The sequence below is a fragment of the Acomys minous genome (assembly GCF_964271855.1).
Source record: "Acomys minous genome assembly, chromosome: 6".
NCBI classification, from domain to species: Eukaryota; Metazoa; Chordata; class Mammalia; order Rodentia; family Muridae; genus Acomys; species Acomys minous.
The window spans coordinates 104,704,105-104,765,052 of record NC_140487.1 but is presented as its reverse complement, the minus strand read 5'-3'; the positions used below and the strand labels follow the sequence as shown (position 1 = coordinate 104,765,052).

The following is a 60,948-nucleotide window of genomic DNA, read 5'->3' as shown; positions in this document are numbered from 1 at the left end:
CAGGGGGCCCTGCTGGACTTTGACCAGGCTGCTTCTCCATCAGTTGGAGGCAGAATGGATTTCCTTCTCCAGAGCAGCGTAACGATTTCCCTGTTTACCTGGTCCCATACTTCTCACAGGGGACAGGAGGAAGCTGGGCATCTCATGGGTCAAGGGAGCACAGAAGTTTAGAAAAATCTATGTCGTTTCTGGTGTGAACTGCAGGAGGCAGCTGGAGGAGAGGCAGGGCATCAGAAACTGTATATTTTTGAGCTTCCCAGGAAACCATGTGAAGTCCTCATTCTCTGAGGGGCATAACCGAGGCCCCAAGAGGGTAAGCTGTTTTTCTTAAAGCAACGCCCGATAGAGCCCAGGCCTATATAATTTAAGACTAGGCTCTTACTGCGGTCTGTAAGCTACCCTTATGTGCTTTCAAGGTCTTCCCTGCCTGGCAGGGCTGTGGCGTGGGTGCTGGCCTGGAACTCAGTTTTTATTGTCCACTGTGGGCTGTGGGCTTCCCAGCGCTCACGCCCCTTCTCTGGGCCTCACTGTGTATCTTGCCTTGGGGACTGGACTGGCCATGCTAATGAGTGTCCCCTCCCCGGGGTGAAGCTGGCTGCTTTGTGTTCATCAGAATGAATGGAACGGACGCCTGTGCCAGGTAACTTTAATTTAATACAAATTGATCAGAATGCACAAAAAGGGCGATGTTTGAAATAAAAATACTGTCAGGAGTGGCCTGGAGTTTGGGAGTTGAGGGGGTGAGGAGGGCGCAGGATTCCTCTCACTCAGGGAAACCCCAGGGCATGGCAGTTGTGAGTGGGAGCCCCCTCAAGTTCCGTCACGGAGATGGGCATGCTCACTGAATCCCAAGGACAGACTTGAGGCCCCAGGACTGAAGAGGAAGGCCGAGGCTGGGGAGCCATTTTGGCCATCCTTTTTACTGCTACCTACTCTTTGGGCTGTTTCCTCTGGGCAGGGACAGAGCCCTGGAGCAGGACATTTTTTTTTAGCATTTCTGCTTCAAAGCCAAGGCCTTGAGGTGGATTCATGGATTTTCCTGAGTTCTTCACAGTTGGATTCTGTGGCAAGGACACTGTGGATGGGCTTGTTCCACCTCCATGCTAACTTTCTATATGGCTGAGGCTAGAAGAGGAAAAACTACATTTCCCAGACTACTTTGCAGTCAAAGTCTAGGTTCCCGATTGACTCAAGTTCTCACAAAAAAGAATCCCTCTGAAAGATGTAGAGCTGGGACCTGAGTTGAGAGAGAGGGTGTGGGGCAGGCTCGGACAACCACTTACTGGCATGGATGGTGACCGCCAGCAGCTTGTAGGGGGCAGGGTCTCCCTGTAAATAGAAGCATCTTTTCTGGTCACAAGATGAGATCAATCTAGCTGCTGGGAGTTGTTCCCGGAAACTCCACAAAGGCTCTCCTCTTCCAGCCCTTTCAGTGATGTCGCAAGCCATCAGGGAGCTGACTGCAAATTCTTATCTGATGAAGCCAATTAAAGTGGCTCTTGTTGCCAAGTCCAAGGTGGTACCCACCAACAGCCATCCTGGGACTCAGGTCCTGATGAAAAGAAGTGCTACCAGCACTGTCTCTGTCCAAGGAGCAGGTCACAGAGGCCTGGCCAATGAGGGCTGGCTGGACCTCTGGGATCATCCATTGGTTCGTTGTCCTGTCAGTCTTCTGCATTGGTTTCTGGGGTCCTCCTTATACCTCACCCTGCCCCCAGAATCCATGGGCTAGAAGGCAGCGGCATGTGTACCCTGTGGGCTGCCTGTCACAGGCCATAGCATCACTTTTGACTTGCAGATTAGAGAGAAAGGAAGAAACCCACAGCTCTCGGCTTGGTGCAGGGGTGGCAGCAGAGGGTGACCCTCAGGTAACCGTAGAACCAGCTTCTGCCTGGGTCCCCTGAGGACTCGGGTCAAGACTAAAGTGGCCCATTGCTCTCTTGGTCATGGGTGAGTCAAACCTTAGGCCACGAGCATAAGAGGATTCTGGGTATCTTTTGGGCTGCTAGCTACTAATCCCATCTGATCTGTCATGAGGCTAAGGTTAGCTGGGCAGGAAGGAGGAGACGGAGGACAGATTCTGTGTCCCTGGGACAATAGGGATGAGGAGCTTGGGCATGGGCTGCCCTGGGGAGAAGCCATGTCACATCTCATTATGACCAGAGCTACAGGACATTAACCACGGAGCACAATCTCCAGCTCACAGGCAGGGCACAGGAGGCTGGGGGCGGGGGGGAATAGATAAACAACTGGCCTGAGGTGTCAGGGTGGCCACGGTGGGCCTGAAGAGTCCAAGCGCCCTGTCAGCTGGGCAAGGCTCTTGCTGGTGGTCACAGCCCCAGGAGGCTTTGGTCTTCTTCCTCTGCCTCGACTAGATGCGGACAGTGTTGATCCGCAGTGGTTGGACGTTTTTGCCATTGGCATGGCTCTGGCCAGGGCTGAAGTAGGAGCAGAGCTTGCCGGGAAATTTCTCTCGGAAGGTGTAGAGCCAGGACATGTCATCGGCGTTGTAGAAGATAAGGAGGCCCTGGTCATAGTCCAGGAAGACACCCACTTTGTCAAGCTTGTCACGGACGTTGAGCCTCGTCCAGGGTTCTGTGCATGCGCTGTACTGGTTGCCGTCGTGCATGACGATGCAATAGAAGCCGCGGCTGGGCTGGATCTGGATACTGCCCTTGCGGCTGGCAGCCTCGTGGGCCAGCCCAATCACCCACTGGGTCTTCTCCGCCACTACCACCTCCCAGTAGTGGACGCCGCTGCTGAAGGCTTCAGAGCCCAGCACCGACACCTCCACGTCAAAGCGCTTCGGCGAGTCCTGCAGGGGCTGTGGGTGCAGGTTCCCGTAGGCCACGATGGTACAGTCATCGGACAGGATCAGACGCTGGTGGGCAGTGCCTGGGTCCAGGGTCAGGGCAGCTGGCACTGAGTGGGAGAGGATGGAGAGATCAGTAGAGAGAAGGCTGTAGACCCACTGTCCCTGAGGAGAGGGTCCCGGTTGGCCTCCACGGCTGCAGGGTCACTGGACCATCCCCAGCGCAGAGCACCGTAAGAAATCCAGAGTTAAGGGAGTGTCAGAACTGGGAGGGAGCATAGCGATTAGGCAGATGATACTGCCCCCTAGAGGGCATCTGAAAATGTGTGCTGTTTGTCTCCAAGGCTGATGGGATGGAGGGACGGCTCACCCCCATCACTGGATTCCAAACACCCTGCCAGACATCCAAGCGGTCAAGAAACCTTTTTATGCTGATCTGAAAGTACAACCTACCTCTGTAGTATTTATAACTGTGAGACCTTTGTTTGTGTGTGTGTGTGTGTGTGTGTGTGTGTGAGATTTTAAAACACGGGGAGGATTTTGGAATGCAACGACCAAATCGAGGAAGGCTACATTTTGTTGTTATTGTTTAGAACTAAGAATTGTTTGCGCTTTTTGGAGAATACATCTCTAAGGATGACACCATTGACAGGGACAATCTCCTGAATGGTGTTTTGATGACAATATGAACACCTGGTTGCTCTGTTGTATTCTCCGGGGTAATTCTGCACGAGCTTCCACATATTTGTACCTTCACGATGTGTAATTATGGGCTGGCGTGTAGTGCTGTTGGCAAAGTCCTTGCCTGGCAATGCATAAAGCCTCAGGTTTGATTCCCAGCACCTCATAAAACCGGCCTTCTAACTTTCCTAACTCTCTTCTAACTTTCCTTCATGTTACGCTCCGTTGTTGCCCGTACAGTATAGCGCACACGCAATATTTAAAAGGTTATAAGGATAATCTGAGATTGTAACTTTTACTTGTTATTTTTAAAAATAGACAATATGTCCCAAAAGGTTGGAAATCTCTAATCCTGCCAACTCTCCCATTTGACAGACAGGAAAATTGAGGCCCTCAGGGACCCTGACTAATTTTAGATCAAAAGATGCTGGCAGATGGCGCACACTTTTAATCTCAGCACTTGGGAGGCAGAGGCAGGTGGATCAGTGTGAGTTTGAGGCCAGCCTGGTCTACAAAGTGAGTTCAAGATGGCTAAGATAACGTGGAGAAATCCTGTCTCAAAAACAAAAAACAAAAACAACCAAAAACAAAACCAAAAGCAAAGATGCTGGCAGAGCTGGGCCTGTTCCAGGCCACCGGGCACCTGGCCACAGCCCACCTCAACATTCAGGCCTAACCCCTTTGCTCACCCGGTCCCACGCCCCCACCCCATCCTCTCTGCTGTAGAGGCTCTTCCAAAGGCCCAGCCTCTGGAAGTCGTCACTCTGGAGGATTCAGCTGGTTCCTCCCTGAGCCTCAGGAGCGCCTACGCTCTATCTGCGCTGTTCTCCTACTGGGCTCGCATCTCATCCGTTTTGTACCTGAGGCCAAGGCCTGTGTTGCAATGAACCTGGCTCTCTTTTGAGAATTCAATGGACTGCACAAAGCCTGGCATGGGCAAGGCTTCTGGACACACAAGCACACTTACCACCCCTGACAGTGCTGGGCGGGTGGTGAGGGCTGGGTCACCTGGCTTGGAGCTGGTCATACCGGCTGGGCAGGTCTGATTTGACAGTCCCTGAACTCTTGTCGGGACCTCTGTTTATCCCTCCTGATAATCCCTCAAGGAGCGGAGGGAACCTGGGTTTGGCACTTTTCAAGTAGATGTGTGTATCCGGGCCAGAGCAAGAGAAAAAAAAAAAATGGAAGGAAGCAATGGGATGCTTCCCTCCACTCCCTGGCTCTGTCCTTCTCAGTTGGAGGAAGGGCTCTAGCCAGGGACCACTGTTACTTCCTATTCAGGCTGTATGCACCCAGAGAAATAAGATTCCCCAATGCTTGTGGCTGTCACACTAGGCAGCCACAGCCACTCCCGGCACCATGCTTTTGGTGTGTCCCCAACAGGCTGCCTGCTGACCTGCATGGCTGGGTCCTGGGTAATTCACTTATGCATTTCACACTTGTCTCTCTTATCCTCAGAGTGCAGAGAGCTGCGTGGAAACCAGGAGCCCTGGGTATAGAGGGGACACCCATGGAATAATCCTTTGTCCAGGGACATACAAGGGGGAGCCTCATGGATCCACACATTAGGTTTTTTGTTTTTTGGTTTTTTTGCCTGTATTCTGTCAGTCACTGGGCAGTTGGTCAGAACAAGGAAGTTCCTGCCCTGCTCTGTCGTGTGAAGAAGAATCCCTGCAGTGAGAGGAAAGGCTGGAAGGGCGTGCGTGCGTGCGTGCGTGCGTGCGTGCGTGCGTGCGTGCGTGCGCGCGAGTGCACAAGAACCTAATTAGATACAGATGTCACATTGCTTACACTACAGGCAGCGGACCTGTGATGGGGGTGGAGTGCTATGTGTGGATGCTTAGGGTCTCAGGGAGAACGGCAGCCATTGGGAACGCCAGGCTCCTCTATCCCAGGTGCCTAGGGCATTGTAAGGAGGCCAGCAGCAGGGAGACCCCCCCCAAAGGTCAAGGAACAGTCAAGGGGATACTGGCAAGCAACATGAAGACTCAGCCTGACTTTTTGGTTTTTTTTTTGTTTTTGCTTTTGTTTTTGTTTTTTTTTTTGAGACAGGGTTTCTCTGTGTAGCCTTGGCTGTCCTGGACTCACTCTGTAGACCAGGCTGGCCTCGAACTCACAGTGATCCACCTGCCTCTGTCGCTGGAGTGCCTGGATTAAAGCCGTGCGCCACCACTCCTGGCTTCATCCTGACTCTTAAGTCTGTGTAGGGCATTGTGGGCCCCTTCCAGAGCCACTGCGGAGTGGGTATGGCCCCTGGTGGTTCTCAGGCCAGTGTGACGATGAGGAGCCTGTAGACACAGGAAAGCCTGACCCCACTGAGTCTTGCAAGTATAGAAGGGCAGGGACATCATCCATCTTCTTCCAGGGCCCTGATTCCCCAAGGGTGGGGCCAGCTCCTCAGGTTGGGGGGATGGGGCAGGGCTACGGCTGAGCCTGGCATTTTCCTCAGGCAAGAAGCATGGCCTGACTCTGAGTGTCTTTTGTATTCCAGAGAATGTGAGGCTACCACAAGCTCTCTCGCCTCGTGGCTAACGGGTCCCAATTCAGGGCTCTCCCTGAGGCTGGCGGGAGCAGTGGCCATCAGTCTGCAGGGAACAGTCAGGGATCCTGAGGGGCACTGTGGTGTGGCAGCTCCCCTCCCCCCACTCTTAGAAGCCTGTACCCTCAGGGGAGTGACCAGACCCAGGAAAACCCAAAGCCTTTCTCCAGGCTCACCCGGCCTTACAAGTCACAGTTCACTTCCAGCCGTGACACTTTGACAGTCTTGATACATAAGCAAAGGGCCGGGCCCGAGGCCTGTCTCCTCTCCAGGTGTGTGCTGGGGCTCTGAAACCTCTCGAAGACCTCGGGTCAAAAGTCACCCAGGAAGGGTCACAGACTTCCAGACTCCATGAAAATGTTTCCTGTTCTTCCTCAAAGATCAACCAAGCAGCAGAGAAAGGCCGCCCAGGTGCCCAGCCCAGTACACTGCTTGGCAGCCTGCAGCCTGCGTCTTTTTGTTCTCTAGTATAGTAGGGGTCTGATGGGACAGGAAATATGTCTGATTCCTCCCTCCTCCTGCCTCCCACCCCCACCCCCCCACTCAAGACAGGCCTTAAAGCTGGGCGTCGTGGCGCACGTCTTTAATCCCAGCACTCGGGAGGCAGAGGCAGGTGGAATGTGAGTTCAAGGCCAGCCTGGTCTACAAAGCAAATCCAGGATCGCCAAGGCTACACAGAGAAACTCTGTCTCAAAAAAAAATCTTAAAAAAAAAAAAAAAAAAGAAAAGAAAAAAAGAATTCTAGTCCCTCAGGCCGTCACTCTCTATGCCTCCCCTCATAGACTCTGCACAGAATAGGCATCGCTCCAGAGAGCACCAGGGCAGTCCCAGGGTCACAAGGACTGTAGCCATTTTTCAGAAGAGGAACTGAGAGGCCTTCTGACGTAAGTAGCTTGCCGATTCTACTCGGGATGAAAAAAAAAATGAGTTGGGTCTTTGGCATGATTTCTCTTAGAGCCCTGGCTGTCCTGGCCTCCTCACTCTATAGAGCAGGCTGGCCTCGAACTCTGTCTCCCAAGTGCTGAGATTAAAGGCCTGTGCCACCACGCCCACCTGGAGCTGGGTCTTTTCACATGATGCCCTTTCCATCAGATGGCCCCAGAATGTCTGACCGGAAAGCGTCTGATGATACATAATAAGAAATAGTAAAGTGTGTTTACTGAGTTAAGGATCACCAGCACAAAGAAACCACTCCACTCTCTTATCTACTCCGGGCATCAACCACTGTGTTGTGAGGTGTAGGTGTGGAAAATTGAGGCTCAGCTGAGGGGGTGCTTTGCCTTGGGTCTCACGGTGGGGTGGACACCATTCTGGGGTACTAAATGATTACACTGAGATGAATGGAAGTGGGGGAGAGGCCAGACAAAGCAGAGGAGGCCGAGGAGGGAGAGGAGTGTCCGGTGTCCTTGGGACAATGGGCTGCCTGGCTCTCTGGGAGTTTGCACCTGGGAGGGGGCCATCAGGGGCTGGGTTGGCAGAAGAGATGGTGGGTGAAGGGTTGGGGGGATGGGCAGAGGGGGGTTGGAGGTGGCTCCAAGTGTGGAAGCTCCAGAATGGGGGAGTGACAGGTGTTAGATGGGGTTCTCAGGTGACCCAGAGGGAAGCTCAGGTTGTAAGGGAGGGGCAGGCAGGAAGCTCCTGGAAGCCACAGTTAGGTCCCTGGGGGCGGGGGGGGGGGGGGGGGAAGCAGGCCTCCCATCTGGACATAAAAGGCTCTGGTGCTCGCTGCGGAGCCAGAGTGACTTCATAGGTCCCACAGACAAAGAAGGGGACCAGCCAACCAGGTCACTGTTGTCTGAAGTCCCAAGGGCCTATGCTCAGGGCAGAGTGCTCAGGTCACACACCTGTCCCCTCAGTCCTTTTGCAGGAAGGGTTCTCAGGGCCTGTGGTCTTAACTGAGACAATTTGGCTTCCAAAATAAATCTGACCACGGCTGGAGACACTTCTGGTTGCTATAACGGAGGGGAGGGGACAGTGGCATCTGGTAGAACAGACAGAAGCCGAGGATGCTGCTAGCCTCCTTCTGTGTGTGGGACGGGGCCCCCCCAGCGAGACCTTGTGGGTCAGTGGTCCAGCGACTGAGACACCCTGCCTAGGCCAATCATCTGCTCACCTGTGACAGAGGCAAGACAGATGCCACCATCCCTGTTATTCAGAGGAGAAAGGGGAGTATCCAAGCAAGTGTCCTGCAGCAACACTTACTGAGTACCTACTGTATACGTTCGGCACCATTCCAGAGGTAGGACGGGGTCTAGCATCCGTTCTTTCATTCCCTCATCAACAAACACTGATAGCTGGCTGCTGGGGATAAACTCAACCCATTCTCTGGCCCCTCAGAGTCCAGAGCGAGTGAGCTACGGGGGGAGCGAGTGCGGGGGGGGGGGGGACGACTCTGATCGGGCACCGTGACCAGAAAAGCCCAAGACCAACCCAAGGAAACCCAGGAAGGCATTTCAGCGGAGATGGTTCAAAAGCAAAGCTTACAAAGGAGAGGGAGCTTTGGCGGTCAAACACTGAAGATGGTGCCAGGCTCTCCAGATGAATGGAAAAGCATGTGAAAATGTGGAGCGGATGGGGACTGTCGCTCATTCCCAGCCTGAAGATGGCTCAGCTCAGCCAAGTGTGATGCCTTGGAGGGCATGACTGACAGGGTGGGGCACCTGTGACTGACCGGGATGGGTAGGTGGCAGCCGAGGCAGCTTCTAGACCACCCATTCGCGGGGTGCCCCTGGGTCCCAGGGGAGGAGAGCAAAAAGACCCCGGGGTTCTTGTCTCTCCTCAGGTACACTGTTTCACCCATATATAGGCAGTGTGAAAGTCCGTCAGAGGTCCTTGTTGGGCACAGAACTAAGGGCCTCTTATACCTCTAGGACAACTGGAATGGCAGTAGGTAAGGCTTGTCACCTGCAGGGGAGCCCAGCTCTGACCCTGCCAGGGCTCAAATGAGGACATCCTGGGGTGACCCACGCTCCCTTTGGAGCTTCTGATTAACCCCCCATTTCCCGCCCCCACCCCTCTCACTATGCTCCAGGCTTCCATGACATGCGCATGACAGAGCCTTCGTCCCGCTAGACTGTCAAGGACTGGTCACTTGCCTGTCTCTCTTTTACTCTCAAAACCGAGGAACACTCACTGTTTGCAGAATGAAATAATAAATCCATACACAGGACTCCGACTCCTGTTTTAGGACGGGGAACATCTGTTCCTCCTCTTGGGGACAGGCACAGTAACGGAACCTGTTGTAGAGGGCTTTCTGGAGGCCCAGTGAGCTCAGTATTGGCTCTGGGGCACAGCAAGTCAACCGTCCCACTGCTCTTGCTCGGAGCCTCCATTTCTACACGCGACACGTGGATGACTGTGGTAATTACCTCAGCTGAGTGGGTCACGGGGGGTTACAAAACATTTAAAGAGCAGAACAGAGCACCAGCAGGTACTCTGCTCACACCCTGCTCTGCCACCTGTCACACTGTAGCCCAGGTGGCAACCCACAAGAGGACAGGCAGTGCCTCACCTGGGTGGATGTCCTGGAAAAGAGATTTCCAGATGGTGTACTGCAGGGGGCCCGTGTACTTGGAGGTTGGGAAGTCTTCGTACGTCAGGTTGGTCTCATGGGTCTTCCCCTTGAGCCTGGAGGGACAGCAGGAGAGAATTTGAGGCCAGCCTGGTCTACAGAACGAGTTATAGAAACAGCTTGGGCTTCGCAAAGAAACCCTGTTTCGGACTCCCCCAACCCCCCGCCCCAAAAAAAACCCTACGGTGGACAACAGCTGAAAAATGTCAGCTGAGGTTGTCCTCTGGTTTTCACACACATGAACATGCACACCCCATCTCCCCAAAAGGAAGCAGCATAAAACGTAAAAGTAACACATAATACAAAAGTGTGTTAACTGACAATCATCAAATATTGCTTACGCTGTTATGATACAGACAGACCATATACACACACACGTTTTGGTCCGAGATAAGATTTCACTCCGTAGCCTGAGCTGGCCTTTAACTATGTAGCCCAGGCTGGCCTCAAACTTGTGATAAAACTCCTGCCTTAACATTGCCAGTGTTGCGACTACAGGGGTCTGTCACCACGCTCAACTCAAACAAGATTATTATACACAGAATGAAACAAATATGGCAGGCCTTTAGGCTCTAGAACATCTATACCAGACTCCTATAAATGATGAGGAACACGTGATCGGATGAGTTATTTGCTGACAGCCCCATCTGCCTGAACGCCCCCCCCCCTTAACTGCCTCAGCTGGGCAGAGAACGGACCTTGGGGCAAGGCTGCAGGTGGCACTTACCTCTCAGACAGGGAGGCCACTCCGGCCAGGAAGGTGTGGCGGTCCGTCTCAGCCAGGCGCTCCTGCAGGATCTGGGCCCCCTCCTGCACCTTGCGCAGCTGCTGGCTGTAGCGCTGGACCTTCTGCTCAATGTCCGTCAGCGTGCGCGCGGTGTCAGCCTCCAGCTCCTCAAGCATGGCCTTCTGCCGCTCGTGCAGCAGCCGGTGCAGCCGCTCGAAGGCCTCCCCAATGGTGGTCCGCAGGCTCTTGGTAGAGGACTGTGTGGGGGGGGGGGAGGGGAGCACACAACAGTCAGAGGTTACGAGAAAGTGTAGGTGACACCCAGAATGGATCTTACTTCGTCCAGTTGCCAGTGAGAGAGGGAGGGGGCAGCCTGGACACAAAGATGGGGGGTGGGGGGAGCAGGGAAGCTTGCTCAGCAGGGAACGGCACACAGATACACGAGGCATCAAGGTGGGACCTGCATGAGGCGGATGGGCTCATAGTCCATCAGCGGACTAACGGAAAAGTACAGCGGTGCCAAGGGGGGCTGAGAAGGACGGGAGTGGATGACACCGCCCAGAGTCCTGGCACGATGAGAAAGCTAGGGAGGGGAGGCCTTCGTGCCCAACCTGGGATTTAGTGGTCTGTCCTTTAAACAACTCGTCTATATAGGTTTTAAAGGGTGATGACGCAGGAGGCCGTGGAGGTCAGAGACCCTCATGATCAGGCACAGGGTGGGCAAATCTTGGTGGTTACTTTGTCCATCCAGCTCCTCGGAAGACCCTCACTGTGGGAACAAGGCCACTGTCAAGGGAGGTCTGTGCGTACCTAGAGATGCACCCTTCCCTGAGGCCCAAGAGGAGGCAGAGGAGTGACTGGGTCTCTAGCTGTGGTGACCTCAACTACCTCAACAACATGTTCCCTGTCCCCGTGTGCATCCCGAGGGCTGGTACAGGGGCAGCTGGAGTGCTGAGGGGGGGACAGGGAAGGAGGGACTTGCTTTAGCTTGCAGAGCAAAGCTGGGGGCAGGCTCCACTTCCTTTCCAGGCTAGGAGCCCAGCGTCCCCAGGACAAGAGGTGATGGTTAGAGAAAGACATATCCGAGGGATGGCCCAGGAGCTCTATATGCAACCCTGTTGGCTCTTCCCAAACTCTTGAGACCGTCAACTCCCTAAGCTCTGGGTAGCCCAGTTTCCCCTATCTGTGAGAGAGGTTTACAAAAGCCACAATGCTGGGGCATGGTGGAGATGTTCGTCAAATGAAGTGCGACCTTAGGCAAGCCCACATAGTCCACATGGGGAGGGGACTTCTGAGATGGCTCTGAGCATGAGCGGAGCGTTGGTTGGGCATTTGGGGTGGGGGGAGGGGGCAGGCAGAGGGGGAGAAGCTTGAGGAGCGCTGACAGTCAAGCGACACAGGATGTAGCCCCATGTGGGGCCTGCCTCTGCAATTTCACTTTGTGGGCCTCTGGCTGGCAGTTCATAGAGTCAGAGACCCCACTGTGTTCAGTGCCGGGGGCTCTGTGGGAGGCTCCACAAAGGCTCAATTAGGGCCTGTTCTCTCCTGTGGTGGCTGCTGGCCGGCAGGAAGAACGGCTGGCGGTGGGCCAGCCTTCCTGCGCATGCCCACCCAACACGCCAGGAAGACAAAGGAGTGGAGGAGAGGCTGGTGGGGGGGGGTGATGGGGGGCGGGAAGAAGGCTGCCAGAGGCCTCCTGGAGCCCCTCACCCAGAGAGGGCAAGGCTGCTGCTGGGAAGATGGGGTTCATCTCCCTGTATCCTCTAAAGCAGTCTTCTGGGGCCTCCAGGTTCCAGGGTCACCCCTGTCTGGTTCCTGCTAACCTGCTCTGTAGCACTGTTCACCCAGTGGATGCTGACAAGAGTCTGGGTCTGTCACTATTTCTGAGTCTGTGCCTCCCCAAGACCTAGTGGGGGTGGACCCCCTCCCCAGAGACTTTGTTTCATGTTTCCAGGCGTTAGGTTTGCCAGGGTTCTTCCCTGCTGTCTCCCCTACGATATGTTCCTCTGGCTAGCACAGGAGAGGCTTTCCCTGTCCCCGTGTGCATCTCGAGGGCTGGTACAGGGGCAGCTGGAGTGATGAGGGGGCACAGGGAGGGAGGGACTTGCTTTAGCTTGCAGAGCAAAGCTGGGGGCAGACTCCACTTCCTTTCCAGGCTAGGAGCCCAGCGTCCCCAGGACAAGAGAGGGCGGTTAGAGAAAGAGCATATCCGAGGGACGGCCCAGGAGTTCTGTACGCAACCCTGTTGGGTCGTCCCAAACTCTTCATAATGCCCTATGTCTTGCCACTAAAACAAGCTGGGGGTAGGGGACGGGGCTCAGGCCCATCTTGTCAGTCTCTGGCAACTGAAGTGTCCTCACTGATAAAATTGGGATTACACTTTCCTACTCCCAAAGGTGGTTTATTATTACTGTTATTTTATTTTATTTTATTTTATTTTATTTTATTTTATGCAGCTCGCTCAACTATTACTTACTATGGGTCAGACACTGCTGGGTTTGGGGAGTTTTGCTCTCATGACTCCTCGTACCATAGAGTCCTCAGGGATTGAATTTAGGTTGTCAGGCTTGGCGGCAAGCACCTTGACCTGCTGAGCCATCTCCCTGACTTTACTGAATCCTAAACCGGAGCCATACTGCCCCGCCTCCGTTTTCATTTCGGTTCCTTGCTAGGGAAGGCTGCCCAGCTCACACTGGGTCTGGGGCAGCTTCGGCCCTTCCAGAAAGACCCTGCCAAGAGCTTGTCATCTCAGAGCCTACCAAGAAAAACAGGAGGAGGGAGAGCAGACAGGCCCCCAGGCGAGGCCACTGGAGGGCAGGCAGGCGCAGCAGCAGCAGCAGCGAAGCCAGTCAGACACCAGGTGAAAAATGGCCTCAAAACCTCCATCAGCATTTCTTATATAAATACACCAGGCGAGACAGGAAGCCAGGCTGGGGAAAGTGAGGAGACGCCGGGGGGCCCCCCAGCAACACACAGATGGACAGGAAAGGCGGGCAGGAGGTCAGGGAAAGAGAAGGAATGTGTGTGGTGGGTGGTGGGTGGGGGTAGGTGGGGGTGGGGGTAGGTGGGGGTGGGAGGGGGGTGGGGGTGGGGAGAAGAGGAGGGTACAAGAGAAGCGAAGCTGTAGGGGTAAACAGACCCTCAGATACCCGCCCGTCCAGAGAGGTCCCCATCTGTTTCTCCTCATGGGAGCAGTGTGGAGCCCGCAGGACAGGCAGAGAAACTTAAAGCTGTGAGGAGCACTGAGGTCACAACCCCATGGCTGTTTCTCATCTGTCGCCCACGGAGGGGTCCTGCTCAGAGGCCCTCTGGAATGTCCTCAAGGAATGTATGTCATGACCCTCCCAAGACCTCGCAGCGGGTTGGTGGCCAACGCTGGATCACAGCCGTTGTAGATTACCAATGGCTTCTCCGGGCCGGGTGACCCCAAGCCTCTGCTCCAGCTGCAGGGGCTTGCATCTTGTAGAGCAGGCTAGGCACCAAGCCATTTCCTAGAGTCCCTGTGTGTGGGAATCTCTCCCTTTAGCCCCAAAGTTCTAGACTGTACTGGTCAGACTCCCCACTGCTCAGACAGAACTGGTCAGGAATGTGTTTTGCTCAATGTCACACGGTCAGTGTCAGGACTGGCCCCGAGTACTCCCCTCAGGTTATTAACGGACAAGAGGCTCCTTCCCATCACTGTAGCCAGAGATCACAGAACAGAGCATCGTCCTACTTTTTAGAGTCAGGTCCCCCCCACCCCGTCCCCCGTCTTTGTGAGACAAGGTCTTGCCATGTAGCCTAGGCTGGCCTGAGACTCAGCACTCTCCTGTTGGAGCCTCCTTAAGTGTGTCTCACACCTCCTGGCTTCAGAGTCCTTAGCTCTATGCTTGAGTGCAAGAGACGAGATGACGTAAGTCATGGCTCGGAGGGGACACGCCACAATTGGCTCTTGAGAAGTGAGGGAAGGGAAGAATAAGAGAGAGAGAGGAAGGAAGAACCAAGAGACTGAGTAGGTCACCTCAGCCTTTCTGGTAGCCAGATGCCCTCAGAAGGTCCCTTGTCCCACCCCAGCTTTTGTCAGAGTTGAAGAGAAACGGTCCCACTCAGGCACCAAAGCCCTCTGTGACGCTGGGGGTGGCTCCCATTCGCTCTCTCAATAGCTCCCCTCCTGCCCACCCTGCCTCTCTCCCACCACCACATGTATGCGCCCGGGAGCCAGGTTTCCACAGAGGGCTGGAGGACCCATCTTTCAGAACCCTAGCCCACCGCTGCCCGCCCCGTCCCTACACTGTGTCCCGCTCACCTTGGTCTCTGCCAGCTGTCGCTTGAGAAGCTGCAGGGCCTCCGTGTGCTCACGCTCGCTGTCCTGAAGGGCCTGGAGCTGCTCCTTCAGTTCTCTCTGAAATACACACAGGGCCTGCATGGGGGAGCAGGCCACACCCAGCCAGGGCAGTCTTCGATGATAGAGAGCCAGCTCTGGTCGCAGCGGCTGGGGCCTATCCTACCCTTGACCCCACCCTCAATGCCCACTTCCCGTTGTAGTTCACCCATCATATACTGTTGAGTCTCTTTCCTAAATCTAAGAGACAGCATCCTATCACTAAGCTATATTTTAGACCTCTTTTTATTTTTGAAATAGGGTTTCCTTCTGTAGACCAAGATACCCCAGAATTCACTATGTAGGCCAGGTTGGCCTCAGACTTTTGCAGCAACCTTTTCTTTTCTTTTCTTTTTTTGCCTTACAGTTATGAGTCACCAGGTCTCACTCTCTGGTCTCCCTTGATGCCAAGCAATCTCTGCATATTCTCCCCCACCCTGCCCCTTAGCCACTGGCTGGCGCCTGTGTGTGGCTCTGAGGCGAATCCAGGTGGCAGCAGCATAGACCACAATTGCCGGCTCACCGACTGGTATCTATCTGCTCACCCGGTTGGGCCCTGTGCTCAGCTTTCTGCTGGTACCGAGTCACTGGAGCCTTTCTGGAGCACCATTGCTACCTCCGTTTTCAAAGGGGGGGAAAAAGGGGTACAAAGAGGTCAAGAACCTGGCTCAAAACATCCAGCCAATATGCACCGGTCAGGGCGAGCGTGGTGAGTGAGCTGGAGCCTACAAGTTTAAAGCCAGGTGTCATATTTTCTACAATGCTGACATCTAAGGTGACCAACTGCAATCGATACAGACAGACAAGATATCACCTCTGGAAATGAAAATAGGGCCGGGGGTGGGGGGGCCAGGGCTGAGAGATGGCTCAGTCACTAGAGTGCTTGCCATGCTAGCACGAAGCTCTGAGCTCGGTCTCCAATACTGATGAGCAAAGCTAGTTGTGGTAGCACATGCTCGAAACCTCAGCACTAGGACTGTGACAAAAGGACTCCTGGGGTTCGCTGGCCAGCCATCCTAACATGGTTGGTAAGCCCTAGGTCCTGGTGAGATCTGCTTTTTTTTTTTTAATGGTTGAGTTGACTCAGCTGTGAAGAACACTTGTGGCTCTTGCAGAGGAGCCAGGTTCAGTTCAAGCACCCACAAAGTGGCTTGCCAGGCTGTAACTTCAGCATCTGGGATGGAAATGCCCTTTTCGGACTTCTAGCCACCACACAGGCTATGTGGTGCCCAGGTATGCATGCAGGCAAACGTTCATACACATAAAATAAAAATAAATAAAATTTAAAAAGAAGAACAACGAAGATAATTAAACTTTTTTTTTTAAAGGATGAACTGCTGCCGAGGATCGACAGGTGAGGTTGACCTTTGGTTACCATGTGCATGCACCACACACACCACACCACACACACACACACACACACACACACACACACACACACACACACACACACTCACTCATGTGCCTCCCTTTCCCCCTCTGACCAAAACCAGGATCAGTTTTGTGATTTTTTTTTTTTCTGTCTGGGGGTTCCATTGGCTTAGCAAGACCCTTGTGATGGCCTTGCTTAAAATATTGATAGTTTGTTCATTATAGATTTTCTGGCATTAATATTGATTGAAACGATTAGCATATTGGGTGCTTTTCAGGGGGGTTGGTATCTGCTTTAATCCTGCAGCTCCCCACCCCCAAGTCTCCATTATCCTCCGTTCTCACTCTCATCCAGCCAAAATGGCTCCCCTCCTTCATCCAGAGGTGGCTCAAAACCTGGGACATTATCTTGGAGGTGGTGGTGGCGGCGGCGGTGGCGGCGGCGGTGCAAGGGTAGAAGCCCCCAGTGCATGCTAGGCAAGTATACCACAACCTCGTTCGCATCCCTCCAGCCTTGGGACTTTGCACTTACTGTTTGCTCAGGCGTAGTGCTATTCACCTAGCAACTGGAGTCTTGTCTGACCACCCCACAGGCAGAAGCACCTCCTCCATACAGCCTTGGGGGGCTTCGCTGTACCTTTCCTAGTCAGAAGGCACCATACTCATCAATGGTGCATATGAGTGTGTGCGTGTGTGCTTGTGTGTGTGTGTGTGTGTGCGCGCGCGCGCGCACGCATGTATTGCTTGTCTCACTTACTGGGATGGCTCTTTTATGAGGGTGGGAATCCCATGCAGCTTCCCATGTCCTCAGTACCCAGAGCGGCACTAACACAGGCAGGGCCTGTCTATTTGTCAAATAAACAAACGAGGGTGGTCCCCAACAGAGGCCAGCTGTCTGCCTCTTACTGAGCCTCTAGGCTCCGTTTCATAGGCAAGTGTCCTCCTGTCTGTCCCTCCTCCTTTCCTATCTTAGCCTTTGGTTTCCTCATAGTAGGTCCTTTTTGCTCTACCTCTCCCTGTGGGCTGCACCCAGTGTGGCTAAACGGTACTATAGGGGGCTGAAGAAGGGGCCGTGTGAGTGAATTTCCATGAAAACAGACCCTGAGCAAGTCCTGGGGAGCCCAGTCAGCTTAGGACAAGTGGTGCCAGAGATGCTGAAGTACTGGTTCTATTATTATTGTTGTTGTTGTTGTTGTTGTTATATTGTTGTTTGTTTGTTTTGAGAAAGGGTTTCTCTGTGTAGCCATGGCTGTCCTGGACTCGCTTTATAGACCAGGCTCACAGAGATCCACCTGCCTCTGGCGGGCGCCACCACCGCCCAGCTGGTTTCTATTTTTACCTTCCTCTTACTTATCCATCTTGTCAGAGCAGGGAGGATCCTCAGCAAGCAACTGGTCTACCTCATTCTATAGCCTAAGTACTGACATGAGGAAATGGCCGTGATAACACAAGACGGGAGGAATGGAGAGCACAGAATTATCTGTACGATTGCGCCCTCACTTATCAAGTGTTTATTGAGCAGCTACGATGAAACAGGCACATTGAGGCCCCGAAGATATAAGAGAGAACAAGATAGATGCAGTTTCTGCCGGGATCTTCCAGGCCAGCGGGAAAGACCGATAATAAACAGGGAAAACAAGCAAAGAGCAAGAGGACGACCAACATGGCCCATGCTCGAGGGAAGATGACAGAGTGTGTGATGGGCAGGCCACCTCAGATGCTGTGGTCGGGGAAGGCTACTCAGAGGAAGGTACACAAGCATGAAGCCAGCCACGAAAAGAGGGGTAACCAACAATGAGTCGTGGGGTGGCATGTTTTATGAGAGTAGATCACTGCAACAGACACAGTGTCTGGGACTCCAGCAGCCACCTCTATATGAGACAACTATAAAGACAAACCTCACAGGCTGAGAGCGGAAGAGCTAAAGGAAGGAACATCTGCCTCCAGGAGGGCTGTGGGGCCGGCACACCATCACCTGACCTGCTCCTTGGTGCGGGGGGGGGGGGGGGAGAGGAAGGAAGGAAGGATGGAAGGAAGAAAAGAAGGAAGCAAGGAAGAAAAGAAAGAAGAAACAAAGGAAGAAAAGAAGGAAGAAATAAATAAAAGAATAAAGAAAGGAAGGAAGAAATAAAGGAAAGGAGGAAGGGAGGAAGAAAAGAGAGAAAGAAGGAAGAAAAGAAGGAAGGAAGGAAAGAAAGAAGGCTGGCCCTAATACCGTTAGCTAATTCTTGTGGTGGCAATGCTGCCCTCAGAGTGGATCTCGAGCCACTAATGTGAGGTGCTCAGATGAGCTGTGAAAGAGACGTGAAGGAGCTAGCTCAGTGTCTCCTGTACACCAGAGCCTGGAGTCCTCTCTGGTGGATTTGCTTTTCTTGTGAAAGAAATCCACCGCCACTGTATTTCAGCTCCTCAGTTTGCACTACTAGCGCCTGGGAGTCACAGCTAAGGCTCCCAGGCTCCTGAGTCCTGGACAGGCAAGCTACTTCACCCCAGTGTAGAATGTGGCCCCCTTTGGCCCCTGACAGTCTAGTCCAGCTTTGGGAACTGGTCAAGAGGTAGGTGCTTGGAGAGATGGCAAGAGTGACATTCTCCTGCAGAGTGGTCCCCATGGGTCCTGTAAGGCCTCCCTGGAACCCCATTTCTCACATCTTGGGAATATGGACATACTCCTTACTGATTTTGGAGCCAGGGTCCTGAGGGACAGGGTGAACTGTGGAGAGAGACCTGAACAAACTCTCTCACCACAGTGGACTCAGGGACTGGGGAGAAGTAGCTCTATCTGAAGGGTACCGATTGGTGCCATCCAGCTAGCAACATGCACTCATCTCTGAATCTGTCCAGTTGGCGGCTCTCAGCCTGTGGAATCTGTTCCTGTCTCCACACCCGAGGCTCCTGGTTTGACCTTCATCACTTCTTTTTTTTTCTTTTTTCTTTTCTTTTTTTTTGAGACAGGGTTTCTCTGTGTAGCCTTGGCTGTCCTGGACTCACTTTGTAGACCAGGCTGGCTTTGAACTCACAGTGATCCACCTGCCTCAGCCTCCCAAGTGCTGGGATTAAAAGGTGTGGGCCACCACTGCCTGGCCCCCTTCATCACTTCTTTTTTTTTTTTCATCACTTCTTTTTTAAACACCAGCCTCAGGCCCAGGCCACCCGTGCCCAGTGCTCCCCACAGAGGCTTCAGTGGACACAAATAGGTTTCTCCCAACCCCCGGGATTTCTTCAGAGTCTGAAGAGAAGAGCACAAGGCCTCGGGGGCAGCGTTCAGGACCCTCTACACCAGCCCCACTGTCTCTAGTCATCCTGGTCTATGCCTGCACAGTTCAGCACGCCAGCCATCAGCCCCACGTGGCTATGTAGATTGCAGTGGATGAAAATGAAATGAAGTGGAAAATCCAATTTCTTGGCTGTACCGGTCTCATCTCATCTCAAGGGCTCAATAGCCACTTAGGGCTGGCAGCTATAGCAGGCGGCAGCACAGACGGCAGAATTCTCCAGAGCCTCCAGAAAGTTCTATTGGATGGCATGAAGCACCATACAGTGTTGCCTCCCTTGCTCAACAAGGCCTCTGTTCAGGATGTTCATGTGACTCAGAGTCACCTGGCCCAAGAGCCCAGCTCCCCAGCTCTCCCCCGTCATCGGAACATTCCTCTGTGCAGGGCCCATCCTTGTGCTGTTGTGGCAAATGCATTCTATCCCCTTCAAGATAGGGTATCCCATAGTCCAGGCTGGCCTGGAACTCACTACGTAGCAGAGAAATGACCCTGGACTTCTGATCCTCCTGCAGGTGTGCAGCACCACAGACACTTTACGGTGGTGCTGGGGATTGAACTTGGAGCTTCAGCCATGCTAGGCGAGCACTCTATTAACCGAACCACGTTCCCAAGCTCAACACACTGTGTCCTATCTGTAAGGTTACCTATCAGTCTTGGGCTCTCGAGGGCAGGAGTCCTGGAGCTGGTTTCATTCTCAGTACCTAGGACAGGGCCAGGCACCTTCCCAGAGACCAGGCCCCTGAAAAGGTCTGAGCTCCCCACGCTAGGGTGGGGGAGAGACAGCTATGACACAGACAGGAGATAGAAAGGCATGCAAATCAGTCTAGGAGGACCCAGGCAGGTGGCTCTGGGCCCAATATACAGCCCTGCAAACATCTAGTCCAGGAAGCCCAAGCCCCCGAAGGCCACAGGGTCGGTGCCGGAGGCAGACTGAACTGTGTCACTCCCCACTCCACCGTCTTCTCCAGCTCAGGATCAGAGAGATTTGGGTGAGAAAGTTGGCTCAGTCCCCTGACAGCGTGTGTCCCTGAAATGTCATCTGACCTCTCTGAGCTCCAAGAAAGACCCTCATCTACAAAATGGGGACAAATCATAGGTCCTAGGGTGGGGACGGTGAAATGAGGTAATAGTAAGATGTATTTAGACACCCCCCCCCCCCCGCCAGGGCACATAACCTGGTACTTACTGGGTGCCTGGGATGCTGTTACTATGTCCCACCTGAGGCTCCTGTCACTGCTTCATGTCTTTGCCCCATGCTGTGTCCAGGCGGCCCCTCCCTGCTTCCTGAGACAGCAGAAGCAGGAAGGAGTGGGAGAGATCATCTGCCGTCCTGGCGACAGGACAGGGAAACAAATCTAAGGGAAGGGACTGACTGGCCCGTGGCCACACAGCTTGCCAGGGGAGAGGAAGCCAGAAAACTCACTCCTAGTTGAGAGGCCAGTAGCAAACAGGAACCTGTCAACGAACTCCTAAGTAACAGAGGAGCCACAGAGGAAAGACAGTGATGGACATAGCTGCCCAGGGGTCGTAAAGCTCTTAGAGACAGAGACAAAGACCGGCCGGTGGTGGCGCACGCACATCTTTAATCCCAGCACTCGGGAGGCAGAGGCAGGCTGGTCACTGTGAGTTGGAGTCCAGCCTTGTCTACAAAGTGAGTCCAGGATAGTCAAGGCTACACAGAGAAACCCTGTCTTGAAAAACCTAAGAGAGAGAGAGAGAGAGAGAGAGACAGACAGACAGACAGACAGACAGAGAGAGACAAGATTCTGGGTGACTCCAAAATCATGTTCAAGACACCCCTGAGCACCCAATGGACACCAGGTTTGTGCAGACATCCTAACCATAGAGACATGAATAGTCTGCAGCTGCTTGGAGAGGCAAAAATCTCAAATAGGTGTCACGGGGAGCCTGGTTCACATGGAGGTCTGCCTGGGAGCTTGTGGAGCTGTTAGCACTTGGCCATGTCAGTGGCACCTCCCCTTCATCTTTGGTTTCCAACCTGTAAGGCGAGGCTGTAACAGCCTCAGCCTCAGAGAGGCGTGGGGACCACCAAACGGCTCGGATCCCGCCACACCACACAGGGTGAGCTCAGTCCGAGGTGCTGTTTTCATGGTTGTGGAACCCTGTCCTCTAGGCGTGACATGGCCGCCGTCTTCTCGAACTCAGAGCAGCTGTGACTATCTGCTCAGGACCGGAGGCAGGGTGCAGGAGCGGGGGGAGGTCATCAGACTCTCACTTGAGATTCCAGGCCTCTAATACCTCCGGCTTCTTGCTGGATTGACCCTGGCCCAGCCTTGAGAGGATATAGGAGGTTAACTGAAAGGGGAGAGCCATGAGGCCATTTGTGTGATTTGTCACCTATGCAAGAGTGAGCTTTTCCATGACGTGGCTCCGAGAGCCACCCATGTGCCTCTGTAAGCAACCTCTCACCCGTTCTCCCGTAAGGAGCCCTAATGAACTCATTGGTTCACCAAGCTGGACCAGGGCGCAGTCACTTCTCTGGTTTGCCATGGCCTTCTCTGATGAGAATAGAAACAGAATCGCCAGGAAAAGCCATTCAGTAGAGAAACAGGACCTTGGACACACAGAGAACACAGGGCTGACTTCATTTCTGATGGAAGGGCACAGAAGGCAGGTAACAGGGCTGGCCATCCCAAGTGGTTAAGGACTGGTCAGGCAGGGTACACCTGACGTTCGGCAGGAGGTGGCCAGAGTCAGGCAGGTGACAGGTGGGTAGAGTCACAAACCGGAAAGACTGGCTAGGGCTAGCCGGGCTGGAGTGGAGACCTTGGAGGTCCCTGGGAAGAGGCAGATTCCTCAGGGCCCATCAAGCTGGGTCATGGCAGGATAAGAAACGGAGAGAGATACCTTATACAACCAGTACCCACACACAGATGTACAGTTCTACCAGCTGCAAGGCCCTGGGTCTCTCCGTCTATTTGGAAGGCTCAGTACAGAGGCAGTGGTTATGAGGAGGGGGTGGAGCCAGGCCCAGACTCCTCCACTATGAGGCTGTCCCTCTTCCTGACCCCCTCGGGGAAGCGGGGGGGAAGATGCTTGACTCTGGCCTCAGGGGCCCTTCTCATCTCTGTGGAGGCAACCTCACCTCTGAGTCAGAATCTCCTGACACTACATGCCTCTTCTCCCATCCAGAGTGTACTTGCTTCCTTCCTCCTTCCTCCTAGGCCCCTCCCCTTAGTGCTCCTGGAAGACACGAGTTCTTCTCCGGCACAACTGGTTTTGAGGCCAAGCCCGCACAGTCCCTTGGCGATACAGCTGTTCCCCTGTCCCAGGGCCTCCCATGCACACTGCCTCGGGTCTATAATTGACAGGCCACACCGGTTTGCTCACAACTGTCCCTGCTGCTCCAGCATCTTCCGGATCAACTTCTAATCCTTGAAGCCCGCCCACCCGTGTGCCACAATCATACCCACAGCCCCATCCTAAGCAATTTAAGCCATTTTTCAATCTTTAGACCCCTCCCTAGTAACTGCCCATCCGTGTGTGTGGCCACACATCTGTCTGTGCCCCTGGCTGTATTCATGACCCCAATTCAAGTTCCAAGTGTGTCACTTAAACACAAATGGCGATGTTTCCCCATTTGTAAAATGGGGCAATGGTTGTGAGTATTAAAAGGAAGAGGAGGGCCGGGTGGGCGGTGGTGGCGCACGCCTTTAATCCCAGCACTCGGGAGGCAGAGGTAGGCAGATCGATGTGAGTTCGAGGCCAGCCTGGTCTACAAAGTGAGTCTAGGACAGTCAAGGCTACACAGAGAAACCCTGTCTCAAAAAACAAAAGAAAAGAAAAGAAAAGAAAGAAAGGAGAGAGAGAGAGAGAGAGAGAGAGAGAGAGAGAGAGAGAATATATGAATATCCCTGTCTCTTCACAGTGTGCACCCAGCCTTGTGCAGTGGCTGTGGGTGTGTTTCTTTCCTCTGGTCAGGTCCTCTCTGTTCTGACTTGGATTACTTCAGTAAGTTGGGTAAGCCTTGGAAACAGCTACCTATCCATGAGGGGGGGACCTAGCTCTCAGAACCATCGTAGGGCCAGGATTGGGTAGCTCTGCCCTGTGTTCAACCCAGCACCAATCCTCAGCAGCCACATAGGCATGAGGCCAGGACAAAACATTACCATCAATCTTGAAGCTAAGTTTGCTCCCACCTCCAAATCCAGCAGAGCTCAAGGTGGGGGGTGGGATTAGCCAGGCTATGACCTTGGACCGACTAGGCACAGAGCTTTGGCCAGTCTGTTTTCCTATGTAAAGTAGGAAGAGTGGTTCAGAGGATATCTGAAGCTCTTGTACTTTTGGCTGCTTCCGGAGGCAATGGTGAGGGCTGCTGAAGAGGCTGTGGTTTCCAGCTCACCACCCCTAACCTCCTTGCTAGCAGGGAGGACTCAGGCAAGTTCACAGGCTCCCAACATCGGGGACTGTCTAAGAATGCTGCTGTTCACCGGGCACGGTGGCGCACTCCTTTAATCCGAGCACTTGGGAGGCAGAGGCTGGTGGATCGCTGTGAGGCCAGCCTGATCTACAAAGTGAGTCCAGGACAGCCAAGGCTACACAAAGAGATCCTATCTCGGGGGGGGGGGGGAGGAGGAAGAATGCTGCTGTTCCTTGACTCTTTCGTGGTGTAGGGACAGTGCCCTACACAGTCTTGAGGGACTGTGCCCATCACCCGCCACCAGGTAAGTCACTCTGCTTTTCGGAGGTGGCATTTTGCCATTGTCAGCCTTGTCATCACATTTTTGTTCCAGAAAAATAACCATGTTGGGGCCCCCAACTTCAACCCCCAGCTCTACACTGTGACCTGTGCTCCTGTGCATCTGAACTAGGCATTCCTGGCTGCCCAGACACCTTCACACTCATGCAGGCTGCTATGTACATGAAAGTCTGCCCTCTCCTAGGAAATGTGAATTCAGAGGTTCATTTCTTCAGGACAGAAACACTCATCTTTCTCCTTGACCCGGGTACCCCTTGGGATAGGCAGTGACCCTCTCTCTTTACGTGGACTGACTTTCATTCCTTACATCAGGAAGAAGGGACAGGAAAGCCCATGCCTTCCACCCTGCAGGGAAAGTCAGAGCAAAGATTTGAGCACCCCACCCCCAACCCCACTCCTCCCCTCCTGGGGCTGACTTCATGGCTCTCATCACTGTGCCCAGCTTGTCAGGCTCTCATCCAAGGACCAGCCCTGATGTCTTTGTTGGCATGAGGCACGCCTTAGGAAAAGCTCCAGCGATCACATGAGGCCTGGAAAGGGAGGCTCAGATAAATCGGATCCTCTCTCTGGGGGTCAGGAACTTGAGATGGTTAGAGAGCCGGATGCTCTGCTTGATCGAGGTGACATCCCAGCCACCTGCCCTTGCGGTGTCAGCTGGCACCAACAGGACCGTATCCCTAGTCTGGTCTTGTGCTAAGTGCTCTTAGCAAAACCAGGCGGGGTGGGTTAGGAGACAATTCTGGATGATAAGTGGGGCATGACAGGGAATGGCTCTCAGAGACACCAGAGAAGGCGGTATGTGGTCCAAGTTAGACTGGTCCCAAGTCCTGACCCTGACACTCCCATCACTTAGCTTTGCGAGCCTGACTCCCTTTACAGAAGGAATAAATCACAACAGTCCCCACAGCAGGTGCTACGAGATCATGTGAGGCACTACAAGGACAGCTGTGGGCAGCCCTTGGCTCATGAATACCAAAGTCTTTGGAGATGGGCTCCTCCCCTCCGTTTTGCTCTGTGGTCCAGGTGCTCAGCAGTAGTTGGGGGCGGGGCAAGGCATGCATGCGCACATTCAAGTGCACACATGCACATACCCGACACCAAATGTCTTCACAATGACTATACAGTAATTTTAGTCATGCTTATCCACATGTAGGATGAGGGGCATTGGCCTTTTGTATCGTATTATGCTACTTTCTCTATAAATATTATCATTATAGTAAACACAGATGTCTAAAAGTTATGCTTGCTGCCTGTGCCAGCCACAGTTGCAGGCACTTTGGCATCAAGAACTATTAGCCCTTATGACACCCTTCCTGGGAATGTCATTGGTGACAGACGTGGAGAGTCAGACAACTGAGGTGACCTGACTGGACGCATGCAGCACACCAGGATGCACACACCCTGCTGTCCAGCATCTAGGGCACCAAGCAGTTCCCCGGGGAAGGTCAAAGAGCCAGAGGCTCAGAGGCAACAAGTCATTTTCCTAAGGCCACACAGCCAGCATATGGCAGGGCCAGGGCGGAGCAGCCTGAGGATAAAGACAAAGTGACTGATCTTCACACTTCAAGATTTAGAATAAAGGTAAAAAGTTTCAGGCCCAATTCTGGGGACCCCAGATGTGTGTGAGCCTGGACTCCTCTGCCTTCAAGACCTTGGGTAAGTTCCCCGCCCCCCACACCCACACAAGTTCTCAGGTTGGCCAGAGAACTGTGCACCAGATGATCTCAAGGCTCCGCCAGCTCTGTCCGTCATTCCCTTGGATGGGGTCCCTAGTACAGGCTCCAGCTGCCCAGGGATAGGGGGTAGGGTAACCACGGGGGGATGCGGGGCATAACAGCTAAGATGAGCCTGCTTCTCCAAGAGGCAGGAGAGGCAGATAGGGGTGGAGCATGGCCCAAACCCCACCTCTCAGCATAGCTCCCACCCCCACCCCCCCCACCCCCCCACCCCCCCACCCACCCCCACTCAAGGGAAGGCAAGTTTCTCTGCCAACACCTGCCTAAGTCCAAAGGGGACATCAGGTGAGAGAGGTGGGGCTGGAGGTTTAGGCAGCAGGGCCCAGGAGTTCCTGAGAGACCTCAGGAGGAGGAAGGATGGGACTTTGTGTTGCTGATGCTCCTGCTGTGGCTAGACACTTCAAATAAATTCTTTCCGGGTCAGCTTCATCAAGGTCCAGGTAGGAAGGTAGGTACCTAATGCCCCATTTAGTATCTTGAGGGATGGGGAACTCACTGCTTGCAAGTTAGCGACTGTGGTTTCTTTTCTTTTTCCTTCTTTCTTTCTTTCTTTTTTTAAAGTAAAAACATCTACTTCTGAAGCCTCCAAATTTGGTCCTTCATTCATTTATTAATCCATCCATTCATTCATTCAACTTTTATTGATAGGTCCTGCGGGCTAAATATGTCAAGGAAAGAGCTGTTACTACCTTGCGTAATTGCCTACTACCGGTATCCCAAAGCCAGGGAAGAGAACTGCTGGGTTGAAACAGGTCAGCTTGAGAGAAGGATTCAAGCAAGCTTGAGGACCACTTTGTTAAGCAGCTGTAAGCGAGTGCCCTTCCTTCAAGATTTCTCCAAGCCTTTAGCAGGCAAATGTGTAACTGAAAATTCCCTAGTGGAGAGGATATGGAAGAAAAGCTGTATTATCCATATAAAGCTGACTGGGGCAATGCCTCCTCTTAAAGCCCCACCCCTGAAGCTGGAGAGAAGGCTCAGGAGCTAGGGGCTCTTGCTTTTAAAGAGGACCTGGGTTTGGTTCCCAGCACCCTCGAGGTGACTCATGATCATGTGTAACTCCAGTTCCAGGGGGACTTGACACCTTCTTCCAGCCTCTTGGGCATCAGACATGTACAAGGTGCCCTTTCATGCACGCAGGCAAGAAAAAAAAAATCATATACAGAAAATAGAATAATTAAAATAAACACAATATCATACTTTTTTGATAGAGAACATACAGGAAAATGTAGTTCTCAGTATGTGTAGTTGTCTGTATTTCTCTATATACCTTTCTATGCAAGCACACACACGAGCCGGGCAGTGGTGGCGCACGCCTGTAATCTCAGCACTCGGGAGGCAGAGGCAGGCGGATCATTGTGAGTTTGAGGCCAGCCTGGTGTACAAAGCAAGTCCAGGACAGCCAAGGCTTCACAGAGAAACAATGTCTCAAAAACAAACAAACAACAAACAACAACAAAACAAACAAACAAGCACACACACATATATGCTAACGGAGCTTGAGGAACACTTTGCAGGAGAGATTTTTGTTTCTTTTGTTTTGTTTTTGTTTTGCAGGAGAGATGTTTAAGTGGGCCCTGAGAGTTTTAAAGACACTGACAAGAGTCTGGCCCTCTTTTCAGCTGCCCAGACACTACACCCAGCAAAGCTCTCTGTCATCGTTGAAAGGAAGATAAAGTTTTTTCATGACAAAGTTGGCTTGAACTACTATCTACAGAGACTAGTGTAGTAAATTCTTCAGCCTGTCGAGAATGACAGTCCCACACATGAGGTTCCACAGTGGGCAGGTTTAAGAGAGACTAGCTCCAGTTGAAAGCTGTGTAGTTGAGCACCCAAAGATTTTGATGTGAATGACAAGTCAAGAGGGGTCATCAAGAGGCCCTGGGTGGGGGTGGGGGGGGTGGGGGGGATGGGGGGGGTGAGTCCTAGAGCCTGTCTTCACCTTCTCCAGTCACCCTGGAGTCTAATTCTCCAAATCTTACCTCTTCAATTCCTAGCTCCACTCTAAATTGGTCCCTACTCGGTTTAAAACCAAAACGATCCTTGCCGTATCTGAACTTGATCCCAACCTCAGACCCTCACACACCTTGACCTAACCCTTGGCACCCAAATCCTCCCTCTGGGCATGCCTTAAGCGTAACCCTCACTTGCACCATACAACCGAGGCCCGGCCCTCACTCCCGAGCTCTATTGAACACCTGGAGCAGCAAGCCGCTTCCCACAATGCCCTCAAACCTACCAGAATTTTGGGGCTGCATTTAGAGCATCTCGCCACTACCCACCCGACTCCCGGGCTAGCTGTGACAGTGACCCTGCCCTCGCTGGCCAGAAGGAGCTGATGTCTCCCATTCTGCCTCAGCCTCAGCCAGCATCTGGTCCAGCTGTGGCTCCCTCTACCCTTCTTCCTACACCACCTAGACTTGTCTCCCACCCCAGATCTGTGTCAAGCCCATTTGATACAAAGATACCCAAGCGCCACGCCCCTGCCACGCCCCTAACAGAATCCCCGCCCCCTTGGTATTAAGTCGGCCTGGGGCCCTTGCCCCTAGTGGAGCCCTGACCCCACCTACGTCCCCCTCTGCCGGCGACGTACCTGCAACTCCTCGAAGGCATCGTCGATGCCGGTGACCTGGTGCTGCTCGTGCAGCGCGGGCTCGTCACAGAAGAAGCAGAGCAGCGCGCGGTCCGTGAGGCAGAAGAGCTTGACCTTGTCGTGCGCCTGGCAGGGTCGCGCGGCCCGGCGCGCGTTGAGGATGGCGTCCAGCGGGAAGGCGCTGTAGCGCTCCACGATGTTGGCCAGCTTGAGGCTGGGCGCGAGCGCGGGCTCGGCGAACGTGCGCCGGCACTCCGGGCAGTCGCGGGAGCCCTGCGCCTCCTGCCGCACCCAGTGCTCGGTGATGCAGCGGCGGCAGAAGTAGTGCTCGCAGCCCAGGCTCACCGGGTCCTGGTAGATGCTCAGGCAGATGGAGCACAGCAGCTCGTCCTTGAGGCTGCACGCCATGGCGCCGGGGGCGGTACGGAGCGGAGCCGGGGAGGCCGGCGGCCGGCGCGGCGCGATCGGGGGCGTCACCCGGGGGCCAAGCCCAGGGGGGCACCGGCGACAGGCGCCCGGGAGAGCGGGGGGAACTGTCTGCGACGCGGGGGGCGCGAGGGCTCGGTGCCGAGTGGGGGCCACGCGGGATGCGAGCCCTGGAACTCGGTTTCGAGGTACTGGATGGCCACCAGAGATAGGCGCTGGAGGAGAGAGGCCGAGGGCGTCCCAGGGAAGGGGTTCCAGGCGAGGCGGGTCTAAAGGACCAGACAGTCTCAAAGGATAGATGCTGCGAGGAGGAGATCCCGAAGGGGGGCGGAGGCCACAGTGGGGCTGGAATCCCGGGACCCGGACAGCTTTGGGAGCGGGGCGAGCTGGGGATGGGGAATTCTGCGGGACAGAGCAGCCGGACCGAGCCGCACCGCGGCTTTGCCCGGCAGAGCAGAGGAGGGGTGCCGGCCCGCTCAGCTGCCCGACCCTGGCCGCAGATCCCAGCCCCGCGCGGCCCCTTACCCGCACCAGCTCAGCGGCCACTGCTTCGGTCCAGAGCAGCCTCTCAACCCGGAACCAGCCCAGCCGAACTGCCCGGCGCCCCGGCTCCCTCTCCGCCCCCGCGGGCGGGACCCAAGCCGCTCCGCCCCCGCGGCGGGCGGGGGGAGGGGAGGGGCCTCTAGGCTCCAGACCCCGCCTCGCCTCCGCTGTACTCCTGACCCCCAAGGGACATGAAAACCAGCTGTTTCTTCCTGGCCTGCACAGCTGTTAGGCTTGCTTAGGGTCCTGGCGGCAGGGGCGAGAGGACAGCTAATGCAGAAAAAGTGAGAGGATAGTGTCTAAGTAAGGAGCATCTCTCTGGATGATCAGTTTGAAGGTTTGAGGAAAATAATACTGAGTATTAAGATAAGACGGTGCTGTGTGGTCTGCATAGAATAATAAAACGTTTGCATAGATTGTAGTGATAAAATTGGAGACTTGCCCTGTTGGCTTAGGCTAAATTCAAAGGCTCCACACTTCTAAACCCTCCGGTCTTATTTCCTCTTCGCTTTCCAAGGAGTGCTCTTAGTGGAAGATTGTGCAGAGAATCCTGGCTAATGTCTGGCCTCGAGGGTATTTGCCGTTCATCAAATGTTTCTGCATCTCTCTCTGTCTCTGTCTCTCTGTCTCTGTCTCTGTCTCTGTCTCTGTCTCTCTCTCTGTATGTGTATGGTGTGTATGCATTCGTGTTTGCGCACCCGTGCAAGGAGGTAGAGTAGGAGAGAAAAAAAGTATAATGAGAGACCTTGTCATCTGTGCCAGATGGAGAGGAAGTGAGGGATTTCTAAGAAGGTGAGAGAGAAAGAGAGAGAGAGAGAGAGAGCGAGCGCAGAGGCATGAAAGGGAAGCACACGAGGCTGCAGGCTGTTCTGTACTGTTGGAGATGGAATGAGAAGGAGGTTTGGGGAAAGTGAAAGACATGGGGGTCTCAGTGAAGAATTTCTTGATCAAGCAAGAAAATGAACTGTCTTGGTTTGGGTTTCTTGAAGTGCTGGCTGCTCATTACATCATCAGTACAACGAAGGCTAGAGACCCTTTCCATGCATGCAGTGCTGGGCACAAGCAAAGATGTGCAGACGGTGGGGGGGGGGCGGATGTACAGGTGAAAGGCTGGCCTCCCAGGGAGGTGGCTGGTGTCCTGGTGTCTGTAAGAGGCCAGTTTGGATCCCGATGGTGGGTCAGGGTTAGGCCATCAGATTGAAAATGTAGACACTGTAAAGGTTAGTGGAGGATAAAAAGAGGGCGATGGACGTGGTGGCACACGCCTTTAATCCCAGCACTGGAGAGGCAGAGGCAGGCAGATCTCCGTGAGTTCGAGGCCAGCTTAGTCTACAACGTGAGTCGAGGACAGCCAAGTCTACACAGAGAAACCCTGTCTTGAAAAGCCAAAAAAAAAAAAAGGTGGTAGTGATGGAGAGGACGACTATTGAGAGCATATTGCATGACTTTTCTTGTAGAGACATGAACAAAGGGTTATTCACCCCAGACTGGGCACCTAAGGCATAGTGAACCAGCTCATTTATTGGGGTTAGTTAAAGGAACAGGGGTGACTCAAAGGCAGCTGAATCGGTGAGGATCCCACCCCAGCATGAGGGACAGCTCATGAGCGTTGCATCCTTAGGGCTCCCTGCACAGCTTGCGGGCATCCCAGCACACCTGGGAGCCTCTTCTTATCAGTTGCCTTAAGGATGCTCTACCCTTGGGGTGCGGTTTAGTGAACCGTGTAACTGTCTGAGCTTCTTGAGCCTTTCGAATCTTGGAATCTGATGAGTTTCTCTCATTCTCGGCAGAACTACTTCATCCAGAGGAAACAACTACGCAGCTGAATGGCCCCCCGGTGCCAGCCTCTTCCACAAGTGTCTTCACCAGGATTAAACTTGACCTAAGTACAATTTAAGAAAGAAACATTTGGGCTGGAGAGATGGCTCAGAGGTTAAGGGCACTGACTACTCCTCCAAAGGTCCTGAGTTCAATTCCCAGCAACCACATGATAGGTCACAACCATCTATACTATAATATGATCTGGTGCCCTCTTCTGGCCTGCAGGTGTATGTGCAGCCAGAGCACTGTATACATAATAATAATAAGTAAATAAATTTTTAAAAAAGAAAGAAAGAAAGAAACATTTGATTCTATGTGTATGCCCTCCATCACCCTCACCTGACTCCTGCTTCACCATTGCGAGAGACACGTTGTCTGCTCACAGGTATTCCTTCTACATCCTGAGAGCCTGGATCCTGTTCAAGTGACTCTCTTTCCAGGGTCATCACAGGAATGCAGACCCCAGCCCAGCTCCAGGAGGGAGTTGTGTGAGCATAGTCTGAGCATGCACCCAGTGCCCTAGGGAGAGCGGAGAGCCCAGGGGAAGAGCCCAAAAGGAAGAAGAGGAGCTGTTGCTTTGGTGCACAGCCTGGACTTTTGGATATGTAAGATGGTCCATCTTGTTGCTTAAGCAAGTCTCATCGTGGCAGACGGTCACTTGGCACCCTATAGAACCCTGTGTGATGCACTAAAACATATTCCCCATCACTCTTTTTCTCCAAACAAAGCAAAGTCTAAATTATTGAACCAACTGGAGAGAAATGGAAAAAAAAAAAGGAGGGGAGGGACTTGGTTATATATAAAACGGGCTCTGCTGTTCAATGTGTATTTACTGATATAGGCAGGCCTTTAACTGGGGTGTGAAATATACTAGCAGGTGGCAGACTTGACGGAAGATCAAGGAGACGATTTTTACGCTTACACAGTGAGTTATTGGATATGAGTCTCAAAGCAGTCTTAGCCAGTTTAGATGATGATCCCCATTTTACAAAGGAAGGTACCGAGATGCAGAATACGGAAATGGAGCAGAATTGCTGGCTGCTGCCTGTTAAAAGCCTTCCTCCTGTTTGTTCATGGTAGTAAAGAAGCAATTGGGGAAGGAGCTGGCACGCCGGGAACTGATCTTCCCAGCTCCCCTCACAGCACAGTCTGGCTGTGGCAACCACGTTCTTCCGAGTGGAATATAAATAGAAACAGACTTTAAGGCAATGAGTTTTTGCTCTTCCGTTGTGCTGTGTCCCCCTTGAGTTGGAACACAGATATGCCACGGGTTTGGTTTCAATCACAAGAGGCTAATAGAGCAAAGATGTGGAAGGAACCTGGGCTCCTGAGTGACGGTGTGGAGTGGGCCGGCCCTGCAACATGGATGTGAATGAATGAGCTAAGACAGAGATCCTGACTATAGCACAGGCCACTTGTTTCTAAGAAATATTTTGTGCCCTAAGAAATAACTTCAGGATGTTTTTTGGAGGGGAAAAGGGAGCTCTCCTAGCGATACTGTTGAGTAAAAAAAAAGAAACAAAACAACAACAACAACAACAACAACAACAAAAGCCCAAACATATATTGACACTTAGACAGGAGCACATGTGGGTTTATGCATACACACAGACATGAATTTCAGACCTAACGTTCTACAAAACCATATAGCAATTCTAAGTGTGTCCATCTGTGGGCTGGAATTATGAAGGACTTTAACTTTCACATGATATAGCTCTACTTTCTTTATAATCGGAAAAATGAAGGGTTTTTTTTTTGTTGTTGTTGTTGTTTGTTGGTTTGTTTGTTTTGTTTTTGAGACAGAGTTTCTCTGTGTATCCTTGACTGTCCTGGACTACCTTTGTAGACCAAGTTTGCCTCGAACTCACAGCAATCCACCTGCCTCTGCCTCCCAAGTGCTGGGACTAAAGGCATGCACCACCACACCCAGCCTGAAAATGAAGATTTAATAAGACTTGTTATTGCTGGATTTCATATTTGCAAATTCACCTACTCTTAAAATCTGTGACCAGAAAACCAATACAAGGTACCAACTGTAGGTCAAAGATATTTGGGGAAAAAAAAAATCAATGCTACACATGAACAGACTTTTAAACTGTCCTCTCTCTTTAGGGATCTAAAACTATTTATTTTCAAAACATATGCCATTCCATTTTCCTATGTCAGATGCTACAAGCAGTCTAGAGATTATTTAAATCTATAGGTAGCAGTGTATAGGTTATATACAATACAATGCCATTTCACATGTTGACACGAGAGAGTCCCCAAGGATCTTGAAGGATGGCTGGGTATTTTAAATAAAGTGTCCTTAAATGGAAATATGCATAAAATGAAGTTACATATTGATCAGTGGCTGAAAATGTGCTCATGGACTTGCAGGAAGCTAGCGCTTGTCTCCTCTCAGGGCAATGACTCAGTATTGGCAAAGTCAGTTCTTGCAGTGACTTTATAGACCGTAACTACCATGATTAGTGAGAGGCGCCTGCATCTAAAGTAGTTGCATGCAACAGCACCTACCAGTGCAAGGTACCAGCACCCACGTCCCTTTCCATTTAGGTCACACTGGCTCAGGCAGGCCACTGGCAGGGGAAGAGGAGGGTGAAGATCTGACTGACCCTCTTGAAACATACACTGGTCTCTGTGCTTCATGCCATTATTTCATGAAAATCTTGTAGCAGCCCTCCGGAGTTGACGTTTTCCTCCAAGACTGCAAAGCGGGAAACTGCTCGGAGCTGCCCAAGCGGCCTTGGGTGCTGCTGAATCCAACAGGCAATAGAAGCGTCCTTATGCCAAGCTGCCTGAGCAATCTGCACCAAGTTCCCTGCTGGGTCTGCCTATCCCCTCCATTTCCCCGCCACCCAAAGCCTTACCCTGACTTTTCTAACTCAGCAAGACAACACCCTGCTGCTCCTCAGCAGTGACCTTGCCTCCCACTCCAAGAGGGAGTAGAGCTCCTGGATGAGGCGTCTCCATTTCCAGACCCGGCAGGGCATCTAGAGAAATACCCAGCCATCGGGGATGGAGAGATGATGGCTCAGTGGTTAAGAGCACTGCCTGCTCTTCCAAAGGACCCGGGTTCAATTCCCAGCACCGACATGGCAGCTCACAACTGTCTGTGACTCCACGATCTGACACCCTCAAATATTAAAAGAAAGAAAGAAAAGAGCCAGCCTGAGAGGGTGAAGCCGGCCTGAGGTTCAAAAGAAGTTCCCCACCCAGGCTCTGGTCTGATTCCCCTCAGGGTGCTTCTGGCCTCTGACTCTTGCAAGTCTCTCCTTCTTGACTGCATTTCTTCCACTGTCCTTGCTATTGGCTGCTTTCCCTCAGCCTATACACATGCTCAAGTTTCTCCCAAAAGGACAGTCCACAGTTGCCACACCGTGGCTGTCCCTCTTGGCTACACCCTCTCCCTGCAACCCCTTTCTTTAGCCCGGATTCTTCAAAGAATCATCTGCACCCTCCTCCCCTGCCATGTGCCTGCCTGAGACTCCACTGAATCCACCAATAATCTCCTAATTGCCAATTAAAAATAGCTTCTGTTGTGCAGGGGCTGCTGTATGAAAACAAACTGAGGACAGAGCTGAGTAAATTTAAAATATTCATGGCTCCGCCATTAGAAGGATGTAGTACTTAGATTATATATCCTTTACCACATGTAACACACGCACACACACACACACACACACACACACACCACACATACGTACACACAGCATACACATATATATATATCACATCGCACTCACCACACATACACACAATCCCCCCCACCATACACATCCACGCACAGCACACAGATGCACACACACCACACACATCCACACACAGCACACACACACATACAAATACACACCATACACACACAAGGGGGGGAGGGGAGAGAGAAAGGGGGGGTGAGATCTTTAAAAATAGCAGTGTATTCACTCTTTAAAGCAGAGTGTCTTAGTGTGGTTTCTTCCAAGAGCTGAGTTCAGAGAAAGACTGCAGTAAAGACTGCTCGGGGAGAGCAAATACCAGGGACGGGGAAGTGGGAAAGCCAGGTGGGGAAGGGCACGCTCTTCTCACAGAGGACAGCTACAAAGTTCCTCTGCAAGGAGCCCTGGGCACTGGTACAAAACACTTATCTCAGAGTCACCCCCTTGGAAAGGTGCAGGAGCTGGGGGTACTCACTTGCCATCTCGGAGTGTGGAGACAGCTCCCCAGAAGTGGCTGATTCCTCGACACCAGCGAGCAACACTTCAGGCAGCTCTCAGTCATTCTGGGACTTAGCAGTTGCCACGCTTGGGGACCCACTGGCAGATGTGAACAGTAAGGACAGGGCAGCGACAGAAGCTGCTGTGGCCTCCCCTCTTGCACTTGCTCGGATTCTGTCACTCCTATAGTAAGCTCACCGGCGGTCACTGCTTCCCCGTCACGGTGGTGGTCATTCACAATGTTTTAAAAGGAGAAGAAGATCTGGGCTGTATGTCACACACCTGCAATCTCAGAATTGGGGAAGCTGGTGTGTGTGTGTGTGTGTGTGTGTGTGTGTGTGCGCGCGCGCGCGTGGGGGGGGGAGAGACAGAGACAGACAGAGAGACAGAGATATAGAGACAGAGAGACAGAGACAGAGAGATAGAGATGGAGAGACAGAGACAGAGAGATAGAGATGGAGAGACAGAGACAGAGAGATAGAGATGGAGAGACAGAGACAGAGAGACAGAGACAGAAAAGAGACACAGAGAGATAGAAGAGAGAGACAGAGAGATAGAGACAGAGAGACAGAGAAACAGAGACAGAGACAGACACAGACAGACAGACACAGACAGACAGACAGACAGACACAGACAGACAGACAGACAGAGGGAGAGACAGAGAAAGAGAGACAGAGAATAGGTAAGGGGACAGGGAGAGCAGGGCAAGCTCTAGCCCCCATTGCTAACACTGTAGATAGTCATCTCATCATCTTCCCCCTCCCCCGCCCTCAGGCAGCACAGGCAACTTAATTCACTAGTGCCAGGCTCCTTTCTTCACCCATGGGTCTCCCAGCTGTGAGGAGCCTCAAACTGCCAGGGACCAGGTAGAACTTTAAGTTGAGTTAAGCTGTGCGCAGGTGCTCTGCGTTCTCTCCCGAGCCTCTGAGACCTAGGACCGTTATCCGTTAACAGAGACTGTAAAACGTTGGAGATAGGAGGCATTGATTTACCAGGTGTGTGGTTAACAAGAAAGGTGACAGGGGTCTCTTGGCATTTAATCCAGCCACAGCGCTCTTGGCTCAAGCGATAGAACTGCATTAAGGACAACTCAAGCCTACCCTGTGGGTGGTGCCCTAGCCTCTACCTCCAAGGGCTTAGTGCAGTGTTCTGTTTTGTTTTTATGATGGCAGCTGGCTGGTGGTATACAGTAGGACACCATGAGTATTGAACCATTTGCCCACTCCTCCTATGGTCATATGCTGTGGGGGCTCAGAGAATATTGCTATCCAAGAGATTGTGGATAGAGAAGATATTTTAAATCGATCAATTCCATGAAATCCTGGAAGAGTCACGGCCCTTCTAGGTTCTCTGGTACGGTATAACCAACCGTCTGTGGCTGGACACTCTCAAGAGGAACAGAACTGATCTTGAGAGATCTATGTCTTCTCTGACAGGCTGAACTCTCAGTGGTAGCAATACCCAGATCAGCCTTGGTGCTAGGGATCTCACACTGTTGGACCACACGTGGCTTCTATTCCTGCCACTGTGACCTTTTGGTTCCTTAGCCAGTTGGGCACAGTCTGGGATGTTTTGAGGAGAGAGGCAAGCTCACTGGATAGCTATTCTAGCTCCCTCGATGTTTGGGGGCTGCTAAAGGGGTCTTTGGCAGACAATAAAAAACGAGACAGAAGTTCACACGTCTCTATCACGGCTCACTTGTTTGTCCCTTGTGCTTTTTCTTTGGCCCTTAATGTGTCATTTTTAAAAATCTCACTCTTCACAGGTTCCTGATTGGCCAAACCATTCAAACTGCTCAGGAGCCCTGGCCTTAATCTAACTTTCCTTTCTACAGCAAATCGATGACTTGATTTACACACGGCTTAAAGCTCTGCCTCCTGGGGTGAGGGAGCTCTTCCCTGAGCATCATTCCTCAGGAACCCTGAGAGGGGCTGGAAGGCAGGAAGAACTCCCCCCCCCCCTTCCATTAGTCAATCTCCAGGTACAACATACAGCATGGCTTGGCACTTGAAGCCCACCTGGAACCATGAGGAAATGAAGAAAGGACAGACACACAGACACATGTACAGAAAAGCTGCCGTTGGGTAGGCTGTGTACTCTCTGATGGAGTGGTGCCAACTCTGCAGGAACCTGGAACCTCAGTGACTTTATCACGTACAGTTCAGGTGAGGAGGAGCATCTGAAGGTGAGCAGATTCAGGCTGTAAACACCTGGGAGGAGACACGGACAACATCTGTCCTTGGACCAGAGGGAAGCTTTGCCGTACCACACTGAGCCTGGCTCCGGGTTGGAGAAAGACTGAATTCCCATGGGGATTGGTCCTTGATGTGGCTATGCCCATGTCGACACTACACACCGACCCCGAGATTCTATGGCTTTTTCACACTCCAGAAGACAAGGCCAGATGTTCTTCACCCTTGGGTCAAATGGTCAGAAGGAATCCCCCAATGAGTTCATGGGGGGGAGAGAAGGCTCCTGTGTAAACAGAAGCAATAAGACAGGGTTGCTGATCCGGCTTCCGCAGTCTGTTTTTGCCGCTGGGCCTGCAGGCTCCCTTCCCAACCTGCTCTGGATTGCTGTGCACGTGCCTGACTGGTGTGGTGGGGCTGACAACATACAGTCCACAATGCCTGGTCAGCTCCTGTATGGCTAACTGCTCAGGATCTGTTAAAAGCAACGCTGTAGCCGGGTGTGGTGACGCACGCCTTTAATCCCAGCACTCGGGAGGCAGAGGCGGGTGGATCACTGTGCGTTCCAGGCCAGCCTGGTCTACAAAGTGAGTCTAGGAAAACCAAGGCTACAAAGAGAAATCCTGTCTAAAAAAAAAAAAAAAAGCACAGCTATGAGTATTGGTCCCTGGATCCCTGGGCACCATAGCATTTGCTCTTACTCCTACAGGGGCTTGTCAAGGGCTCTACAGTGTATCACTGTGCACTGGGACACTTCTGTCACATGGGCAGCATTCACATAGTAAATGACTGAGCAGCATTCTCACATAAGGTGTACCCTGTCTGTAAAGCCTAGAAGTCCACTGAATGCCTCTCTCTAGGGGGTAAGCGTTTGCCTGTTCCCTTGGAAGGGATGTTACCATGGCCTGGGTCACTCTGTCCCTAGAATCTTTTTTGTATCTCATCCTCTCATTCTCGCCTAGTATAGCACAGCTTTTTGCCATTTGGAATCAGAGCAACTAAAATCCCCCTAAAGAGATGGAAGATCGGGCCCATTGGGGCTGAGGGGATGGCCCAGTGGAGAAGAGTGCGCGTCGTGCAAGCAGGAGGACCTGAGTTCAAATCTGAGGCACTCAGGTGGGGAGCTAGCAGTGGCTGTGCGAGTGCCTAGAACCTCGGTATTGTGGGACATGGAGACAGAAGACCATTGGGGTTTTCTGGCTGCCGACCTAGCTCCAGGATCAGTGAGATACTCTGTCTCAAGGAAATAGGAGGGGAGCTGATGAGGCTGGACACCCACTATCCTCCTCTGACCCTGTGCATGCATGGGTGTGAGCATTCACACACACACACACACACACACACACACACACACACACACACATAATGGCGATGGCTCCTTGAGCCTTCAGATCACATGCTCTCCGTCTATTTGGCCAAAAGTGGCCACTGATCTCAGTTTAGGGTTCCCAGGTTCCCACAGATTCCTGTGGGGGGAAGGGCCTTCGGATGGCTTTCTGACTTTGCCGGTGGTGGCATCCACATGGCTCTTGAGGGGTTAGGTGCCACCACCACCTGGCCCCTGCAGCCACCTGGCCCCTGCAGCCACCTCCCCTGCTTCCCATCTAGCCTGGCAGGGACAGGCACTGTTGAGCTGCTTGGTCATTCCAGGCTCCTTCCTGTTTGTTCTGGTGAGAGAAACATTGGGGAGCGGGGGTAGGGGGGGAGGCACACAGCTGGTGGGGCCTCTGGTTTGTTTTATTATTTTATTTTATTTTATTTTATTTTATTTTATGTGTGTGGGTGTTTTGTCTGCACTGTATGTGTATGCCCCATATGTATACACATACGCATATGCGGAGGGCAGAAGAGGACATCAATTCCCCTGGCACTGGAGTCACAGTCAGTTGGGAGTTGAACCCTGATCTGCTGGAAGTGCGGCCCAGTGTTCCTTCTCCTCTCTCTCTCTCTCTCTCTCTCTCTCTCTCTCTCTCCCTCTCTCTCTCCCTCTCCCTCTCCCTCTCCCCCTCTCCCTCTCCCCCTCTCCCTCTCCCTCCCCTCTCCTCCCTTATCTTTTCTTTTCTTGGTTTTTCCAGACAGGGTTTCTCTGTGTGTAGCCCAGGCTGTCCTGGACTCACTCATCAGGCTGGCCTTGAACTCACAGAGATCCACTTGCCTCTGCCTCTCAAATGCTGGGAGTAAAGGTGTGCGCCACCATGCCCGGCGGGGCCCAGTGTTCTTAACAGCTGAGTCATGCCTCCATGCCCTAAGGGACCCTCTGGTTTTAAGCAATGTATTCCTTCCAGCTGGGTCACATCTCTGATCCTTTCAACTGCATCCTCTAGTTCTGAAAGCCTGTGCATCTCTTCATGTATGCTCATCAGCGTTTCTGTTAGCTAAGCTACTGCCTCTTAATGCCACATCCACCTTCAATGCTATGCTGTGCGACGCTGGAGCTGGCTGAGAAGACCACAGCTGCTTTCCGGTGTGCGCTGCCAGGACAGAGTGCAGGACAGATGCTGGGAAAGCTGCCGCAGCAAGAGGCGACTTGCTTGTCTCCATTGGCTTCCTGTTCCTGTAGCGTCGCCCTGGCAACTCTTCTGCGCCCTGGCAGCAGCAGTGCCTCCCTTGGCGGCAGCTGAACCCACTTTGCAGTTTTCCCAACGCTTTGTAGCACCGGTTCCCAACACACCGCTGCCCATCCTCTCCTCCAAGCCCTGAATTTTAAGCTCTTGGAACTCTTCCCCTTAAGCGTCGAAACTTGAACGCGTTGCCCTCGTCTGCTGTTTGACCAGCATTTCCGTGGTATCTTCCTGCGCTTGCTTCCTGTGGGATAATCAGCACTCCTTTAAAAAGATTCTTTCCCTCCCCACCCCCTCTCTCTTGCAGGTACCCATGGAGTTCAGAAGAACATGCCAGAAACTCCTGGAGCTCAAGTCACAGGCAGTTGTGGGCTTCCTGACATGGGTGCTGGGAACTGAATTCAGCTTCTCCTTGCTCTCAGCCAAGGAGCCATCTCTACCGCGCCCTGAGCACTCTTTCTACCGTTCTGGTTATACTTAATAACGTTATCCGTACTCGCCAATAATTTCCCTAGAGTCTCAGCTTAAGCCAAGAGCTGAGATGGATCTCTGTGCTCTGGGGAACTCCGATCGGATTCCCTCCGATATCCCAGAAACCACTTCGACTCCTACTGTCCTTTCCCCGTCTCTTTGCTCCGTTCTTTTCCCTACTCAACACTCAATCTCCACTCCTAGCCTTGCCCCTGGGCTTTCTCTTAGTACCTATTAGCTGGGGCCTGAAATTATTTTTTTTAAGTGAATCTCATTTCCCCAGGGCAGAGGTAGCATTTCTTAAGGGTGACGTTCTGAGACTTGACCCTAGTCACTGGCTTAAAGACAGAGAGGAGGGAGCAGCAGGTCCCGAGGAGACCGGGTATCAGGAGGCCTCTGCCTGACCCCCAGGCAAGGGAAGGGGGCTACTGCTCTCTGAAAAAGGGTGGTAGGCAGAGATATGTAACCCACTATACCTCCTTATGCTTAAATCTTAGCCCCAGTTAACCACACGTGAGTCCTTGTGATAGGGTTCTTACCATGCTAGGTAAGGGAGGACTTGCTGCCCTTGGCTGGCAGTTACTCAGTTCTTGAATGTATCCTAAAGACCTTCTTTTAAAAATATTTTAAAAATTATTTTATTGTATATGTATAGGTATTTTTGTCTGCATATGTACACACACACACATACACATATGTGCACCACATACACACCAGGTGCCTGTGGAGACCAGGAGAGGGTATTAGATCCCCCAGAACTGGAGTTAATAGACAGTTATGAGCCACCATGTGTATATTGGGACTCTAACCCAGGTCCTCTGGAAAAGCAGAGTTATCTCTCCTGAGTTTTCTCTCAAGCTCTATTAAAAATTTTTTTTTTCTTCTTTGAGACATGGTTACTGTGTGTAGCCCTGGCTGTCCTGGAACTCTGTATAGACCAGGCTGGCTTCTGATTCAGAGATCCACCTGCCTCTGTTCCTCGAGTGCTGGGATTAAAGGTGTGCACCACCAGGACCCAGCGTGTTTAATTTTTAAAAATTACATGTATTTATTATTTGTGTTCATGTGTACATGTGCCATGGCTTGTGGGGGGGGGGGAGGAGTTGGTTCTCTCCTTCTGCCACGTGGGTTCTAGGGACCAAGTCTTAAGTCTTGGTGGCAAGTGTCTTTCCCTGCTAAGCCATCTCACTGGGTCCAGAAGCTGCCTTTTTAAAAAGACACTTATGGCACAAGCTGGCTTTGCTTAACAAACCAGAAGCCAAACCCAAGACAAAGACTTGAATTAAGCCAGCATTCTGGGGGGAGTCAGCTACACCAGGAGAGAAACGGGAAACAATAAGAGAAAGAAAAACAGCCGCTCAGCAATGAAACATGCAAAATCTGCCTCAGAAAAACCCTATGTCTCGAGCAAGAAAGCAGGGTATTCACACAGCAAAACCCGGTGTCTTTGGTGGACACGCCAGGCAGGAGGAAGGCACAGGGGATATGAATGGGAAACTGTCAGGTTCTGCAACCATTTCCATCCACAGCTGAGTCCCAGACCCCTTGTTTTAAGGGCTGGATCCTGATTAGGAGAAACTGTGTGACGCATACATGTGACTTCCCTGCCACTTCCCTGGACACTATGATCGTTTCATAACCAAGTAAGAAGTTTTTACAAAGATGAACCAGGTCAACAAATTGTATGGAAACAGCTAAACATGTATGAAAATATAAAATTTTAATTTAACTGACATTAAAATAGAAAGACATTTTAAAGTATAGCGTGTGCCATGTGAGGTGTCTTTTACGTTTACTTATCAACTGTGCGTGTGTGGGAGGCACACGAGCCGTAGCGAGGGTGCGGAGGTCAGAGGGCATCTTACGCAAGTAGATTTTTCTCCTTCCACCATGTGGGCACTGGGGATGGAATGCAGGTTGTTAGGTTTAGCAACAGGCACCTGTGCACAAACCCACAGGAATAAGGGTGAAGTGTCAAGTGGGAGGACCAGGGATGGGGAATTAAAAAGATGGGAGAGTTTTGCATAAGTTGAAGACTAATGCCAAGCTAATTAGTAAGACTCTTGTATCAAGATAATTTATATTAAGAATTCAGTATTAAGCATCTTGGTTTTGTTTGTTTGTCTTGTTTTGTTTATTTGTTTGTTTTTGAGACAGCGTTTCTCTCTATTATGTAGCTCTTGCTGCCCTGGGACTCACTGTGTGAACCAGGATGGTCCCAAGGGCTGGGGTTAAAGACCTGTGCCAGAACTGCGGCATCTCATATACTGTTTGCAGGGGGCAAGGTCAGCAGGAAGCTAAATCAAACCCTGTTGGCAAAGAAAACATAGAATCCCTCAGACACAGCTGCCTCGGGGTGGATAACCACGGCCCTTCATGGAGAAAAGCCAGGTTCCAAGGAAGCGAAGGAAGCCTTAAGTCCTTCAAGGACCAGGCTCCAGCCCCAGACTGGACCTTATCAAGTCTGCTGCTGGACAAGGACACAGAAGCAGGACAAGGACACACACATTGTCCTTTCATTAGAGCCTCTGTGAAAGCCTTGGCTCTGCCTGCCTCCCGACACACCTCTACTCACCAGAGCATTTTACTGGAGCCCACATGGCGTTTTTATACAGAGGACAGACGTGAGACATCATTCATTGTATATGAATATGTATACACATACACACACACACACACACGTTCATACACACATACACACATCATACACACGATTATATATCAGAAACCCTTTTCATTTCTCGCTCTAACTATGTAGAAACCCTGGATAGAAAATAAATTAATTCTATTTTATTTACTTACTTTAAGAGCTTTGCTATATAGTTCAGGCTTGGCTTCCAATTCAGCTTGTTTTTAACACACACACACACACACACACACACACACACACACACACACGGTTGAGTGCGGTGCCCACAAAAGCCATGGTGTTGGATCCTTCAGAACTGACGTTGGGGGTGGTTGAGAGCTGCCTGGTGTGGATGCTGAGAACTGAGCTCCTGGTCCTCCGTGCCTTTAGCCGTTGACTTATCTCTCTAGTCCCTCACACTCGTTTTGTAGCCCAGGCTGGCTTTGAATGTGCAATCTTTCTGCCTCCTGAATGCTGGGGTTGGAGATGTGTGCCACCATACCTGGCAAACAGTTTCAAGTATGAAGCCAAACTCCAAGCATGTAAGTAGAGAGAGAAGCAGCGGGGAGCAACGAAAGCCCCAGCCTGAGCTAGTAGAGCGTGAGATTACATCTGCATTAACTGCATTATGGTGATATTGGTGCCTGAGGGGAAGACCTTAGTCAAGAAACAGACATCAAATTTGTCTTAGGACTGATTAAACTAAAGGGACTGCTTGGGAAACTACGGAGGGCACTGCTTCACCTTGGAGGGTAGATAGGACTTCCACAGAAAACAGCTCCCACTGAAGAGGATATAGTAAAAATAATACAAAGTCTGAACGGAAAAGGCTGCCGGGAGAGGAGATCAGGAGGCAAGTCCTGTGCGGTGTCGGATGGGTCCGCCAGGGAGTAAAAGTGTGGATGGATCCCCGGGCAATGACTACACACATAAAGGAAAGAAGCAAGTGAGGCCAGGCAGGGAGAGCCTCTACATGATGACAAGGGCAAAGAGGAATCACAGAAAAGATATTGTCATCGAGGTCCAGAGCAGCAGTGGCAAGAAAAGTGCCCCTCCCCCGTGGCGAGGCAGTGTTAAGGGCTGCCAAGGAAGAACATAGGCCCTGACTCAGAAGCTGAGGCAAGTCCTGAAGGCATCCTCAGCTTGAGGTTGCCAGCTGGCAGCGCTCCCTGTGGCTGAGGGGCAAGTTCACTCTTGAAGAGGCGCACGCTCCCTAAATTAGGCCGGCAGAACAACACGAAGAGCCTTTAATGCGAGTATGTTTAAAAGAAATACAATTAGGGGCTGGAGAGATGGCTCAGGGGTTAACAGTGCTTGCGGGGGAGGCGGGGGCAGGGGGACCTGGGTTCGATGCCCGAGACCCATGTAGTGGCTCACAGCCGTCTCTAATCCAGATTCCAGGGGGATCTGATGCCCTCTTCTGTCCTCTGTGGGTACCCGCATGCACATGGTGCACAGACATACACGCAGGCAAAACACCCATACACTGAAATAAAAACAATATTTTTAAAAGAAATAAAATTATGAATCAGAAGGCGTTCTCTTCATCTGCTTATTTATTGGGCCTCTATGCCGGTTCCATTTCTTAGCTATTGTTAAAAGTTCAGGAGTGAGCTTGGATACATAAGGCGTCTTTGTGATAGCATTTAGAGTCCTTGGGGTATAGACCCAAGGGTGGCGTAGCTGAGTCATATGGTAGTTCTGGGTTGGGGTTTTTTTTTTTCCCTTGAGAACCTTCCATACTGATTTCCATACTGGCCACACCAGTTTACACTCCCACCAGCAATGAATAAAGGCTTATCATCCTTGCCAGTATTTGTTGTTACTTTGAGTTCTAGACTTAAATTTTGTTTTGTTTTGTTTTGCTTTGTTTTTTGTTTTTCAAGACAGGGTTTCTCTGTGTAGCCTTGGCTGTCCTGGACTCGCTTTGTAGACCAGGCTGGCCTCGAACTCGCAGCGATCCACCTGCCTCTGCCTCCGCCTCCCGAGTGCTGGGATTAAAGGCATGCACACCGTGCCCAGCCGACTGGACTTAAATTTTATATACGCATACATATACATATGTTTGGGAGATGGTTTTAGGTCATGAAACTAGGGAAGCGATCTTAAGGGAGGGGAGTAATAGAATAAATGTGACATGAAAGCAGGGGTGCTATGAGGAGGAAGAAGGGGACCAGTGGGCAGAGGGCATGGGGAGGGGAGGACCAGGAGGAGCAAAGCACATGTGAAAGTGCCCCGGTGAGATGCATTGCATTGCATGCTCTCTTCAAAATGGTTTTTAAGAGAACCAAATAGAAATAGAAGTTATGAACTTTGAAAAACTGAACGGAGCTATGAACAAGGATGTAAAGCTAATTGTTTCTCTAATTCTAACTCTGTCCCGGGTTTTTCATTTCTAGTGGTGGGTAAAGTGCATAAAATTATACATAAATTCAGTGGTGAAAGTGGGAAGTCCAGTGTTAAGCTCACAGCTTCAGAATGACCTCATTGAGACGTATAGATTTGGGGGGTCTGGTTAATTTCAGTGTGTGATTCTTAAACAGAACAAAACCTTTTATTGATTCCTTGTGAGTTTCACATCATGCACCCCAGTCCTGTTCATCTCCCTATGTCCTCATGTACGCCTTTCACTCTTGTAACCTCCTCACCAAATAAAGCACACACACACACACACACACACACACTCACACACACACACTCACACACTCACACACACACTCACACACACACACTCACACATACTCACACACTCACACACGTACACACACACACACTCACACACACTCACACATACTCACACACACACTCACACACACACACACACACACACTCACACATACTCACACACACTCACACACTCACACACACACTCACACACACACTCACACACACTCACACACACACTCACACATACTCACACACACTCACACACACTCACACACACTCACACACACACACACACACGGCATAGAAAAATGTCATTGTAGAAGTTGTAATGTGTCACAGTGTCCACCCAGCTTCACTTGTAAATATTCATTTCAATGAGTCACTGGTCTGGTTCGAGATCTCTGGCTTCTGTGACGTCATCAATATTGGATCCTCCCACGTATCCTGCCGTTGCTCTGTGTCATAGACATCCTGCAGCTTTGGATCGGTAAGACTGGCCCCTTCACGTGTCCCGACTGTCCCATCCATTTGCAGATGATACAGATGTTGGGGTGGGGCCAACTCAGAGCCCTGGGCCTGGGTGGTAGCTTAGGTGGTCAGTAGGTTGGCTCTCCCTTACCTGTCAGCTCTCCAGCGCTGCTTTAGCTAAGCGACCCAAGGCCACTTTTGGCAGGAGGCAGGTTCAGCTCTTCTGCTCTTATGCCCTGGGGGCTGGCATATCTGCACCCAAGCCTCCTGAGCCAGCTCCACTGGGCTGCTCAGTCAAGGTGCAGGGGCCACTCTCCCAAATGTTGCAGACTGTGAGGGGCTAGGCCAGCTTCCTGCTCTCACATCCCGGGGCTGACTCACTGTGCCTTTGACATCAAGACTAGCTCCACTGGGTTGCCCAGGCGAGGTACAGGGCCCACTCTCCCTACTGCTACAGACATTGAGGGGGCAGGGCTAGCTCTCCTGCTCACAGGTCCTCTAGGCCAGTTCTCTGGACTAACTGCAGGTAGTGAGTGGGGAGAGGGGAGGGCATTACCTGGCATCCATGCTACCTCACTGCAGATGAGTAATGGGGCCACCCCCCCCCTAAGCTCTCATCCTTGGGCTGGCTCACTTGCACCCCCTCCTCCAGGGCCAGCACCTCCACTGTGCTGTCCAGACAAGGTGCAGGGCCTGCTCTCCCGAGTGCTTCAGCAGGTGAGACACAAGGCATTAATGACTTTTTTCTAACAATCATCCTTCAAAAATTATTTGAGCAAATATTTTAATATTAGATACAAAAAAAAAAAAACGAGCATCACTTTTTAGGTAACTATGGATAAACATTCAGTCTGTGTGTATCTGACAGGCTCTTTGTCTTCAAAGGCCTGCTGCTGGCTGAAGGTAGGGTTGTGACTGTCGTCTGGCCACTTGGAAACTGTTAGAATACTGGCCCATTTTTGCTGCTGCTGAGAAATCGGCTTCGGGCAGAATATCGTTTATTTGTGGGCGTTTCCTCTCTGGGGGTTACTCAGCGTTTCCCCCCTTTGTCTTCATTGCCTTGTAATTTCTCTCCGACACGTCTAGGAATGGAATTTTTGTGCTACTCAGAACTCAATGTGTCGTTGCATTTCAGGGGCTCCTTTGTTTTCACTTCTGGAAAATTCTTTCCCCGTCTTTCCTCAAACGCTGCTCCTCTCTGTGTATTCCTTCCAAAAGCTACCAATCTACAGGTCTTAAGTAACTGTAACTCCTCGTCCATTACTTCTCATTCTCTTTCTTATTCCCCACTCCTCTGAAATATCAGATACTGGTTAGAGGACTTTTGAAAGGATTATTCATTTTTATGTGCATGAGTGTTTTGTCCACATGTATGTCTGTGTACAGTGCCTGTGTAAGGGTGTCTGACACCCCGGAACTGAAGTTAAACATGACTGTTAGCCTCCACGCAGGGGCTGGGACTTGAACCCAGGTCCTCTGAGGGAGAAGCCGAAGCTTTTGATCACTGAGCCACCTCTCCAGCCTCACTAGTGGACACTTCTGTACCAAGAACAGCAGATCCATCTACTCTTCATAGTAATATCCATTTTATATGTGAGAAAAATCAAAACAGAAAGAGGTGCTAAAATACACCTAGGGCTGGAACACTGAACAGAACTGGCAAGTTTTAGTTATATATTTATTCACTTATATGTATATGTGACAATGATGGTTTAAAAAAAAGGCAGCCATAAATTTTGGAGGAATCATGGGCATGGGAGGGTAGGCAGAAGGAGTGGGAAATAATGTAATTATATGTTAATTAGACAAAATGATTACATTAAAACTACTTACAATGTTTTTTAAAAAAAATTTCACCCAAGAGAAGCAGAAGAGATGGTTCAGCATTAAGATCACTGGTTGCTCTTCTAGAGGACCCAGGTTCAAATCCCAGCACCAACATGGTGGGGCCCACAACCATCTATCACTCCAGTCCCAGGGGACCAGACACCCTTTTCTGGCACATGATGCACAGACATGGAATGCAGGCAAAAGACCCATATACATAAAGTAAGTAATAATACGTTTAGGATATGTCTAAGACTTTATTACTAGCAAATGGCAGGGCTGACATTTGATGGAATGGGCTTCAGACCCGTGTTCTGCACTGATGTTCTAGACCGACAGTATCGCTCCATCTTTCTGCCTGTTCTGGCCTACATTTGGGGTGTTACTCGGGGTCACTCAGAGTTTATCAGGTCTCTATGCCTAGTCACCCCTTCAGAGCAACCCCTGCACTTTGAGAAGACATGCACTTTTTTCTTTCACACCTCAAGACCAAATCCAGGGTTTAGCATATTCTGGTATCTGTGTCTGTGTCTGAATTTTATTATTTAAAAAAATTGCAAAAAAAAAAAGAAAAAAAAATCACACACCAACCCCTCTTGGCAATGAGCAAGTAGACACCTTGGTGTGGTGTTCTCATATCAGTCAGAGGCAGAGCAGATGTCAGGATTTGTTTGTTTGTTTGTGGTTGTTGTTGTTGTTGTTGTTTCATCCTAGCTTGATGCGTGGCTTAGTGGCTGGAGCTGTCTTATAAAAATCAAATCAAATCAAATTCAGGCAGCGCAGGAAGAGAAAGACAGACAGAGACCTGTGGACCACCATGCCCAGCCGACTAGACTAGACCATGCACAGACCTGACCTCCAGTGCACGACACAGGTGGGCCATTGACATCTGCTTGCTGCCACACCATGCAACACAGATGGAGGATGTTGCCCAGGGGCCCACCAGCCATGTGGCCAGCCTGCAGTGGGAGCCACCACAACGTGTGAGTATGTGGTGGTCAGATCAGAGAGGAAGAGAAAGGGAGCAGCTTGAGGATTATAAAGAGAGATGGAACTGGAGACTCGAGGAAGGAGAGGAGGAGCCTGTGTGAGTGGCCAGCCCCGCCACCTGGGGCCATGGGAATGTGCCAGCCCAAGCTGCCACTGAAGGCCACATCTGAGTCTGTGCCTATGCAGCAGCAGGGGCCGGTGTCAATGTCCTTGGCTTATATTACCCTGGTGGGGTATTGGGGCGACCATGTGGCTGGCCAGGCACTGTGCATAACTGGACATGCTCTTCCCTGGATGCAGCGTTCTGGAGAGCTGGCTCCATCTCTCACAGGCAGCAGCACTTGGGAGAGCAAGCCCTGTGCCTCGCCAAGGCAGCACAGTAGAGCTGGTCCTGGTGGAAGGGGCACAGGTGAGCCAACCCTGAGGACAGAGTGAGGGAGAGGTAGCCCCCGCCACTAGTCTGCTGTGAGGTGGCATGGGTGTGGGGCTGATGCTTTCTTCCTCTCGCCTCTCACCAATTGCAGCAGTCAGGAAAACTACCCACAGGGTCATGAGCTCAGGAGGGCAGGCTCTGCACCTCACCTGGACAGCACAGCAGAGCTGACCCTGGTGGCAGTGGGTGCAGATGAGCCAGCCCTTAGGATGAGAGCTCAGGAGAGCTGGCCTGCCTCTCATTTGCTGTGAGGTGGTGTGGGTGCAGGGGTGATGGCCTGGCCCTCACCACCGGCAGTAGTCAGGAGAGCTGGTGAGCTGTCCCTGTCCCTTTCTAGCTGCAGCATTTGGGAGAGTGAGCCCTATACCTCACCTGGGAAGCTCAGTAGAATTGGCCCTAGTGGAGGGAGGGACAGGTGAGGCAGCCTCAAGGGTGAGAACATGAGATGGCTGGTCCTGCCACTTGTCTGCCATGAGGTGGCTTTGGTGAGGGGGTGATGCTCTTCCGATCCCCTCTTACCACCTGCAGTAGCTGGGGGAGCTGGTTCTGGGGTCGTGAGATTGGGAGAGCTAGCCCTGCCCCCTCACTGGCTGTAGCGCTTGGGAGTGCAGGCCTTGCACCTTACCTGGGCAATACAGTGGATCCAGTCTGGCCCTGATGGCAAAGGCATGGGTGAGCCAGCCCCTAGGGTAGGGGAGTGGGAGAGCTGTCCCAGCCCCTCTCAGGACGCAGCACTTGGGAGAGTGGGTCCTACACCTTGACTCAGCAACACAGTGGAATTGGTTTTGGAGGCTTGGGTGCAGGTGAGCCAGCCCCAACGGCATGAGAGCAAGAGAGGGGAACCTGCCTCCTGCCAGTGGTGGCATTGGGTGGCCTAGCTGGAGCAGTGCTGGAGAGCTCACCCTGGTGGTATAGAAAAAGGAGAGCTGGTGCTCTGACCAGCTCAGCTACCACAGAGGTCCAGATCCAGAGATTTTGGTCCACCCCAAAATCTATGTCATCTGCAGACCGATAGGACGGTTGAGACGAGTAAAAGGGCCAGTCCTACTGATCCAAAGCTGCTGCAGGGTCTCCATGACACAGAGCAGCAACAGGATAACCAGAGGAGTCCAGGTGAACATCCATTATTGATGATGTCACAGGAGCCAGAGATCTCAAATTAGATCAGTGACTCATTGCAATGACTATTTGTAAGTGAAGATGTGTGGACAGAGGGCTCTACTGTGGGACACGTTGTGACACACTACAGCTTCCATGATGAGATGTTTTCTATGCTTTCTTGTGTGTGTGTGTGTGTGTGTGTGTGTGTGTGTGTGTGTGTGTGTTATTTTGGGGGGTCAGTTGCAAGAGCGAAGGGCATATATGAGAGGACGGGGAGATTAGCGAGACTGGGGTACATGATGTGAAACTCACAAAAAATTAATTATAAAAAAAAGTGTTTAAAAACTCACTAACCTGCTGGGTGGTGGTGGAGTACACCTTTAATCCCAGCACTTGGGAGGCAGAGACAGGCGGATTGCTGTGAGTTTGAGGCCAGCCTGGTCTATAGAGCGAGTTCCAGGACAGCCAGGGCTACACAGAGAAACTCTGTCTCAAAAACAAAACCAAACAAAAACCTCAAACAACAACCACAAACCTCACTAACCTCACTAAGGGAAGAATTATCTTCCTGCCAAGGTGAAATAACAGGAAGTAGATTTACGTCCCCACCTGAAACAACTAACCTGATAAAATATGTGAGGTGATAACAGGCAAAGGGCAGTGGTAGCCAAGGAAAGAGGAACAAGCCAGATGAGTGCACACCATGCACTCGCTGATGACCTAGAGGAAGTTTCCAGGCACAGGCCAGGCAGGGGAGCCCACGCTGGGTCGTGGATGCCTTCCAGGAATGAGGAGACAGGGCTGGGGGACCAAGGAGGCAAGGGAAGCTGGAGTCTGTAGGACAGAGTAGCAGAGAGGGGGCAGGCCTCATGTAGTGTCTGCTGGGGTCACCGACAGCTGAGGAGACTGCCCTGCCTGGCAACCAGAGCAGAAAGCCACAGAATTCTTGGGCCTCCGCAATGGGGAAATTAACTTGTGTTTAAAGGCTGATCCTGGCAAACATGTTAAGAGCAAGACAAACAGGAATGAATTATTCCTAAGTCACTTAACCACATTTAGAATAAAGCTTTAGTTTATAGCATAAAAGATACCCAACCCCCAAGAAGGCAACCGAAATTTACAACACACAGCATCCTGTCCAAAAACAAATCACTAGATTAAAAAGAAGAAAAAATTCTACTTATCTTTAAATTTGATTTATTTTATCATTTTTGTCTATGGTGCTGGTGAATCAAGCCCAGTGCTTTATACATGAGAATACTTCCCTACAGGAAATGTGAGAGGAAGTTGTTCAAACAGGAGAGCATGAGAAGCTAGAGCCACATAAAGAAATAAAAAGCAAATGGAAGCAATAGCTATGTGGGCAAAATAATGACTCCAGTTACTAAAGTCACTGAAAAAAAAAACACAATAAACTGTTCAAAGTGAGATAATAGTACATGATCACTGCAGCGTTGTAAGCAGGGATAAGATATGTGTCAGCAGCTCAGGAGCCAGAGGGCACAGTGGGACACACTGTCATGAGCTCTTTTATGTGTACAGTACTCTGCCTGCATGTACGCCTGCACACCAGAAGAGGGCACCCGATCTCATTATAGATGGGTGTGAGCCACCATGTGGTTGCTGGGAATTGAACTGAGGAACCTTTGGAAGAACAGCCAGTGCCCTTAACCTCTGAGCCATCTCTCCAACTCCCCTGTCATGAGTTTTTATACTCTTTAAATTTATTTTAATTTTAGGTGTGTGTTTGCCCCTGCCCCTGCCCCTCTGTGTGTGTGTGTGTGTGTGTGTGTGTGTGTGTGTGTGTGTGTGCGTGTGTGTGCGGTGTTTACAGAGGCCAGAAGAGGGCATCAGATCATCAGAGGCGATGAAACTGGAGTTACAAACAGTTATGAACCACCACATGAGAGCTGAGAACTGAATCTGGGTGCCCTGGAAGAGCAGCCACACCCTAGTTATTATACTCCTGATACGATATCCTGAAATGATATTCTCCAGGTATGACACTCCTGTGTTGCTAATATGTATACTGTGTACATAAAGCAGCTCCTAGAACCACACTGACATAACTAGTAAGCCAATAAATAGTATAAAATATAATTGTAGAAATTCCTGAAGCAGAGAGAGAGAGAGAGAGAGGAACAAAAGACAAAATTAGGGACCATAGAGATGGCTTGCTGGCTAGGAGAGCTCGCTGCACAACCGTGAGAGCTGGAGTGTGAAGCTTGACTTCCACACAGCAAACCAGACGTCCTGCACAGGCCTGGAAACCCAGTTCCAAGGAGGGGAGGAGATAGAAGCATTGCTGGGGCTTACTGGCTTCCAGCCTAGCCGAGAAAATGTGAGCCCCAGGTTCAGGAAGAGACCATGACTCAGAGGCGGAGCGAGATTGAGAACATTCAGCACTTCCTTCTCGCCTTTGTGCATGGGCACAGGCACACTCACACCTACCTGTACACACACACACACACACACACACACACACACACACACACACAAATAAATAAAATAGATCTTGAAAAAAATAACAAATAGAAACAAAATAGTAAGAATTCTATTAAACGTAAAAAGCCTAAAGACTCCAATCTAAAAGCAGAGACATTCAGATTGACTAATTTTTTAAAAAGTGGGACCGAGGTGTATGCTCCCTAAAAACCCCTCACTTTTAATATTAAGAAAACAAATGAATTAAAAGTAAAGTGAAAAAAATATAACGGGAGCTAGGTAGATGGTTCAGCAGTTAAGAGCACGTGCTCCTTTGGCAAAAGACACAGGTTCAGTACCCAGCACCGGCATCAGGCTGCTCACAGCTCCCCGTAACTCAGACCTTAAGGATCCCATGCCCACTTCCGGCTTCTGCCAGTACAGGCACACACAAGCACATACATACAACCAAGGCGTGTGTGTGCACACACAGACACACACACACACAGACACACACACACACACACACACACACACACACACACACACACACACACACTATGTTACAGCCAATCAAAGTAAAACTAAGTTTTAGAGCAAAGCTTGTTACCAGGGGTAAAGGGAGTTACTTTGGAATGTTAGTGGGGTCAGTTAATCAGGAGGCCTTAAGTGTTTCTGTTACTAAGTGATTTTTGTGATACATTACTACGGATTGTATTACATCTCCTGCACATTTATATGTTGAGATGTGATCCCAAGCACTTCATAACATGACAGTAATACAATTATTTTATTTGGAGATAGCGTGTCTCTGTGTAGTCCAGGTTGGTCTTGAATTCATGGTCTTCCTGCCTCAGCCTTCCAGAAGGCTTACAGCATTACTCTGAGTGGCTTCTATTTCCCTGTGTAAGATGGACTGTCAACATTGTCACAATGAACATCTTTAAATGTTTCTCCCTTTTCATAAAAAAAAAAAAGCTTTAAAATATTTGTGTGTGTGTGTGTGTGTGTGTGTGTGTGTGTGTGTGTCCACGCTGGAATCGCACACAAATGTTAGAGTCAAAAGACAGCTTACTGGAGTCAGTTTAACCACATGGACCTTGAAGATCGAACTCAGGTCATCAGGCTTTATCCGTGGAGCCTCCCTGCTGTCCCTCCATTGGCATTTTAAAAATTCACTAAGGGGGAAGCCAAAGAAAACAAAGTGGGAGTCCGCTGCTTTCCAGTGCCTGGACCACGGTGGCAACCTGTGGGAGCAGAGGTGGAGCGACCCATTACGCTAAAGATGAAAGGCTGGGGTTGGCTGGCCCTACTTTTGGGGTTCCTTCTGGGAACTGCTCGGGCTCGAAGGAGCCAGGATCTACACTGTGGAGTCTGTAGGGCTCTGGTGGGAGAATTAGAATGGGGAATTGCCCAGGGGGACCCCAAGAAGACGGTTCAGATGGGATTCTTCCGAATCAATTCAGATGGCAGCCAGTCGGTTGTGGAGGTGCCTTATGCCCGCTGAGACGCCCACCTCATGGAGCTGTTCAAGGAGGTGCGTGATCGCGTGAAGGAAAGCGGCGAACAGACTGGCCCTTCTACCCACCGCAAGAACTACATAGGTGTTGTGGACTGGAGCGGAGAATCCAGTAAACAAGACTTACAGGGCATCTGAACTGACTCAGAGATCAGCGGCACCCTCGCGTCTGTGCGTGAGAGCATTGTGGAGGACTATGAGGGTGAACTTACTGAACTTTTTTTGCAAGACAGGCTGACAATATTAAAGACAAACTTTGCAGTAAGGGAACAGATCTGTGTGGCCACGCCCTGCACAGATCGCATGATGAGCTGTGAACCACTGGAGCAGCAGCCTAGACCGACTTGATGGAACACCCCCGGAGGGGAAGATGGTGCCATTGCCTTTTTGTTGTTGTTGTTGTTGTTTTGTTTTTTGTTTTGTATTTTTTCAAGACAGGCTTTCTTTGTGTAGCTTTGGCCATTGCCTTAATGTATTTGGATCATATCAACCCCCAGCTCCTCCAACTCCTCCCATAGCTGTCCCCCACCCCCACCCATGTTACCTCCATCTCTCAATTTCATGTCATCTTTCCATAGCCCACTGAGTCTTTTGTGTATGTGAGGAGAGAAGATTTATTATTATTATTATTATTATTATTATTATTATTATTATTATTATTATTATTATTATTATTATTTTTGAAACAGGGTTTCTCTGTGTAGCCTTGACTGTCCTGGCTGGCCTTGAACTCACAGTGATCCTTCTGCCTCTGCCTCCCTAGTGCTGGGATCACAGGTGTGCGCCTTAATTACCGGTGTATGCATGGGTCTGTGTGTGGGTATGTGCATGTGAGTGCAGTACCAGCAGAGGCCAGGAGAGGGCACTGGATCCCCTGGAGCTGGAGTTGGGAGCTGCCTGAAGGAGATACTGGAAATCAAACTCAGGTTCTCTGCAAGAGCAGTGTGCGCTACTAACTGCTGTGTCATCTCTTCAGCCCTAGTCTTTCCGCATGCATTTATTTACTTATTAATGCATGTGTGTGTGATGTGTGGGCATGTATGCCAAGGAATGCGTGTGGAGGTCGGAGGACAACTATGTGGAATTACATCTCTCTTTCCACTTTTACTTGGGTTCCAGGGATCAAATTCAGGTGTAGAGACTTGCTAGGTAGTGTCTTACCTACTGAGCCACCTTGCCAGCCTTCTTTGGATTTTTTTTTTTCTGAGACAGGGTTTCTCTATGTTATCTTGGCTGTCCTGGACTCGCTTTGTAGACCAGGCTGGCCTTGAACTCACAGCGATCCTCCTGCCTCTGCCTCCTGAGTGCTAGGATTAAAGGCGTGCGCCACCACGCCTGGCTCCCTTTTGGAATTTTTAAGATTGATTTTTAGGTGTAGAATTATTAGGTTTAAAATGTGTATTTTTAAATTTTGATATTGTTCTTTATAAAGTCGGTACCTATTTTCACCTCTACCAAGAGCGAGTAAGTGCCCATTTCTCAAGACCCTCTCTAAAAGGAATTATCTGACAGGTGGCAATCATTTTTTTCTTCTTTCTGCCATTTGTTTATCTGTGAAATCAAGCACAGGTTCATTGGCTGTGTGGGTGCTTTCTTTTGTGATATCAACTGTCTATGCCTATTGCTTGTTTCTCACCTTTTCGTCTGGATCTGTGTAGTTCTGGCCGGCTTAGAACTCAGAGAGATTCTCCTGTCTCTGCCTCTCAAGTGCTGGGATTGAAAGTGAGTGCCTGGATGCTCCATTCTATGGCTTTTAAAGAGCTCTTTGTTCATTAAGGGTTTAACTTAGAGTATCAGGTATCCGAGGGTCCCTTGAGTTGTCTGGAAGTCAGATTCCCAAGAGCCTGGAGCAATTCTGCCTCTGGTCAGTGGAGGGCAGCAGTGGGCAAGATTCACTTTCAGGTCCAGCCTACCTAGGATTTAGACCCAGATCTGAACAGACACACACACACACACACACACACACAGAGAGAGAGAGAGAGAGAGAGAGAGAGAGAGACAGACAGACAGACAGACAGACAGACAGACACAGAGACAGAGACAGAGAGACAGAGACAGAGACAGAGACAGAGACAGAGAGAACCTAACCAATGCAAGCAGGAGCCAGTGTCTGCCTAGCCCACACCAGACTCTGCCCCCTCACTCTTTGGCTGTGCAAGAAGCCCTGGCTTCTCCTGTGGAGGTTAGGCCATGTTCCTTTCAAGTCTGACCAGGTTAAAGGTTTCTCTGTCTAAACAGACTCGCTGTGGGTTAAAGGGTTAAATTCTGCAGGCTAGCCACACACTAGGCGGAAGGGCTTAAGGGTAAGGGACCACTGGGTTATAATGGTCAGATGCTGATGGGCTGTCAGATGTTTTACCTGGGGGACCCAACAGACAGAAGTTTTACCAAAGAGGATGGGAGTTCTGCCAGCACTGTGCTCAGTTTGAGACTCTGGGTGTCCAGCCCTCACAGCAGCAAGGGGTCATGGTGTAGTCTGTCCTCTGTCCTCGCTGCCATGTCTCTCTCTCAGGTTCACAGACCTTCAGCCCACTCCTGCCCCAGAACAAAAGCTACCTAAGACTAATTCAGACCCCGGGGGAGGGGTTGTCCCTTTCCTTTCCTCATCAGCCCTGCTGTTCCCCAACACTACTGCTACACTCCAGGTCTGACAGGGACAAGAGGGCCATTTTTCTAGCTGAGGTAACCTTGCCTCTCCCTTAGGCTAGGAGCAAGGCAGGCCCCAAGAGGCTCTCACTTGGCTCACGGAGGGAAACCAGAAAAATGGCTTCCCGATGGCACCACTGTGCCTGAGGGACAATGAATCACATGACACACCAGTGTGGCAGCAGGGAAGGGATGGCTGGAAGCATGTGGGGGGGGTTTTGTGGGAGGAGGGGACAGCAGGTGAGAAGCAACACACTCTGAGGACTCCACGGTGGAGGGGAGGGGAGGCTGTGGCTGCTGCCTCCCTCATCTCCAGCCTGGGCCTAAACAGTTCTAGACTGCTGTGCTCTTGTTATGTTGACAAAGATAGCAACAACTGCTGTTTGAGGACTGCTTCTGCTATGCCCCCTTCTGCTCAGCTCTTCCAGAACATTCTTTCATCAGATCTCACTTAGATCACTACTGGCCTACCATCTCTCTTACGTGACCACCAGCTGAGGCTAGGAAATTTGGGGGGCTTCGGCTGCTTGCTTTGAGCCCACAGTGATAAATCAAAGCCCTTCCCCCGCCTCATTGCAGAAGCCAAGGCCTCTCCTTGGGGGGGCCCCTCCACAACACTGGTTGTTCTGCGCTCATTAGCAGATATCTCTTGGGCAAGGAAGTGTCCGTGAAGGTGGCGCTGCCTGGGGCGGGTCTGAGAGAAGAGGCCTTGGGAGTCTGGCCTGCAGGATATCAGACTCCACAGGACTCTCTAGACACTTCTATAACACTATTCCGGGTCTCCTTCTGGGCTCCTGTGTACCTGGTATCCGTAGTCACAATACAGATGAATGTCTGAGGGTAAGGTGCACCTTCCTCACCGTTAGGCCTCTCAAGCCAAGGTCTTGCCAATGCTGCATTTGCCAGAATGTTCTTTTAATTTGTAGACTTCAGGATGTCTTAGTTATGGCTTCTCTTGCTGTGATAAACAGCATAACCAAAGGCAATTTGGGAAGAAAAGTGTCTATTCCAGTTTACAGCCATCTAGTCCGTCATCCAGGAGGCAGGAACCCGGAGGAGGCAGGAACTGGGAGGAGGCAGGAACCCGAAGGCAGGAACCGAAGCAGAGGCCATGAAGGAGTCCTGCTTAGTGGCTCGCTCCCCGTAGCTCGCTTAGTCTGCTTTCTTACGCAGCCAAGGGCTGCCTGTCCAGAGGTGGCACCTGCCACAGTGAGCTGGGACTTCTTACATTGCCCATCAATCAAGAAAATGTCCCACGGACTTGCCTACAGGCCACTCCTAAGGAGGCATTTTTCTCAATTAAGAGTCCTTCTTCTCGGATGACCTTTGCTTGCATCAACTTGACAGTAAAAAACCAGTCAGCACACATAAGAAGGAAAAGAATGAAGCCAATGGGTTCAAGGAGGCAGCAGGAGAGAGGTAGGGGGCCATTGGGGGGGGGGTTTAAGGTTGTTAGGAAAGACTGGCATGTGTGTATACGGAGGTGGGGGGGGGGTGTTGGCTGTCAGCAGTTGGCCTGCAGGGCGGAAGGGAAGGCTGAGCGCCTCACTCCTCTCTAGCTCCAGTGGCTAGTGGGTGCGGCTTTCAAAAATCTTATCAGGCCTGCAGGAATGTGTAGGGCTACAGCAAGAGGCAGCTGTAGGCAGAGGAGTGGAGCACGGGCTGGGACCTGTCCTGACTATGGGTGGGGAGCCTGGGAGGGCCCTGATCAGGTAGGCCTGGGCTGAGGCCAGCTTTGAGGTGGAACTGGCAGAAAGCCTTAGGCATCCCTGCCGCCCCCCCCCCCCCCCCCCCCCCCCCCGCTTGCATGAACTGGCCTTTCCTCCCTGCTCTTGGGTCCACCCCAGCTTCTTCCTCCTTGTTTGTTCATGCAGATCAACTCACTGGGTTGTTTCCGCCCCAGTCATATCTCTCTTTATCAAAACACAGCACCAGGGTACTTGTTGGTGGTGATTTGTGTGAGTTGGGTGCATGTGCGTTTGCGCGTACATGCACGCCTGTGTGTGTGTGTTTGTGTGTTTTAGACGGGGTTGCAGTACACACCAGATTTATTTAGCCCAGAACTCACTCTGTAGAGCTGGCTGGCCTCGAACCCACTTGCCTCTGCCTGAGAATACTTGGAGGAAAGGCATGTGCCGCTCTGTGCTTCGCTTAAGTTCTTTTTAAAATTTTCACAATCCACTCAATTTATATATGTAACCACTAATTTACACTGAGGGAAAGTGAGTCGCAGAGAGGATCCGTGACATGCCTGAGTTGGGCACCTGTCCAACGTCAGACCCACTGAACAGATCCACACATCACTACCCGGCTCTGAGGGTGGTCCGCTTTCCGCTTCTGGACACTGGGGGTTCAGTGAGGCTGATGTCCCAACCTTATGGCGTGTCCAGCCTGTTCCTAGAGGGATATGTTAATATCACCCACGGTGTTAGCTGAGATGAGAAATTTAGAAAGAGAACCAGGTTACTTTAGCTCTTGTGGTAAACAGCTTTTCTCGTCCTTGGTTTGGGGTATTAGTTCTGTTTCTTTCTTTTTTATTTTTTTATTTTATTTTGGTTTTTCTAGACAGGGTTTCTCTGTGTAGCCTTGGCTGGCTTGGACTCACTTTGTAGACGAGGCTGGCCTCGAACTCACAGCGATCCGCCTGCCTCTGCCTCCCAAGTGCTAGGATTAAAGGCGTGGGCCGCCACGCTCTAGCTCTGTTCCTTGCCTCTGTTAAAAAAAAAAAAGAAAAAAAAAAGATGCCTAACAAAATCAACACAAGAAAGGAAGGGTTACTTCAGCTCATGGTTTGAGGCTCCAGCCCATCATGGCATGAACAATCAGGCAGCAGGATCACAAGGCAGATGCTGTGGGGGCTTGACTAGGTATGGCCCCCATAGACTCATGTGTTTGAATGGCTGGCCATAGGGAGTGGCACCACTAGGAGGTGTGGCCTTGCTGGAGGAAGCGCATCACTATGGAGGCAGGCTTTGAGGTCTCCTGTGCTCAAGCTACACTCTGTGAGGAGCACAGTCTCCTTCTGTTGCCTTCTGATCAAGATTTAGACCTCTCGGTCCCTTCTCCAGCGCCATGTCTGCTTTGCACGCTGCCATGCTTCCCACCAGGATGATGATGATGGACTAAACCTCTGAAATTGTAAGCCGGCCCCAGTGAAGTGTTTCCTTTATGGTGGGCAGTGGTGGTGCACGCCTTTAATACCAGCACTCGGGAGGCAGAGGCAGGCAGATTGCTGTGAGTTCGAGGCCAGCCTTGTCTACAAAGCGAGTCCAGGACAGGCAAGGATACACAGAGAAACCCTGCCTCAAAAAAAAAAAAAAAAAAAGAGAGAGAGAGAGAAAAAGAAAAGAAAAAGAAAAAAGAAAAAAATTGCCTTGGTCATGGTGTGTCATCACAGCAATAAAACTCACACTAAGAGAGACGGTGACACTGTGTGCACAGCAAGGATGCAGAAGATGACAAATGCTGGGGTTCAGCTTGCTTTCTCCTCTTTACTCAGCAGGGAACACCGGCCCATGGAATGGGGCCACCCACATTTACTGTGGGTCTTTCCATTTCTGTTAGCCTAATCTAGAAAATTCCTCACATCTGTGCCCAGAGGTTTGTTTCTTGGGTGATTCTGGTGCTGTCAAGTTGATGGACAGTATCAACCACCTCAGGG

At 51.3% G+C, this 60,948-nt stretch overlaps 1 protein-coding gene and 1 pseudogene across 3 annotated transcripts; one reads left to right on the top strand and one right to left on the bottom strand.

Annotated features, from left to right (window-relative positions):
• Nucleotides 1-630: 630 nt before the first annotated feature.
• On the bottom strand, nucleotides 631-29,410 carry TRIM62 (tripartite motif containing 62). Of its 2 annotated transcripts, none has more exons than XM_084784641.1 (5): nucleotides 28,380-29,410; nucleotides 14,616-14,729; nucleotides 10,331-10,587; nucleotides 9,544-9,659; nucleotides 631-2,922 (listed from the first exon to the last, which is right to left on the bottom strand). In XM_084784641.1, exons 1-5 carry the CDS (start codon nucleotides 28,785-28,787, stop codon nucleotides 2,372-2,374), a joined length of 1,446 nt encoding a protein of 481 aa, XP_084640767.1. In that variant the 5' UTR covers nucleotides 28,788-29,410; the 3' UTR covers nucleotides 631-2,371. The 2 variants fall into 2 exon arrangements, with proteins under 2 accessions (XP_084640767.1, XP_084640766.1); XM_084784640.1 differs by having other exon boundaries at nucleotides 14,616-14,711; nucleotides 28,380-29,409.
• Nucleotides 29,411-54,398: 24,988 nt separating this feature from the next.
• LOC311600784 (protein canopy homolog 2-like) lies at nucleotides 54,399-54,958 on the top strand (annotated as a pseudogene). Its single transcript has one exon. The product of its transcript is annotated as a protein canopy homolog 2-like (transcript).
• The last annotated feature ends 5,990 nt before the right edge of the window (nucleotides 54,959-60,948 follow it).

Excerpts from the sequence above, each read along its gene's own strand:
- TRIM62 (XM_084784641.1), bottom strand. The coding sequence starts at position 28,787 with ATGGCGTGCAGCCTCAAGGACGAGCTGCTGTGCTCCATCTGCCTGAGC. Across the intron at positions 10,588-14,615 it reads GACAGCTGGCAGAGACCAAG|TCCTCTACCAAGAGCCTGCG; the intron begins GTGAGCGGGACA and ends CCCCCCACACAG. Across the intron at positions 9,660-10,330 it reads GTGGCCTCCCTGTCTGAGAG|GCTCAAGGGGAAGACCCATG; the intron begins GTAAGTGCCACC and ends CTGTCCCTCCAG.